A 60,948-nucleotide genomic window follows, 5' to 3' on the forward strand; every position below is an offset into this window, starting at 1 on the left:
CACTCTGTATAAATAAAATGTTGATTGTCCAGTAGCTAGGCAGGAAGTATAGGTGGGACAAACAGAGAAGAGAATTGTGGGAAGGAGAAGGCTGGAGGAGACGCTGCCAGCCACCGCCATGACAAGCAACATGTAAAGACACCGGTAAGCCACAAGCCATGTGGCAAAGTATAGATTAATAGAAATAGATTAATTTGAGATAGAAAAAGTAGATAATAAGAAGCCTGCCACGGCCATACAGTTTGTAAACAATGTAAGTTTCTGTGTGTTTACTTGGTTGGTTCTGAGCATCTATGGGCCTGGCGGGTGAGAGAGATTTGTCCTGACTGGGCCAGGCAGGAAAACTCTAACTACAATGACTATTAACAAACTAACAATAGTAGGTTTACCCATGGATTCTGTGAGCTCTACAATTGAGTTCTTGGCCAGATTTACAAGACAAGGGATGAGTTTCTTCCTGCAGATGAGGCCTTAAATCTAATCAGAAAGTGCGTTTCACCTCTATTGACACTCGTGCTACATATCTTGACAGGCTGGTCCTTATTGTAGCTGTATCACAGCTGGAAAAGACTGATGACCACTCTTCTCCCCATAGCGACCTGAAGAGCATCTTCTGGTACTGGGAAAGTTTGCCAGCAGAAAGGAAGCTTCCAGAACAGTATCCACTTCATTTTTCCAAGTCCTGTGACCAAAATGTGTGGTATCTTCAGCAAAGGGGGTCTTATCATCAAGTCCCGGTGGGCAACCAAGAGTGATGACAATAGCTTGCATTGTTGGGGAGAATCTTATCCCTTTTGCACCAACAACTGCAAGAGAAAATGGCATCCATGCACGAATAAAAGTTAAGTTTATAAAATTTCAACCATTGGAGGCTGAGGAGATGGCTCAGCAAATGGAAGAACTTGTACAAGGACGAGGACCTGAGTGCAAATCCTTAGAACTCACATTAAAAATCTGGGTGTGGCCATTGGAGTACCGTAATCCCAGCACGGGATTGCTGGGACTCTGGCCTCCAGCATAGCTCCAAATTCAGCAAAAGAGAGTAAGGCATCAAGCAAAAGAAGAGGACACCCACCATCCTCCTCTGGCCTCTGCATACTCACTTGCACGTACATCATGTGTGCATAGACTACACGTATATACATTACATACACACAAACACACAGAGATCCTGACCCTTGACATGCTGTGTGAGGAAATAGGAAGTACACACAGAACACTTGGGCCACCACAAGCCACAGAGGGTTGCCACTCACAAGGAAAAGCCCTTGGGAGGTTGTCACAGCTCTAATTAGAACCATGTACTTTTTTCCATGGGACACTACTTTTATTTGAAGAATAACTGAAAGACAGATGTCTACGTTCAGAACCATATGTTTGGCTCAGATTTTATCTAAAATGAAGAAGGTGAGTCTATCACTTCTGATAGGACTGAAAGCATTAATTATCAATGAGGAAATTCTAGTTTCCCAACAAAACTAGAAATATTAAAAAAAAAAATTTTAAAGAGCTCAACAGCATCACAATATTGAGAATTTCTCCTACATGGTGTGGATAGCTCTTAGTAGAATGGAGTCCTTTGCCATTTGGAAAGTGATAAGATGCCATGAACTAATAGTCCCAAATGACCTTTGGACAGTATTACAAAGTCATGATTAAGTAGATTATTCACTCAAAACAGGAGACTGGCTGAAGAATCTGTAAGTACCACAGGATCTAAGAAATATTGGTGTGACTTCAATTCCCATAACCCAATTTCCCATTAAAAAATGAAGACACAGTACTTACTGAGTTTAGAACCAAAGGAAAATTGCCACAATTACTTGTAAAAATTGCTAAAATTTTATCCTCTTTCCAATCACATATCTGAGTAAATTCAAGTGTTCTCGTTTTCTTTATATACTTCAACCATCCATGATGTACCTGACTGAGACAGAATCAGGTATGAGAATCTAACTACCTACTTCTAAACCATACAGTTAAAGGAATGGCCCAGGCATAGTACCATTCTTCCTACTGTTTTTTTCCTCTAGGAACCGTCCTTAAATAAAATTACTTATTTTTCTGTGTAGTGTTTGCATTGTTAATTTTACTAAACTGATCAAGAAATGTGGTTTTCTGAATTTCTCAGTTTCAATGTCTAATGTGATGAATTATGATAAACACAACCTACTGTAGTAAGTATTTTTCTCACTACTGCAACCAATTGTGTGGTGAGATGCAAATTTTACAAGGAAGGGTTTATTTTGGCTTACAGTGTGAGGGGACATAGTCCTACATGACAGGGAAAGGCATGGTAATTAGGAGTGAGGTGGTTGGTCATGTTGTAACTGCAATGAAAGAGCAGGGTGTAGACAAGAAGTAGGGTGGGGCTATAAATCCAGGGACCACCCCCCAAAGATCCACTTCTTTCAGCAATGCTCCACCTGCTCCAGGGTCTACATCAACAGCTGAAGACCAGGGGTCCTCACACGTGTGACAGTTTGGTGGTGTATTTTACATTCAAGCCATAGCACCTGCATAAACAGAAGTATTTTGAGTACTCAGTAGTTTGGGAGTGAGACTGATGAAGAGTAAGTACTGTTCAACAATAAAATGATAAGAGACTGTAAACCTCTATAGGCAGAATCTGAAAAATGAAACCCAAATTTTTTAAAAACTGAACTTCTCTACTTGAAGAAAGGTATGTAGTCCTATGAATTAATGACTTAAGCTAGTTATTCATAACAATTATTTGAAAGGCTGACAGTTACACTGTCATTAGAACATTCAGACCCTTAAAAAGATAAAAACTTTTAGGGATAAGGTTATGCCATTAAATATCCTGTAATATCTCCAAGAATTCTTCTTGACAATGAACTTGAAGACAAAGGCCGTGCTTTTTAAACACATGCAATCTTGGAAAACTGCTTGGAAGTTGATTCTCACTCTTTTATCTTACATAAGAGGAACCAATTAACAGCGAAGCATGTAAGTCTCAAGAAAACGGACAGAAGAGTCTGGGTTTGGGGCTACTTTTTAAATTTTAAAGTTCAGGGATTTTACCGGCTCTACTTCATATATTCTCTTAGGTTTATCACATAGAAATTGGCGAAGAGTTTTATTTTTTTAATTTAGCTCTTTATTTTTTAAACTCTAAACCAAGGAATGTTACTCCATTTTATTGAAGGGTCGTGCAGTATTCCAGTAGTCTAAAATAATATTGTTATCAGAACTCAACTACCTTCTTATTAGCTGTGCACATTTATTAGTACAATAAGCTACAAAATGCATAGCATGCTCTCCTGATGAAGTCCTATGTGGCCTTCCTTTTCTGAGCTTTTAACTACTCTAATTAGTCCATACATGGTATTTATGACTCTGGCTCTCATTAACAGCTGTTAATCATGTGTTCCATTAACAGCCACTCTCAAAAACAATCATGACTAAACTGCTAAAATGAGTGTGCATTGATGGCCATCATATGAATACCTAAAGCCAATAGACACTGAAATCCACGAAAGAGGAGCAACTTTTAGCTCATTTCAGGATCCATCCATATGGTGACTAAATGCATTTCTTTAAAGCAAACAAATTCATGAAAAGTGTTTCCTTACATGAATTTTATTGTATTAAATTAAATCTAGACCAATAGGTAATAAATTATTCTTGATTCAAATGGAAAACCAAGGTTCAACAAGAAACATCAGTGAAAAATCAGATATTCCCACAGACAACATACTATGGCTCTAAGAAATTAAAGGTCTCATAGGTAATCCAGGCTGTATAAAATATTTAGGATTTCAGTTTGCTGAGTCATTTTTGAATAATCTGCCTCTGTTTGTGGAAGATTTAAGCTTCCACGATGACCTTCAGATCATTCTGGAAAGAAATGAGCAACTATGGAGAAACCTAAAAAATAACAGAAGTTGAACTTTGGGTCTTTTCATAGTCTATTGAGTGACATGAAACCATTATTTCTATATAACTTTTCAATAGACGTTTCAGGGCTAATTTAACATTTGTATTTGGCAGATAAGTTTTATTTATCTGCATTTTCTCAAAGTATATATTAAATGAATAGGAATTACAGGAAATGGATAGGAAAATAGATGATAGAGAAAGAAGAGACAGACAGACAGACAGACTCATGAAGACATGAAATGGTGTTCAGGAAATGTTTCATTTGGAGTAATCGAAGGACGATAATTACTCTTTGTGAAGCATGAGAAACAGAAATAGAAGGGAGATATTGATCTCAGATGAGAACATATCATTGAATAAAGTTCAGGCTCTTACTCTGAAAAGAAAACTATGACTCAATAAGGTAAAGTAACCTATTCAGACTCACACTGCTAGAGATGACAGGGCTATACCACAAAACAATCTGACAGCAAAAGCAGCAGTAAGCACTGTGTACTGACTTGTCCTCACATGAAGGGAGTGAGGATGGTTATGTGCATCCTCAGAAGACCGATGAATGAGTGAGCATACAGATTTCAGCTCAATCATGTGAATTGACACATTTATTCCTAGAATAATGCATTTAAAGGTATTTTAGAAATCACTGGGAAATTTTATCTACATTAGTGCTGAAATTATACCCTTTAATGGAAAAAGGTAAAAATAATACTGAACATTGTCCCAAAGTCTATGATTAATAGTTTAGCTGTGAGTTATCTGTTTTCAAGATGAATGTCTAAAAGTAAAATTAGAATTATGTGTTCCTTCTAAGCCTGCTTTCCACAGTCTATGAGAATACAGTTAAACTTCCCACAAACAATCAAGCCCATTTAATTTCAATGTTTACAGTTAAAAACTATGGGTATGCACAAGCAGGTACATGCACAGGGATGAAAAGAAGAAGAAAACACACTATTGTTGAATTTAAACTTGTATTCCTTCAGAAGCACTTGTGAACTTAGACATGAGATCAAATTTTTTTAAATGCATCCTTGTTCTTCATGGGTCTTGTTTGGGCTGTTTCATACTCAAAGGAGCCATGTGGGTCTTAGGAACCTCTACCGTAGAAAGAATAAAGTGGTACAATTTCTCCTTAGTTCGGTCGCCTGCTCCCCAAAAGCTTGTGACCCCCGAAGGAAGGGTAAAAGCTCTCTAAGCAGGTCCATGAGAGTGGAGCTAGGAGAGACAGTGTGATGATTAGTGGATTTTACTGGGTTTTGCCCCTCCTCCCTCATGTCTGTGCTTCCTCTTCCCTGGGACAAATTCAGATGCAAAGAGACCACCCAATCCAAGATAAATTGAGGGAATGGGGGCACAAGAAATACGCTTCCCTCACAAAATTTTTCTTTTTCAGAGGAAACCCCTTGTTGCTTCAAAATAGATTTGTAGGGTTGAAAATTTGAGAAACTGGAGTTATATTTTTGCTTCAGACATGGGGATCTTAGGAAAGAAGAAAATAGTGGCTCTGCAGCCTCAAATCATTGCATTGGGCAGCTGGGTGGGAAGAGTGTGGGGGTTTAAGGGTCATTGAGAAAATAACAGATCAATGACTTCCCTGACTGATTAGAAAAGGAAAAACAGAACTGGGGGGAATAAAACAAGCATACCCCCCTTTACCTTATGCATCCTTGTTGCAAAGAAACTTAACTGCCTCTCTTCCCACCCTTCTCTGCAACGTTCAAGTTTCTGCCCCCCACCTCACCCCACTTTACTCTCGTTTTGCTGGGAAGTGCATGGAGACAGGGGAGACTGACTCTCAGAGTTGCTTTGCGCAAAATCCACGCCTTCTCTCTCCTCCCTCCTCTCCAGCCCCTGGATCCCTCACAGGCTCCCTCCCTTCCACCGAGTGAGCAGTGCTTTGGGATGCTAGGGATGCGGCTCCGTGTACTTCTAAGGTGGGAGGGGGCTCCAAGCAGAGGAGAATATCAGACGCTCAGGCGTTCCCTTCTGGCTGACGCTCTTCTCTGGTTCCGCCAGGGCTGGTCTGTGTAAGAAACTGACAGAGCTGAGGCAGCTGGGAGAGGAAGAGGCTGGGGATCGTGAAAACCCAAAAAGTCTTGGTGCTCTCAGTTATTGTCCATATCGAGTCCGCTGCAGGCCTTCAGCACCATGGACAGCCACACCGGCCCGGGGAACACCAGCGACTGTTCAGACCCCTTGGCTCCGAGTTGCTCCCCAGCATCTGCCTCCTGGCTCAACTTGTCCCATGTAGAGGGCAACCAGTCCGACCCATGCGGTCTGAACCGCACCGGGCTTGGCGGGAGCGACAGCCTGTGCCCTTCGGCGGGCAGTCCTTCCATGGTCACAGCCATAACCATCATGGCCCTCTACTCTATCGTGTGCGTAGTGGGCCTCTTCGGAAACTTCCTGGTCATGTATGTGATTGTCAGGTAAGGAATGCCCTGAGCGCGGAGCCCCACAGAGGGGAAGGAGACAAAGTCTGTGAAGGATAGAGGAGAAGGAAAGAGGTACAAAGATGGGGTGACTTGGATAGAGCACTTGCTGTTTGTGTGTGAAATTTTACTTTTCTGGGTTTTTCCTCCCTCCCTTGATAAAGCACTGTTCAACATTCCAAAACCAAGAAGTTTCTTTGGGCAAAGATTTTAAGATATGGGTTAGGGGGGAGGGGGAAGGGCTTCATCTTAGATCGCTTTCTTATGCTAAGAGAGTCTCAATCATCCTACTGCATGAGCTGCAAGAACAGTGAGTTGTGAAGAGTGAGAGAGATAAAAAATCTAGTTAGCTTTCCCTAATCGAAAGGCAGAGGCTTCTTAGTAGGTTAAAGAGATAAACTCTGCTAACTTTCTCAGACCTGCTGATTTAGGTTGGACCACAGCCCCACCCATTCTCCTGTGTTTGGGGAGTTTTTCTCTTCCTCTTCTTCCATCCTGAGACTGCCCCAGGTGGAGGGAGTTTTCCTGGCATCTCTCCAGGGCAGGGTGGCTTGGATGTAGCAAGCATGCTGCTGTGATGTTTAAGCTCAGTCTGCACTTTCTTCCTGCAGATCTGCTCAGGGAGTCCTGAGTGGCATCTGGAATTGCTGGGTAGCTCAGGGCATCTACAGGGCATAACAATTTTTCAATGCTTGCAAATGTGGAAGTCAATTAGGGATGATAAAAAACGACAATGTTATGTATTACAGGGAGCTGTTCAGGATGGTCTGGAGAGGAAAGTATCTCTGTCTGACTTCCAAAGAGTTTGAGGTCTACTTCCTGTTGTTTGGGGGTGTAATAGATGAATTTGGCAAAGACTGAGCAAGGTATTGGTCAGTGTGTTGTGTTGAGTTACTGTGTTGGTAATGAGTTACACGTTCAGATTCTGCCTGTTAGTGTGGAATACTTATCTACCCACTTTTGTTAAAGTAGATGGCTATCCCAGCACTTTAAAATGGCTCCTGATTTAAGTCCTCCTTCCCAGTGGTGTTATGTGGCATCATGAGCTTAGCACTTTCATGTTTAGTTACAATATTTGCTTTACCTATCCAGCACACATGTCACAGGCTTCAACAGAGTGCTCAGGTCATTGAAAGATCATTTCCCTCATTATGCCTTTGTTCCCAAGGTACTGCAAATTGCTTGTCTGATTTCTTTAATTAATGATTGTTTAAAGTAAGACTGATTCCTCTGATCTTTGGGTGAGGACTATGTCTCTGAGAAAAGAGCACCACCTATCGAGAGGAAGGCTAACAGCAGAAGGAAAAAAGACAGGAAGGAAATCAATATGAAAATGTATGCTTTCAAACACCTACTTTCTGCAATTCAGCACAGAGATTCAAATGAGAGACTAAAAACCACTCTCATCCCACAGTTAAGGCAGTAATTTAAAGACGGCTTGTAGTAAGGAGAATATGTTGTTCATTGTTCCTAGAGGAAAAAATGAATCACAGAATCACAAGATGAAAGAACTGGAATGGACTAGGGGTTATCTGTGCTAGATGAGTGAACCAATACAAAGAAAACCAATTGTTTACTCAAGGAAAGATAGTCACTAGTGCAACACCCCTGGATGTCACTTAGCTCACATACTTTTCTGTTAATTGGGATAGAAATTGATTATTTGAGTTAATTCTGTTGCTACATCAACAGTGAAATCTTGGTTTACAATAATAATACTGAAATAACAAAATAGCCCAAGTTTATGGGTGGGTTCTTGGGTTTAGAAGGCATGAAACAATCGCCAAAGCATCCAAGAGTCTTTTCTCCTTATTAGTCTGCAGCATCCTCCTTCCTCGTTTTTTTATCTTCTCTGGCTTCTATTTTCTATAAAGAGTAGCTCAGGCACCAGCTGAGGCAGACAGTTTGGTCTTTTCCTAGTGCTGAGCAGGTTGCTGGCTGGGTAGATTCATTTTAAAGGCATTGCCTCTCACTTGTTCACTTAGAGTCACATGGTGACACCATGTCACACTGGGAACATGGCATTGTGCTTTATTCTCTGTACTAAAAGTTCTGAAAGAAGCAGTTCTACTTGAAAGGTCAATCCAAACACCCACCTGTGGCAGAACGGGTGCTCAATTCCATGGGCAGATAATCTTCTGGGAATAAGAATGTGCAACAGAAAAATTGGTAGTTCGGTGACAGATAAAGTGCTGGTGAAGCATCTGTGGGTTGAAGAAACTGTGCCTAGGTAGCTGAGCATATTTAACTGAATGTCTGGAGGTTTTATGTCCCAGATAATCTCGGAGACTTTGTCACTCTGTTGCAAATGGAAAGTACAATAACGAATCCATGCAATAATGAGAAGAGCTCAATAACATCTGCCTGCTTGAAACAACAAATACGATTAAGTAGTCCAATAGCTACAGCTGTTAGAGAGACGGGGGCAGTATCTTCAAAAATAGCTTAGTATGTTGAGTGAATCATAGATAACTACAACAAAAACAGCAACAAACATAACTGAGGTCCCGATGATATGATTAATGTCTCTCTTCTCAGGACTGTCCTCATTATCCCTTCCACAACACCAGAAATGAGCAAACCTTATGTAGGATTCTTGTAAAGTTCAGTTCTAAGGAATGTAAAAGATAAAATAGGATTCTGTCCTAGATCAAAGATACAAACACAACTCCATAGAAATGTCATAAGTAGCCATCACCTAAGAAGACTTTTGGTTTTAAAATGGGGAAAACTGCTTTGTGTATACACACACACACACACACACACAGAGAGAGAGAGAGAAGGGGGGGAATTTTTCTCCAAAGAGGCATCAGTATTGCAGACTGATACCAGCAAGCCACAGCTCAAATACACACAGAGACATGCATATATGTGCATAAAAACACATACAACTCCATCAACTTTGAATTGATATCAGATTGCTACTGTCACCATGGGAATAAGAAAGTAAAAAAGAAATGAGTTCAATGGTTTTCATCATTCATCATGGTATACTCTCTGAAAAGTCTCCATGACTACCACAGTATTGTTGTGAGCCTCTGGTTGAAAAACATTCATCAGCTTATCAATACATCCTGTTTAATAAACATTACAGATCAATTTCCACTGAACTCGCAGCCTGCTGTGCATGTCTAAAGTCATATTTACACAAAGTCGAACATGCATACTTTCTCTATAAGGCACTTAACAATTTCCCTGTGTTTGGGATTCTATCACTATATATGTGGGAATTTCCAACAGCAAAGGTGCTGTGGTTGATGAAGACTAGGAAGGTCTCAGACACCAAACTGTCACTTCCATCTAGTGCTTCCTACTCTTTGTCATGATCAGAGAAATAATTAGCAAGGGGGGGGGCATGCAAGGAATTAGAATTAGGAAGTTCCCTTACAGAGCAAACTTTAGCCCCCAAGAGGAAGTGAGGGCTTCTCAGAAGAATGTAACAACACCAAGTATTTTGGACCACTCAGTTTTACAGAAAAACATTTATAGAGGGGAGGATTGTTCATGAAATAAGGTGAGGGATTCCAGGAAAGGGGTGGGGTTTGCTACACTTTTCTATCCTTATATGGAGTTGAGGGGGTGTCATAGCATGAGATGCATGATGGGAACATTCAATTCTGGAAGGCTAACAATAAGGTACCATACTGAAGCATAGCACAGTTAGTGGGGAACTTGGCCAGTTGTGCTGGTCCCAGCCAGTTTGGATAGTCTTGGTTTTTACTGTTTAAGCAATCCCATCACACTCAGCTGTATCACACAGCTCTGTGACTGCACTGCCTCCAGCCACCATGTAAGGTGCTTCTCTTTCCCTTATACCTAGCTAGCCTAGTTCAGACTCATAAACAAAAAACCTACGAAGAAGCAAATGGGGCAAAGCCTAGACTTCAAAAGGGATACTGGCTAACAGTAGGAGAGCCCAGAGGCAGAGCATCACCTTCTTTGGAGTCACCTGGTGTAGCAGGATCTTAAAAGTTCTTATTAATGAAATCAAGCCTGAGGCCAGTTATTGGGGTGAATACTGGAAGATCAGAGAGACAGAACAAGCCACAGCTTCCTCACCTCGTCAGTTCCTCAGCTGGTCTTGTTTCCTCAGACTGCATACTTCTGAGTCCTCATCCAAATGACTCTCAGCTGAACTGTGCTGCACAAAGCCTAAAAGCTTAACCAGCCAAATGCTTAACCAACCAAATGCCTCTAGTTTCTGGTCTTCATGCCTTATATATCTTTCTCTTTCTGCTGTCACTCCCTGGGATTAAAGACTCGCTTTCTGGGATTAAAGGCGTGTGTCTCCATGCTGGCTGTATCCTTGAACACAAAGAGATCCGCCTAGCTCTGCCTCCCAAGTGCTGGGATTAAAGGCATGCACCACAATTGCCCAACTTCTGCTATAGCTTTCTCTGACCCATTTTCTAGCCACCATTTTTGTCTCTGTATCTAGTGGCTATCTGTTCTCTGACTCCAGATAAATTTATTAGGGTGCACAATATTTTGGGGAACACAACATCACCACAACCTGGGAATTTACAAACAGGGCCCTTCAAGTAATGCAGGGTTCTCTACCAACCCATTCAAGCTCTAGAGTGAATTCGAAAGCCCATAAGCACATTTTTTTAAGGCTAAATAATTTCAATCACGTCTCCTCTACAGTTTCCTCCTGGAATAAGGATTGGCAGCAGATATAACAATCTTCAAGGAAATAGTGTGAACTCTTGGTACCCAAAGGGGATTTGGCCCTAGGACTCCTGTAAATACCAAGTCCAGAAGCTCCAAGCCTTTCTATTAAATGGTCCATTATTTGCCTTCAACTTTGATTCTTAAATTATATCTTGCATATAATCTTAATATAATGGAAATGCTGTGCAAATTGATGGCATGCTGCACTTTTTAGGGCATAACAACAAGAAAAGAAGTCTGTGAATGTTCAGTACAGTGCAAAATCTCCCAAATGCTTTTGAACTGCAGTTGCTTAAGTCTACAGATGCAGGATTTTCAGATACTCAGAACTGACTCAAATAAGACAACCAAGAAGTTCAGCTATACATGATTACATACAGCAGTGAGATCACCATGCAAAGATGAGTTCCATGCTTTGAGCATACACTACCATCAAACAGAATAGAATGAAAGCAAAGTGAATACCCATAATTTCCTCATCGCTTCAGCACTAGATACCTAGGTGTACCAGACACACTCAAAATCAGACATGGCATATTTTAGTTTGTATATTGGAGTAAAACTGTCAAAATTAAATTGTTTTCCATGTATTTCTAAAGACAGTCAGTTAAGTAAAATTAAAATTGTATAATGGAAACAGAATGTCTGGAGAGCATAATTTGGGATTCAGTTCCATTGTCTGAATTCTTATCCTTCCTTTCCAAAGCAGTTCTAAAATAAAGGGAGGCAATTACCTAATAAGTAGTAACTGGTCTATAGCTATAGCATCACAATGATTTGATACCTACATTTAGCAATTTTAAAAGCCATTTTAAGCAACAAATTCTTTATTCTAGTTTTTAATGGTTCATTAAATCAGGGTTCTGCCTACAACTTAATAACTCTAGGTCTGTAAATCTGTCTGCGTTCTCCAACACTGAAGATGGTAGGAATATACAATCAGCTGCAGATTCAGTTGGTAAAATTAAAATCTATTTAATCTATTTTATTACCCTAAATTCTTTCATTAGACAAAGTAAAATTTGAGCTTAAATTACTCCAAGCGTGGCTCACCTCACTTTGGAGCACTCAGATGCACACATGACTTCTGTCCACGGGATGATGAGTAGATAGCCACCTTGTCCAGCATTTCTTATCAAAGGCTAGAAAGTAAATGCTTTGTTTCTACAACCAGATGATCCCTGTTCTAATGGCTGAGCTCTGTGATCATAGCTTAGAAGCCGTAGACATCGTGTAAACAAATAGAAACAAATATGTCTCAATAAAACTTTATATGGACACTGAAGTTTGAACTTCCATATTAGATTCATCTGCCTAAAAATATTTTCTTTTAATTTTTTTTTCAACCACTTAAAAATCACAAAATCATTCTTTGCTAACAAATCATAGAAAGAAAGTTGATTGGCTAGATTTGGTCCACAAGATCTCATTAGCCAAAGGATGGTAAAGAGATAGAAAATTTTATATTCATGCAGTGGCTATATTCTTAACAGATACAAAGAATTTTGTTGAAATAACATATTTTTCAAGCTCCAAAAACAGCAGTAGAAATATGAAGTCAATACACACAGCACAGTAGCCACAGACGGTTTCGACAGCAACATTGCATTTCCTAAATTGATGCTAAGTTGGGTTTTAGTAGTAGACACACAGGATTGCCTCTAAATCTCCTCAGGCTTCCATCTCTCCGTTGGCCCAAATGATTACCAGCATTCCTGACCACCCTTAGCCAGTGATTAAGGGTGAGTGCTAAGAAAAGAGGATTTCTAAAGGTTTCCATCTCAAATATTCTTCGTGCTCATCTTGATTCCAGGCAATTTTGCAGACTTTTGCACAGCATTTTCACCTTTAATCACTTGAAGGCTTTTGAGAAAAACTGAAATTGTCATATGTGAATTCATATTAACTTCTTGGGACATATGAAATCTACCCTCAAGCCAAATATGCCTGCATACCAGACATGCTGAACTCACCATACACAGCCAGATGGTGATTGGCAGCTTCTAGGTGTCACTCAGGTGTTTTTAAATTTATTTATTTCATTATTGATGAATATTTAAGCCCTGCTCCTCCAAGATTTTACATATATTGTTCATACATAAAATGGGTTTCATTATGACATTTTTATAATGCATGCCAATCATATGTTCCTTACCCTCTTCTGTTCCTTTCTCCTACCTACTGGTCACCTTCTTCCTACCTAGTACCACTCTCATGATTGTTTTACAATGACTCATTTGATTTCATTTGTGTTGTTTACATGAGCATTGGCAATATTTAAGTGGCCACACCATTGAAGTCATTAGCCATCAACCAATAACTACTTTTAGATTCTCAGGGAATGGAAGGGCCCCATAAGCCTATCAATATCTTTATGGAATTTGAAACAAAAAAAAACTGATTTTTTTTTCATTTTTTTCTTTCTGACTTATGTAACACAGTTGTATTTTAAACATTTGATAACTATAGTTCCCAAAAGTTGTTTTGAACACTGTCACTCCCTTATTTCAGTCTGTCCAGCTGGTAAGAGGGACTATTAAAGGAGATCAAGATGTTCTGAGGCTATGGGTGATTCCTGACTTCTGTCCATGGTTTTTTCAAAGAGTTTGTGTACATTGTTTGAGATCCTCTTCATACCTGGTTCCATACCTTGATGGAATATTCTTAAGTGAGAACTGGATCCAAGTTCTAGCCAGGAACCCAGTCTACATAAAAAGAATAATAAAATGTGATTTTCCTTTTAACTAACCATGGAACATCATACCCACTGCACAAAGCCTTACAACACCCTTAAGGACACAGGAGCAGCTTTCCAGAACAATGTTTCTCTTCTGGTTACAAATTAACATTACCTAAGAAGTTCTTTTTGAAAAGAAGTTGGAAGAGAAGGAAACTGAGAAAGAGGAAGAGGGGGAGAATGAGGAGGAAGAGGAAGAGGGGAGAATGAAGAGAAAGAGGGGAGAATGAGGAGGAAGAGAAGGAGATGGAGGAAGAAGAGGAGGGAGCGAAAAGGAGGAGAAGGAGGACATGGAGACAGAGGATGAGGAGAGGCCACTGCCAATAGAGGGCTAATTTGTTTGCAGTCTCTGAGAAATGGCCTGGGAATTGACATGTAGAAAGCTCTTTCACACATACAATGTGCATCTAAGTTCCTACTGCTCCAGTCTGGTCCACCTTGCTGGTCTAGTGAATAAGAACCTGAGTCCTGTTTTAAGGAAGTATAAAAGATCTGAACTCTAGGAGACTGTGTATAGTGTAACTAGCAAATTAACTTCCAGGAGAGTTCAAGCCCAAGAACGTATAATTTTTTCCTTAAATAGGGTCTGGCAGTTCTCTTCAGAATAGACATAGTAGATGGAGTGCTAAACCTGTAGCAAAAAGACAGGTTTGAATATCTGCCCATTATTAAATGTTTGTGCCAGCTACCCAAGCGACTTGAATCTTATTAGTGAGTGTTTTGTGAAGAATACTACCCATGTTCAATCTCAGATGGATTTCAGATCTAAGTTTATATACTATACTAGAAATTTTTGCTTCCTCTGAAGTGTTCTCTCTGCAAGAGAGAAAAGATTGGTTGATTTCTTCCAAACTTCTTCACACTCCAACCCCACAGGACACAGGTCATCACTATCATCACAGTGGCATGCATCCACAGCCTTTACTTGTACTAGATCACAAGTTTTGTCCATTAAAATGTATTTAGTTATAGATTACATTTTCAGCCTATAGAAACAAAGCAAAGCACCACATGGGTATCACTGTGGTTAATTTTCTTGTCTTTCCTGTTAACTCTTTCTCAAGGCATTGGGTCACTCCAAACCCATCTTGCGGGAGAGAAGAAATTCTGCAGATAGATTATGCATCTGGTTCCCTGTTGATGAACCTTTTTGTATGGCTAATAAATTCAGAAGGGGGGAAATACAAACAAAATTTTTGAACAAAATATGTCATGAATTCAAAGCCAGCTTGGGCTGCAGGATGAGTTTTAGGCCAGATTGAAAAACTTGTCTCCAAAAATATCAAACTGAGATTAGACAAATTGATATTTAAATATTTCACTTTTAGATTTGTATGGTAAGGGAAGGTGAGTACTGACACTATAAGATAAAACTCTTATTAACCCAAGACTTGTTCGCATGAGTCAGAAGAAATTACTTATACCCACAGCTCTGTCTGCACGTGAGCTGTGGAAGTTTAGGTATTTAAAACTTCATTCCCAATGAAGAGTCATCCTGACTTTTGTTGAGGTTGAGTCTCTAATCAAAGTGAAATGGGTAAGAAGATGAAGTGTTTCTAGGAGGTAGTGGAGGTTTCGAGCTCTACTGGTTTATTTATTCCAAATGCCTGAATAATGGATTTTTCCAAGACTTGAAAAACAGTGCCTGTCAACTGCCAAAGTCAAGGCAGCAACCTGCACAAATAAAGCAAGCATTGAATGTGGGGGGATTAAAACCCTTGAGGCACACTGGGCCCTCTCAGAAGGAAGACTCTACAAGGAACAGCAAAGCGATGGAAATGGAGGTGGGGGGGCTTTCTTTGTTTCTCAACATTCTTCCATCGAAATGCTGGGTTCCATGCCAGGGTGAGGTTGAACTTTCTGTGGGGGAAGATTAAATGTTAATTGAAAAATGTTGCCATCAGTACAACCTGAACATCTGCACTTGGTTGTGCTTGCCAAGAAGAATAAAGGAAATTATTACTGACATTATTTCATTCTTATTCATGCCCCATCAGCTCTGGAAAGAAAAGCACATGGATTGAGTGAAATTAAATGGGAATTTGCTTTCTATGATGGGTTAAGGTTGCTAAAATACGTGACTATATTAAAAGCGGGCAGCACTAATAAAGAGCCTCCTAACATTTTTTCCTTCTGATGAAAAAAGGAAGTAAAAATTAATTCCTTTGTAAAAATAAAACATATATCTAAGGATTAAAATTGGTGCCTTAAAATTGTGTGGATTTCAAAGTCTTTGTTATGTACCACAGGCTGGCCTCAAATTCTCTTTGTAATTCAAAGATGACCTTGAACTCCTGATCCTCCTGCTACCCTTTCCCACATATTATTATTGGTTGTGTGTGTGTGTGTGTGTGTGTGTGTGTGTGTGTGTGTGTGTGTGTCCACACCAGGTAGAAATTGCTTACCAGACCATGGATGCTTTAAATAAGACTGTCCTTCACAGGCTCAGATGTTGGAATACTTTGTCCGTAGCTGATAGCACTCTTTAGGTAAATTTTGGAGGTCCTGCTGAAGGAACCATGTCACTGAGGGTTGTCTTAAACCATTCCATTCTTTCTCTCTCTGTCTCTCTTTGTCTGTCTCTGTCTGTCTCTTTCTGTCTCTCTCTCTCTCTCTGTTTCTATCTCTCTGTCTCAGTCTGTCTCTCTGTCTCTCTCTGTCTCTTTCTGTCTCTCTCTCTGTTTCTATCTCTCTGTCTCAGTCTGTCTCTCTGTCTCTGTCTCTTTGTCTCTATCTCTGTCTCTGTGTCTGTCTCTGTCTCTGTCTGTCTCTCTTTCTTTCTGTGTCTCTCCATGCTCCATGCTTGGGGTTTGAGATGTGACCTCTCAGATTCTGCTCCAGCTTCTATGACTGCTACTTCCCCACAATGATCCCTCTGGAGCCATAAGCCTGGACCCCCGATAGATTCTTCGTTCTAAAAGCTGTGCTTTATCACAGCCTCAAAAAAGCAACTAACACACAGAGTGATGTTAAGGAAGATTAAACATAGTTGTTATGTTTGTTGACCACTAACTATGAACAAAGCACTCTCTTTGATATAGCAGATTTAGCTAAGAGTGGCCAAATTTGATGGCATGCTCCTTTTCCTCCAAAGTGTAGTCTAAGGAAGAAGATTTCACCAGCACTGTTCTCCCAGCAATTTAGAAGTTCCAAATAACAGCAGGTGAAGCAAAGAATGAACGTACCCTCTACATGCCTTTGGTTTCAAACACCTTCAAAACATATTTGACATAAGGACATGTCTTCTAAGGTAATAAAATCGCTCTGATTCTGGTACAGTGACAAAACAAATGTGCTCCAGTACATCTGTTACATTTTTTCCTCACACAGTGTTTTGATGCTAAGTTGATATACAAAATGCAATGTATTGATTAGCATTCTAGTTGGAACAAAGTCATAGAATCGAAACCCTGAAACATTTTGGAATGATAGTTGTTCTAAGAAACCATTTGGAAACAGTTGTGCTTTTAGAACAATGGTGGGTCAGGACACCTGTTGTCTTTAGTACACACGCACAACATCTAGAACCCATGTTAGGACAAGGAAAGGTAATCATATACACAAGCCCAAAAAAACAAACAAGAACAAAACAGAAGATGTGGTCCCTAGATATCTGTCCATGGGTACCATCCTGGTCATCATTGTCTCCATTATTGGCATTTTCTGGATGTTACAATGATGTTACAATGTCCTAGATTCCCTACTAGCCATCCTAAATTACACTACTGTTGTAAACATTCCTGGGCTTATATCAACAGATTAAGAAAAGTAGTAACATTTTCTAACCTTCACCGGTGACAAATTTATTAAGTCCAAATCCAGCTAACTAAAAAATTGACAGAACTAATATTTGAGCAAAATTCTATATGACACTTAACTTTTCAGTCTCTAAAACTGCCACGTCTGACTGCATGGGGGACAGATGTGCGAGTTTACTGTTGAGGGCTGTCAGCTGGATGTCTGGCTGGTATATTCTCTCCATTTCTGTCTTCTCAGAATAGTCCCTATGTTTTTGTTTTGTTTTGTTTTGTTTTGTTTTGTTTTGTTTTGTTTTGTTTTGTTTTGAGACAGGATTTCTCTGTGTAGCTTTGCGCCTTTCCTGGAACTTGCTTTGGAGACCAGGCTGGCCTCGAACTCACAAAGATCCGCCTGCCTCTGCCTCTGCTTCTGCCTCCCAAATGCTGGGATTAAAGGCATGCGCCACCAACGTCCGGCCCCAGTCCCTAAGTAACAACCTGTTGGTGACTATTCTATTACTGATAGACCCTACTTCACAGAAGTAAGAAATGGAGGAAGTAGGCGACTCGCCCCTTACAAGCCTGTATCTTCAGGGTATTCTTTATATCACCCTGTGACATTTTCACTTAACCTTTCTTCTCAGGCCAACTGGGTCTAGTCTAATTTTCTGAGTCTGAGTTTCCTTTCAGCTTGGGAAAATAGAATCCATTAATTATTTGTGGGCTTTTACTTGTGAAAGTTCATTTACAATCTGAAGATACTGCCATACACACTATCACTGCCAGCATTCCACATCTGTGACCAGCAAAACTGATACTCATGTCAGTAAATGATCAGGAGACAGTCACTGTGCCAGGCTTAGCTTTGGAGATCTATCATTCATCCAAGAACCACGACTTTTTCCATAATTCACCTACACACACAACACACACACACACACAACACACACACACACACACACACACACACACACACACACATCAGAAATTTCCTACTTGGTGAAAACAAGTTTCTGAAGGACAGATACTGCCTTCCTTTATCTTTCCAGTCTTATATTTTAAAGCTCAGAAGGCTATGGGATGTAAGACAGCTGAACTGTTTCAGTACACTAACTTATTATAATATTTTAGTTAACTTTATAAAGTTTATTATTTTAAAATAAAAACTTGTAAACAAATAAAAACACCACATACCAATACCAGCCAGACCTAAAGTCTATATAATTAAATAACTTCTATACAGTTGGCATTTGCAATGGAAGCTGTATAGCTTCGTGATAAATTTTACGTTTCACTATCAAATGTATTTTATGCACTTATCTATCACCTCCCCTCCCCGCAAAAGAACTAGAACTAGAGTACCAACTAGCTTAATCTCCACTTTCATAACTCAGGTCCATTACCTGTATTAAGTTCTTTCTCATCCCATTATATTTAGTATTTAGCCTTTCTTCTTCTTTTTTATTCATGTTTTAATGTACCCACATGTATATTCATTTACATACATATTACATACATTATTGGCCAGATGATATTATGCTAATGCTGCAACAATTGTTAACCCTTTGCTATTCAGTGCCCTGTTTCTAGTGAAAATAGCAGTGCTGGGCTGAGGATATAGTTCAGTGGTAGGAAGCGTGGCAGGCAACTGTGAGGCCCTTGGTTCAATTCCCAGCACTACCAAGAAAAACAGAAAGAAATGGGAAAAAAAAAACCCAGAAAAGTATTTAGAGGGATGCCCCTAAGCAGCTAGTGGCTAAAAGAAACTTGGAATTCTCAAAAGGAAAATCCTTGGGACTGGAGAGAGGGCTCAGTGGTTAAGAGCACATGCATCACACAAGAGTTTCTGGGAGGTGATGTCAGATGTCCCGACTTCTACTGTACACCCAGCACTTCACAAATACCTGACATAAGACACTCAGGGTAGTAAAGAAAGTGTTACTTCACAGAGCAGAAAATGCAATGGCCACAAAATTACTAAAATCTCCCTAGCTGTAAAATTGAGTAATAAAGTTCGTGAATTCCAATACATTTAACAGATGTTTATATTTGATTTCAAAAAATGTAATAGCAGACTACTATAGAAATTAGACTAACATTTGTTTTTGAAAAACAGCTCAATTTAGGGCTAACCCTAAACTAGCAGTTTCCTGTCACTATCAGAGATAAAACGCTTGGCAAGCTAAGGCCAAGAAGATAACCCCAGAGACATATCTATCATTTCCTTGGGTGTTCTCAACTAATCAAACACGTTTTTAATAACCGCCATATCCTAGCCACTTAAATACCAAACTGTTATCTTCTCAACATTGGCTCAGCTCCCCACCACCACACACACACACAATTTGCCATCATATCTACCCTTCCACTTTAAAACTTGGTTCTTGAAGGTTCCTCCAAGGTAGGTCAGATGTGTCTCAGTAGGAATCCAAACTTATAGAAAAGGAATATGAGAATGTGTCACGTGATTGTATGTTATAGTGTCAATCACTAAAGAGATATTTGATGAGGGAACAAAGTAGTCATGAAAATGTGTATTTTATGAAAATTTAAAATACTGATCTGGATGCCAAGATTCTATAAAGCATGAAGTCCCATAAAATTTATACATAAAGTCTAATAATATTTTTATTTTTAGCTAGAAGAAGCTGTGAAATATATCATTTTGATCACAAAGTAAGGATATTAAATACATCAAACTGTTCTCTGAGTTTACTATATACAATGATAGTGATTTATATTATAGCACATACGTATACATATATACATATACATACATACATATTTCCAAACTCCTCACATTGTTTAAATAAACCCTATGGTAGGGACAGAAACAATTACTAATACAAAACTAAAAGAAGTTTCAAAAATAGTAGATGATCCCCAGAAGCAATACAATACTGCATAGAGAGCTTTCACAGGAAAATATAAATCATCTTTGTGCTTAGAGTTTTTCTATTAAAACCACACTTGCATTTCTTATTTGTGACTCAAACACTGTTAGTGCCAAAGCAGTCCATTCCAAGTTGGAAGACAACCCCTGCATTGGTTTAATAACCCCGTCACACTGTAAGACTGAACTTCCAGCCTTTAAAAACTAATGGGACTTCCTTGCTTTGCCAAATTACTGGTTTATTCATGAATCATATTTTCCCCTAGCAAATGCTATTGAATTCTCCACAGGGGAAGGGAAATACCTTCCAAAAAATCTCTCCCTAAAAATACTTAGAAGAAGGGAAAAAAGCTCAATAAGCTGCTTTCTGTTTCCTAGAAAAAGTCCAGGTTGGCATGATATTTAAGTTAAAAAAAAAATTATGTAATTATTGGATGGAAAACAGTCATCATAAATATGTAATTTTATGTAAATCAGGATCCCAGGGAGCTAAATTGCATTACTTTTATTTTTCTTTCAATTGGCCCTGAAAGCTGCTATTGCAGATATAATGAAATGCTAAACTGCTTAGGTAGCAGCAGGTATCCGGGCACACTGAAAGGGTGAGAAGGGAATGCCCAGCTGCAGTTTTGACAAAGGGGTTTTCGAGTTAAATTGCCATGAGCATTAATCAGATTACTTTTTAAAACGTAGCAACCATCAGAACAGCTTTTTTCCCCCACATTTAATTCCTCCCATTCTGAAACTGGGCCTATAGTTCTAATGTTTTATGCTACCATTTAACACTGTATGTCGTTATAATTCCAAAGAATTCTGAACTCCATGGTGATAAACTCTAGACAACAACAACAAGAAAAAAATCCTAACTGTCTTCTATTAGCATAGCAAGGAGCATCAATATACTTCTAACTACAGTGTTAAGTAATTTCCTAGCTGAAATTTGGTAGGAATCCCAGTGGTATTTAAAATATGGGGTCTTAGCTGCCGCCAGGGATTTTGTGAGCATTTGCACAAACATGGGTTGAGATGTTTATGAGCCTTTCTAACCTTGGTAAAACTGATTATCATGCAGATAGTTCGTGGTTTGGATGTATATATTGCATCAGTGAACTGTAGGGCTGAGGAGGCCACACTTCACAACAAACAGATAACAGTTATAAATTCTGCCTCCATTACTTCTTTGACTCTGATTCATTTTCTTTGGAGTAATACTGACACAATATAGAAACGTATCGCTTTAATTATTTTTTAAAGTGTATGTGTGTGTGTGTGTGTGTGTGTGTGTGTGTGTGTGTGTATGACAGCACTTGTGTTGAGGTCAGAGTACAATTTTCTGGAGTTAACTCTCTCCCTTCCTCTGCCCTAGCTCATGGATCAAACTCAGCTCCTCAGGCTTGAACAGCAAGTGCCTTTACCTACTGTGCCATTTTGCCAACCCTATTTTAATTATTTTTATAGATTTATTTTATTATTTGTTTTTGTGGGCATGTATGTACAGGGATGTGCAGGTGGCCACAGATGCCAGAAGAGGGCATCAGATCTTCTGGACTTACAGGGCTTGCAATATGCTGCAAACCCTGTTGACAATGTTCAGTTTAGAACGTTTTGCATCAGTTTTTCCTAAGTTTATTTATACAACGAGTGTAGATTTCTTTGCTGGTCATGATTTTTGAACCTTGATGTCAAATCAGTGCTAGCCTCCTGAAAAGAACAAGGAAGTGATTGTTTTATCTTCTTCAATACTTTAAGCACATTTGATGATTGGTAGCAGGTCTGTCTAGATGTCTGATGTCCAGAGGTTTTATTTATTTATTGGAAGAGTTGGATGGTTTATTGACTTGATCTCTTACTGTTTATCAATCTAGTCATAATTCCTGCTTCCTGATGGTGCTTTTTAAGGCATTAGTATCTTGTGTAGAAAACAAAATGTGGACTTCCAAAGCAAGGTTGGAGAAATCCTAGCTTTTAGACTGACATTTTTACTGTCTCGGGTATGTGATTCATGAAGAAAACAGAGTGTGTAGCTACAAACCACTAGTATAATAATGCTAGCTTTTATAATTGCCTGTTAACTTTCTGTTAGTGAGATCTTATCTTCATATGGCCTCAAGTTATTGTCAAATATGTCTTCAGTTTAGCCTGCAAGACCCCCTTTAAGATGTCTTAAAATGCAAGGGTTTTCGAATTTCATCAATTTTTGTTTATCTGGAAATATCTTAATTTCTCCCTCATGTGTGAAAAAATTTGGTCTGTGTGTTCTTACACAATAATGTTTTTCTTTTGACACTTTGAGTATACTAACCCTCTGACTGCCTTCCAGCTTCCATGTTTCTGGTAAGAAATCTGTAAGGTAAATCCTTACAGGTGACAAAAGCTTGATACTTTTAAGCTTCTCTTTGTCTTTGGGCAGGTTCACTGTGCATCTCAAAATAAGTCTCCTACTCCATCCTACCTAGGGGGTTGCCATCTTCTTGGATGCTTGTATGTTCACACCATCCAGCCAATGTCAGGAGTGTCTGGCAGTATTTCAAACACTCACTTCTTTCTCTCTTTCTGTTTCACGTCTTAGTCCTCTTTGTATCTCCCTACTCATCCCTGTGGTTCTGTTCTTCCATTCTTTCTGCCCTTCAGATTCAATCCCTCCAATTTGGATGACCCTCACTCAATGATTCTTCTGCTCATTTAAATCTTCCCTGACTTCCCTCCTGTTCATCTCCATTTTAGTTACCATAATCTCCAGCTCTAGGATTTCCCTCTGGTTCATTTCAGCTTCTCAACCTCTGCCCAGTATGTCCATCTTGCTCTCTCATTCTTTTCCACATTGGTCCATCACTTTTGGGATCTTTGTTAAGATTTATTTTCAAGGTTGTTGTTCTCCCTACTTGGCCTGACACCCTACCTCTTTCAGCCTCTGCTTTATTTCTCTGCCTGCCTTTGTTCTTTTCCTTCTAAATAGCCAATGCTTTCCTATGTCTGTGCCTATGCTATTTTTGGCAAAAATCTAGCTTAAATACAATAACATATTAAATCTGGGAACCAGACTCTCCTTTCTCTGAAGTCTATGGGTATTTGTTTTGGTTTTGGTTTTAAATCGCATAGATCATCATCTGTTCCAAGCATCAGCCAGAGATGAAAATTTATGGTCTTTCCTACCTTTTCAGAGCCTGTACTATTCACTGGCCATAAATAGTCACTTTCTCATTTTCTTTATATATGCACTTTCTGTTGGCTGTCTTAATTTTTCATGTCTGACTTCCAAAAGAAAGGTGGTTTAAAAAAAAAATGAAGGAAGTGAGAGGAAAAATCCCAGGAGCTTTGTATCCCCCCACCCCGAAGTTGCTTTGGCTGCAAGAGAAGGGATTTGCACCATTGAAAGGATTTCACGAATGCTCCATGACTCTGTATCTGCATTTGTGTGACCAGAACACACACATTGATATTTGCAGGGTGGGGCTCTTGCTGCCTACCTTTCTTGGTGCACTTACACACTATATCCAAGTTGCTCTTGCAGCTTGTATATATCTTGCCACTGGGCTGAGGGTTAGCTGGTTAACAAGTGAAATTTGACCAAAATTAACTGCAGTTAACTGCCCAAATGTTCCTATAGAAGTTGTAAGTAGTCAATGTACTCCAAAGTTCCAAAATATTTACATCGGACAGATGCTGCCAATGCAATCATAGCCCAGTGAGGGAGACAGCTTCTTAGAGCTTCCTACTCAGCCATCTGCTCAGATCCCTTGCCTCAGTGATTCCTGAGTGAGTTATTTAGCCTCCATGAATCCTAGTTTATTCATCTACCAAAAAATAATGATACCCATCTTATAAGTTTGTTATGAAGATTGAGAAAAGTCCAAGGGAACTTCTTAGAATGATGCCTAGCACACGGTAAGCAGGCCATACCTGCTGGCTGTCACTGCAATGCACAGAGGTAGGATGCGTCTCCACTATCTTTTTATTTGGTTCAGCAGTCATCTTTACTGATAATGAAATCAACTCTTTATGATGTGAAAATCAAGGTTTAGTCACATGACTAAAGGTCACAGACAAAGTGCTCAGACCTATAGGTCCTAATTTTAAATTAATAGGACACAATGTGCCTATCAGGCTATACCTGAATGTTTACTTCTAACTTAATAAAGAATGCAAATTAAAGGAAATCAACAGAATTGAGGAAGTTTCTCTTACTCACTAGTCTATAGGTTCATAGCCCTTGAATACAGTTAGGCTTGCTCTTAGGATAGTTGTTCAGGCATCCAGGACATTACTACACCTAACTCAGAGAACACAACTCACTCATTGTAACATGTAAGCTAACACTAGAAGGCATGAAAGTGCCCACTATAAATATAAATCAGTTGATATTTTAAAAAGCTCTTTGCTTTGAGGGCATCAAGAGTTAAAGTCTGATCTGGAGTATTTTGGTGGTGGTGGTGGTGGTGGTGGTGGTGGTGGTGGTGGTGGTTCTTTTTTTGGCTAGAATTTGAAGAAGTGAGATATATCTTATAGGTAGAGATAGCCTAGAGTGTGATAACAGTGCATGGCCAGAGGCTCTGATAAAGGGAGACAGTGCTGACAACATGGTGAGATGGTACAAAACACTTGCCTCCATAATTGCCTAGCTCTAGCTGGAATGGATATTTCCTATTCTACAGACATTGCTGAGTACACATGCCAAAACATTAGTGGTACAGCAGCTGCCATAGCTATAGTAGCCCCCCAAATGGCCTGTTCTCATCTGTTCACATCACTGGAGAATTTCTAATGCCTCTCTCCATGGCTGATTTTCTTTGGCCTCCTGGTGATGGCACAACCTCCCAATTTACATTACAATGTCTAAGTGCACTCCACAATCAATGTGCATGAACCCCAAAACAGCAGGAATATGTCTGTGGTTCAAAAAATCATAGATTTAATAAGCTTGCTATACCAAGAAAGAGGGAACATCAGAACAATTTGAGATTGGTTATCGCAAGAGAATTCAAAGAAACAGGAGTTTATGTGAATGAGCATGCAAAGATAACTCAATAAAAAAAAAAGCATCAATAACTTTATATGTAGAGAACTATAGTTAAGAGATAAGATTGGGGTCATCTGCCTGAGAAGCAGGGCTCATGTTGATCAGGAGATGTTTTACATTATTCTGGTTGTGGGCAGACTCTATTTTATTTCTCTTAGAAACATGCTTATAAAGTCAACTTATTTTTGGTTGTTGGGTTTTTTTTTGTTGGTGGTGGGTGGTTTGTTTGTTTTTGTTTGTTTGTTTGTTTGTTTGTTTATTGCATCATGGAAGATCTTTCTATGATGTTGATACCCAGTGCAACTCTGTTCCACACAGGAGAACCCCATTGATTACAATTAAACTAATTCTCTGAACAGTGTGTGGGGCTCTTTGTCTTTCCTGCTGTTGCTCAACTTCACTACTTTCATATCTCACTGTTACTTCTCCAGCAGCAGTGAGGGAACTTAAACATGAAGATTGACATGGGAATGCTAAGGAGACAGAGCTAGTAGATTTTATTCCCATAGGAGTGGAGCCTTTTAAAACTTTTAAGACTCCAGACCAAAGCTGCCATAATTGATGATAGCTGTACACGTGAACATCAGAGCCAGGAAAATTTACAGGCTGCTGAGATTAAGCAAAGCAGAATAGTCCAGACATTGTAGATGGCAGACAGTTCTGGAGCAGAGCAAACACCAATAGACAGAGCAGCCAATACTCTGATAAACATTACTCATTTTCAGTGGACTATGATTTCATGTATAAGCATAATAAATTTGAAATGGATTATCAAGTCCATGGATAACACAAGATTCACCTTTATTCGATTTTCTGTACTGTTTGAGGTAAAACCAATCTTTATTTTCAATATGGTCCACTATGAACAACCAAAAAATTCTGTTGTCTACCCCCATAGCCAGACTACCACAGAAATTATTTTTGGAAGAATATAAGTAAATAACATATCAATGGCTATTCACACAAAAATTTATGAAAACAATGGAATTCTTATTGGCTAACGCATCAGTTTAAGGAGTTCTGTTAAGTGTTACTGTTTTCCCTGGTAATGTTCTAACCCATTGTAGGAATATAAAATGAATTAGCAGTTGGAAGAAGAAAAATTATTGTCCTTCCTACTGATCACTACAATTGCAGTGGATGTGACTGAGTTGTATCCTGCTATGTTCCTGTTCCAGATTGCAACACCAGCCCATCTTGTCACAAACCTGAACTGGTGACCTCTCTATGAGGAAAACAGTTATTTAAACGTTATGAGAAACAGAGCTGTGGGACATAAAGTGAATTTCTATTCAGAAGATAAATTGCACAGAGAGGGAGATACAGGAAAGCGGAACATATACTTTTTTATCTTATACTATAAGATGGGTGTTTTAATCTCCTTTTTAAAGGGGAGAATGAAAGAACTGAGGAAAACTGAGACAGTTGGAGTCATGGAGTTAGAAGGAAGAATGTTCTCCTAGCCAGACAAACAGCCCAGATGAATAGTGAGGGTGCGGAAGTCACCATGTAAGACCCAGGCTGTAGAGGGAACACCAATGTCATTACATTATGAAAAGGAGTTCCACATAGTGGCAGTCACTGTGTCAGTTGACGCTTTATGTCTTCCAGTCCCCAAACTGGACAAAGACGATAGTGCAGTGGTTAGGGCAGATATGCTAGGCTATATCTGGGAGATGAGCAATTCTCTGGAGGATTAGAAGGCATTCAACATCAGATTAGTAGCCACGGGCACATCATGTGTTAACAAAGTCCACCCCATCCACTATACCTACTAAGGACTGGATCATCCCAGCCATGACTCCAGACAGGCTGCAGTGATATTGACTTCAGAGATCACTCTCAACTCTGAAATCATCGCACTGCTCATGCATGGCAGTGTTAGATCATGAAGGAGACAAGTGGAAACACAACAGCCCCCCCAAAAGCCACAAAAAGAAATCAATGACTTTAAACTATTACACAGAGGTTTTTACATAAAGAAAAGAAAACTTAAAATACTATAAGAAAGGAAACTGTGAAAACTATATTTCTTAAGCTAATAAGATGACTTCTTTTCAATATAATTGGAGAAAAAGAAAACAATGAGTAGACTACTATAGTCAAAGTGAATGCAAAGCCAGCTGGACAGCTTCTAGACTGCATGCATCCTCAACAAATGTCCGGTGTTTTTATTAGCCATATTAAGTAAACAACACCATCAGTACAAAATGGTCTTTAGGATATAAAAATGAGGTGGAGAAAATGGGGCTGATGTTTCACCAAAAGGATAATCTCATTTTGGTTTTATTTATTTATTTTCTGCTCATAAATGTTCTGCTTGGTGGCCATGGAGGTCAGAAGAGGGTGGTGGATCCCTTAGAACTGGCATTATGGATGGCTGCCAAGCACCAGGTTAACTGGGATCTGAATTCGGGCCCTCTGCATCTTATTTTTGTATCACTAATATAAGCATTTTGAGTGCCTACTATGTACTTAAGAACTCTCAGAGTCAGCCCTGCCTTGATTCCCTCTCTGTTAGAGGTGGACAGAGGGGAACTGTGAACAGACTCAGTGAAATCCCATTCTCTAATTCATTGGTATTACTATGTAGATAATTTTAATGACCTCAGGGTAAGGAAAGCCTTTATGAATAACATACATTCACACACATAGACACACAGATGCACATGCACACATGGACATGCGCACTTGCACACATGCACACACACAGATACACATGCACACACAGACATGCACACATACATCATGTAAAACTGATTTCAGCACTACTCTAAGCAGATATACCTTTGCCAAGAAAATAAATGTTTCCTGCAGTTACTCTGGTTTAACTGGACCACGAGCAGAGATTTTCAGCAGCCAAGTGTTTTATAACTGCATTGGCAAAGCACTCATCAATATGCAAGGCTCACAAGGCAGTATAGTGAGTACATTTCAGTTCCCAATGCAGTCTGGAGAAATGGAGCAGAGAGGACACCCTCACAATCACAGTTCTCTGTGCCTTGGTCCTTTCCCATAATGCGGGGTATTCGACAATGTAGCTTTGAGATTTTCTATCTCAGACTTACTCCATGAGCTTCTGTGACAAAGTCAATCTATGTCTTTAAACTTCGATGAGACAAAAATAAATACTGTCTGTTCATTATATTTCAAATTTTCTGCATTGCTAAGAAAACTTGGCTCATATCACAATGAATTAAACTGCTATAGTCCCTTTCCTTTATTCAGCCCCTTTCAGGAAGCATCTGGTGGTACCCATCTTGTGCTGGGTGTTTTAAAGGGTGGATCATTTTTATCTGTTTCTATTGTTTTTTATTCCTTCTCTGTATCACTGCTCATCTCCTACCTATATTGGCTGACTACAACATCACCAAATTACCACCAAAAACAAGGTCACCAAAAGTGCCTATGAGCCATTAAACCTACTGAGCTAATTTCAAAAGAGAACTATTTATATAGCCTATGTTCTCTGGAGAATTTTAACTTGCACATATCGAGCATCACAAGCTTCTACAATTTAGTTATCTAATACTGAAATTGGCATTTGTTTCCAAAAACATAGTAATAATGTTGACACTGTTTTATCATATTTCAGAGTTCTCTTTGTGGTTCCTTCAATACTAAAGAAATGTCTACAGACACAGCATTATTTGAGGTTGCTAGATTTTTTACATTGTGAGTGCATAGAACACATTTCCTTTCCTCCCAGAAGCTCTGAATGTGAATGCTATACAATGTTACTATGGCTGAACCAAAAAACTGTAGCTCTGAAATGGGTGCTCTGATGATGTTTTCAAACTGTGTGTGTGTGTGTGTGTATGTGTGTGTGTGTGTTCTGTTTATTAGCAAAAAAAAAAAGTTCTAGGTTACAAATAAGAAAAATTTATTCAATTCTAACTGCTTATTTACATCATACAATGCAGCAAAATAATGTTTCTCTAAAATTTATTTACCATAGAATCAAGAACTTTTTAAGGCAAACCATGTTTTTTCTTGTAAACTTAGTATAAAACAGTCACACTGATGGCCCTGGTAAACCTTGGCATGTCACAAAATAAAACAAAGAAATGTGAACATGAGAGAAAGAGAGACAGACATAGAGACAGAGACAAAGGGAGATTGTGGGGAAGAAGAGATGTCCACAGGCATGGTAGAGAGATGGAGCATTGAAAGTAGTCACTATACATTGTATACATGTAATTTAAAAATTAGTAAAATGTATTCAGTAAAGTAATAGAAAATTGCAAACAACCAGAGAGAAAGTCAAATTAAATGAAATGAAGGCTAGTATTAGTAAGAAACTTAAAACTATAGAAATGTATCCCCAGTAGACATCAAGCAAGGGGAGATATGCACTTTACTCTGACTTTTATTAGCCCCAGATGTAAAAGTAAAAGTAATATCAGTTAATCATTTTAAATTTTCTATGCATAAAGCTCACCAATGTGCCAAGAAAGTAAAACTTCAGGTAACTTTGTCTGGAAGATTCTTTTCTCATGACATTACCAGGGAAATCAGGGTTTGGAAAAAGCAGAGTAGACAAAGAGAAACAGGTAGAGAGCACACGGGTAAAGAGAAGGTGAGCACAGCCAAGGGTCCCTTATTCTAGGGCACATGGAGAATTGCTAGTTCACCATGGGAAGATTATGCTTCTTTGTTTAATTTTCTGGAAACGTCTATCTGTCTTCTCTTGGGGTCAAAGTGACAAATTACCTTTCACCCACAGAGGAAGATTCATATCTGAGGTCACTCAACTGTACTCTTCTAGCACTGGCTCATGGGAAATGGGGTCCAATGGCCACATAGCATGGCTTTAAAAGAAACACAAATTAAGTGTTTTAAGCATTTTACAGAGAGATCCCATTTCCTCCTTAACCAAGGTGGTAGAAAATATAACAGAAAATAGCAAACTAACATATGATGCTTCCTTTTGGACTTGTTATTAGAGAATTCTTCTCTCCCCCTCATTCCCTGCCTCTCCTCAGCCTCATCCACTCATATACACCCCAGCCTGGATAATAATGGAGAAATTCAGACAGGTGTTCACTTGACAGTGTTTCCACTTGCATAATTACCTGCAATGTAGGACAAGCACTTTTATTTCATTTGATTTACCTCATTCATCATGAGATTGAAAAGATAATGCTCAAAGGAGTGTTTCCTCCTCCATTAAAAATACGGATTTCTGTGTGGGGATGTGGACACAAAGGTCACAGCAAAACAAGGAGACATTTCCAGTACCATGCCAAATTCATAAAAGAAACTCACCAAGCCTTGTTGAATTAAACCTCTTCCTTCCTCGCTCAAATTGGTAAAATCCTGAAAAGTTAGAAAGGTCCCAAAGCTAGGAGACTTTTCTTCTACAAATCTCATAGGCTTTACTGTAAATACCTAAAGTATGATGGAAGAAAGGGTGAGCCGTGTGAAGGATATACGATACATAGGATATAAAGCCCTCAAACCACACTGGAAAATTACACACTTACTGGTTTCAGACCCCCTCTGTCAGTTCTATTTCTGAACTAAAAGTCTTCACAATTCAAAGAACTAACGCAAAAGCAAAACAGAAGAAAGATGGCCCAAGGCCACTGGTAGATGGCCACACAAGGAGTTGGATTGCTGCGGTTTCTTTTACCATTAGTGAACTCAAATCTATGAGGTCTTAGAAAGTAGCAGTCATTGGGGAAATGAATGATGAGTGTACCAACAGAGAGTAGTTGCTTCACGTAGACATTTACAAGCAAAAGCTATAGACATGTGCCATGTGAGACCAGAGAGGCGCCAATGACGTGGCCTTGTAATTCCTCACCACAGCCTCGGACCTGGGTTGTTCAGACAGACACTCTAGTGAGCAAATGTGGATGGTCCTAAGATGAACCCAAAATGTGAAGCAATTTTGCATAGCAATACCTTTAAGTTTAGAGAACATAGCTAATCAATCATCTGTAATACATTATTTTAAGTATTTATTGCAAAATTTGTAACGGGATAATTAGGAAGGCCGTGTTTAGGTCACTGCTTAGTAGAGAAAGGTGCAGCCAACATCTGGAAGGGCCTGGGAGTCCGTGAAGACAGTCATCCAGGCCACATGCCTCACTCAATCACTCTGAGTACCTTCTCATTTCCTTCACATTACTCCCATTCACTTTGCACAGTAAGAAGCAGAAAAATTAAAGGAGGGAGAAGGGATTATATTTTTTATTATTATAGTTATTATTATATTATATTATATTATATTATATTATATTATATTATATTATATTATATTATATTATATTATAACCATGAGTTCTGCCAAGACCTGTTCAAGCAAAGGGAACAGTAAAGATAATCCTTCCTTTGGCTTGCTTCTTTGCCCACTTGCTAATCCTGGTGTGTTTTCTCCATATGGTTTCTAGCATGTCTCTGATAATTCACTTAAGTTTCTCAGGACAGCATTCATACCACCACATCAGAGCAGAACGTAACGAAAGGCTCCTTTGCCGAGTAGCAGTCCCCCTTTCCCCAGCAAGTTGTTTCTCCAGATGAAAGACTATGGCAGTATGCTGAGCGCATCAGCTGACCTCCAGTATCCATAATTCTCTTTCACATACGGAGAACGCTACTGGTATGATTCAAAGCATGAGTAACTGGTATTAAAACTCCAGTCCACTTCCCAGGAAGGATCTACAGACATAATAGGAAAAACTAAATATCCTTGCTCCCACAAAATGCCAATGGAAAGATCTTTACAATATTTCCTTCGCTTGATTTATTTGACAGGTAATATTGTATGTGTTAACCACATGTAATATGATGTTGTGATATGCACATACCTTGTAGAATGGAAAAATTAATATACCCTCCACTCACTTCTCCTTTCATGATAAATACTAATCAAATTTTGTTTCACAAACACCTCATTCCAAGGGAGAAGGAAATGATTTTTTTTTTAACTGAAATAAACTATGCATTCTAAGTACCTGGTGAGCAAATAAGTTTAAAGAAAATGCCTAGAGTGTAATGAGTCAGAAAACTGCCTTGAGGTCCTCTCTCTAGAGTGTGACTAATGTCATAAAGTATGCCTTTGGATCACAGGCCTATTACCAATAGGTTATCTTTTTTAAAAATTCATTTTCTGCTTTAGGGAAAATCTTTCCACTTATCAAAACATTGAAACTGTTTAAATTTGTTGAACATCAAAGTGAGTGATTTTAAAAGCTTAAAAATTACAATTATAATTTGATTTCCATAAGTTTGCTTCTGTTGAAATGATCTACTTTGTGTTTGTCAGGCATATGGTCCTTTACTGAATCATATTGACTTATCTCAAGTTAATTGGCTGTCTCTACCCTCCTATATTAAAATCTTCTAAGGAAGGAATAGTTCTAAAACAATTCAGGGTAGTCTTGCATCCAAACCCCCACCAGCTGTCCTGCAAGTTCTGCAGAGGGAACCAGGTGTCCAAAGTAGAACTCAGGAAATAGTCTCAGCTGCTTGATATCCTGGTGATATCCATGAAATAGTCTAAAGGTTCAGCTCCCTGCTGTTCACGGAGACCAAAACAGTTGTAGAACATTGAATTAAGGCCCTATACCAGAGGCGCTATGATACCGAATCCCACAGAAATCAGCTGCTTGGGGCTGAGTGAGTTAGATTTTCAATCTTGCCAGACTGGAACAATCCCTAAGCACAAACTGAAATTTAAAAGGAACTCACTATCTTCTGTAAATAAAAGTTCAAGGAAGCCCACACTTCAAGTATTGCACTCTCTTGTGTTCTTGAAAATCCTCAGACGGGGGCTTTGAAAACCCATTTTCAAATGAGTTTTCCCAACAGCTATAGATTAGAATACCTCTCAGGTTCAATCCCCCCTTTTTGTTTTGTTTTTGTTTTTTGAAAACCTCCCCTGGTGGTGGTGGGGGCGGGGGAACTCTAGGTTTTTGAATTAGCTCATTTCCCAAGTTTATGGAAAAATAACTCAGGCAGAATAAAGGAAAGAGGTTTATCTAGGTCACAATTTTAGAGTCCAAAATTCCAAATAGCATGTCACTAGCTCTGGTGAGAGGCCTTCTTGGTATCATGACAGGCATTCATGCTAGAGGAAGGTACCACATCGCCAGAGGAAGCCCAGAAAGATGTTGGGCAGTGGTCCTTCTTACCCTTTTCTACCATTCCTCTCTCAAGTCCCAACCAGGGTTAGAATGGCCAGGTCAATTCATTTTGAGGACAAAACCCAAACCAACAGCCTGAAGATCTTCTGCTACTCTTGTCTCTTAAAAGCCCCCTCATTGTTAAGTATCATCACACTGGGGGTCAAACTGTGAATATGTGAACCATGTTAAAAAAAAAAATCAAACCACAGTGGTTCCACTGAAACCTGAGGCCATCTCTATTTCCTATAAGCCCCATCTCTTAAATTCTTCATGCTCTGAACTAATAGCAGAGCCTACTGAACAACACACAGAAAGAGAATAGGAAGAAAGTCATTCCCCAGAGTAAAGCTGGGATACTATTAAAGAACTTGAATATATATAAACACTTAATGGGAAAAACAATAGGAGGTAACTATGTGCAGAATGTGTTCTACCAACAATCTAATTTATTGTTATAAATGCTCATCATACAACTTTCTGTAGTCTTTCAAGACAAACAACACTCCCAGCTAAGTAGCTAGAGGGGAAAACGCATTCTATTTTTACCGGATGCTCACAATAGATTAATACACCACAGACAAAAGCTGTATGCCAGTCACTTCCTCTTCAGGAATGACTGGGTTAAGGAGCTGAGGTATACTCATGCAATGATAAACTTCTTAGCAATATAAAGGGAAGGATTTTTGATGCATGCAACCAAACACTGATTTTGATGACAGTGATTTCACAGATATACATATGTCAAAACTTACCAAATTGTACTATGTATAATTTCTTACATGTCAATAACAATTCAATAAAGACCTTCAAAATAAAGCAAAAAAAAAAATCTTTAATTTCTATCACCACTGGGTGAGGGCTTATTCATCATAACACACAGTTTCTCCTACTACCTTGCCTCTGTATTACTTTCTTGGTAAAAATTTTACCCTTCAGTATGCCAAATATGTTCATTGTACCATTTCAGCTCTATGCCTTGACTGGAGTTCTTTTTCTCCATCTAGAACAGTCTATGCCCACCATCATGTTCTTACTTGAGCTTTAAGACAAAATATGGTCTTCTGGAATGCTTTCCACCTTACTTGTCCCTCATCTGTTCTGTTCAATACCATGATCATTTCCATGCTCCCCAGCAGCCAGTATATGGATATGCCTATGATGTGTACCAATGCACATTTAGAGAAACGCATGTCCTTGCACTCTAATAGTGTTCAATAATTTCAAATCTATCCATATATCTAAAAATGTTCTCTTATATGTTTAGAATCATTATCCACTCTCTCATAGTTCCCCATGCCAATTGCACCAATCACAGTGATTGCCACATTAAAAACAAAGAAAAAAGCTAAGCATGGCAGTGCACATATATGATCCCAGAATCTGGGAGATAGAGGTAGGAGGATCATGAGTTCAAGACCAGCCACGCTGTATAGCAGGTACAAGGTCAGTCTGGGATACATGAAACTATCTCAAGAAAATAAACAACACCAAAAAATGCCATGTTTTATATTGTAATAATTATTTTATAGAAAAGAAAAGTTGTAATTAGGGAAATTTACCTCATGGGCACTCAGTTGTAAACTGTCTATTACTTTGAAAGAGTCCTGGGTCTACTCTCAGGGTCTTCCATTAACCGTCAATATTTTCTTAAGGGAATGACCCCTGTCTTTCAAGTGGTGTATCTAATAATTCCTCTACTCTTCTTCTGTTTCCTAGATACACTAAGATGAAGACTGCCACTAACATCTACATTTTCAACCTTGCTTTGGCAGATGCCTTAGCAACTAGTACACTGCCCTTTCAGAGTGTCAACTACCTGATGGGAACGTGGCCCTTCGGCACTATCCTCTGCAAGATCGTGATCTCAATTGATTACTACAACATGTTCACCAGCATATTCACCCTCTGTACCATGAGTGTGGACCGCTACATTGCTGTTTGCCATCCAGTCAAGGCCCTGGATTTCCGTACCCCACGAAATGCCAAAATTGTCAATGTCTGCAACTGGATCCTCTCTTCTGCCATTGGTCTGCCTGTAATGTTCATGGCAACCACAAAGTACAGGCATGGTAAGGGTAAACATGGGTCAAAGTCAGGGATGAGGGTACTTATAGTCTGATGTGTTGGTGATGTCCTGAGCCAAGCAGAATTCATGGTACAGTATCTTTGTTAAACTGTACTTTGAATTAAGAAATTAGTTAATTAATTAAGAAATAAGAAGATGCCTTTAAATATACTGAAACAGGAAGATTTCTCCACAATTACAAGTCTTCTAGGTATTTTAATAAGTACACAGCCTACGTATTCCTGATTTCTCTGAACTTACTTCGTCAAAGTGCTGAATAGGAACATAGCTTTTCCAAAAATAATTAAAGATTAAACCCAGAGAATGTTTTACTTAGGCTTGTTCTAAATTTTCAAGCAGTTGTCTACCTGACAAATTTACCTGTCCTGACTTAACAGCAGCTGCCATCCTGAAGTGGAGGAGAGACATCCATTAGTGAGAAACTCCTGGGAACCTTGGACAATGATTTTATCTTTTATAACAGCATAAATCCCGCGAGTGTCTGATTCATTGTGAGATGTACATAACTTCTCACTTCATAAAAGCTTAATGTGATCCAAGTGGGCAGAAAAATGGGAAATGTAGGAAGGGAGAGAAAAAGGAAGTAGCTTCCCTGTGTCTTCATTCCTTCCTTACATGTCTATGTAAAGCAACAACCTTCATTTAGCTCAGGTCAAAGCTATTAGTAGGCAAAGGAGCAACTTCAGTACCGAATGGTATAACTAAATGTCACCGCTAATTTTTCTTGAAAATTCTTTTCTTCCAGGGTCCATAGATTGCACCCTCACATTCTCCCACCCTACCTGGTACTGGGAGAACCTGCTCAAAATCTGTGTCTTCATCTTCGCCTTTATCATGCCGGTCCTCATCATCACCGTGTGTTACGGACTGATGATTTTACGACTCAAGAGCGTCCGCATGCTGTCAGGCTCCAAAGAAAAGGACAGGAACCTGCGCAGGATCACCAGAATGGTGTTGGTGGTTGTGGCTGTGTTTATCGTCTGCTGGACTCCTATCCACATCTACGTCATCATCAAAGCCCTGATCACGATTCCAGAGACCACCTTTCAGACGGTTTCCTGGCACTTCTGCATCGCCTTGGGTTACACAAACAGCTGCCTGAACCCGGTTCTTTACGCGTTCCTGGATGAAAACTTCAAACGATGCTTCCGAGAATTCTGCATCCCAACCTCCTCCACCATCGAACAACAGAACTCCACTCGAATCCGTCAGAACACTAGAGACCACCCCTCCACGGCTAATACAGTGGATCGAACTAACCATCAGGTACGTGCTTTCCAGAATTATGTATAGCTTATTAAAAAAAAAATACAGTCCAAGATTTAAAGTCTTTAGGAGGTGAGTTACTGGGGAATTGAGGCCAGCCCCAAGAATAGAGAGAGGATAGGATCAAGTTCTGATCATAATGTCAGAAAGGTGCGTCACATAAATGTGGTCAATATATTTGTATAAATGGTCATTTAGGTAGGAAGATATGATGACTGACAATCTACCAAGCTGCTAAAAGTTACTCTCCTCAGAGGCTTGCTTTCTTTGAAAAATTAATGGATTTAGTACATCATAGATGGAATCCTACTTTGGAGTCATTGTTTCACACAGAAACTTTCTATATCCCAACAATATCACCCTAATATCTCTGCCACTTAAGAGCCAACCCATTCCAATTTGGTAGTTAAATAAAGAACCTTGTCCACTGTGGTCATAGGTACAACATAATCCCAAAAACCAGTGTCACGGCAAAGGAGAAAAGAGAAAAATAAAACCAAGTATAGCCATCCCTATGTTTGTTAAGGCTTTGGTTTGTACAGTCTGGTGTCTGAACGCTAGAGCAAATGCCAGCATACTACCTAACTAGTATGTTAAAAATCAATTTTAGAGCCGGGCGGCGGTGGTGCATGCCTTTAATCCCAGCACTCGGGAAGCAGAGGCAGGAGTTCGAGGCCAGCCTGGGCTACAGAGCGAGTTCCAGGAAAGGCACAGAGCTACACAGAGGAACCCTGTCTCGAAAAAAAAAAAAATCAATTTTAAACACTTTCCATGCTATTTGGAAATGACTTAAGAGTGGTTAGATGGTTTGGCCATCTAATCTTCCAACAGAGTCCTACATCCAACAGAGTCCCAGGAAGATCCAAGATTTACTCACAATATTGTAGCCATACAAGAAATGAACAAGGGGAGAGGGAATCACTTTGCAATAATCTGACATCTAACCTAAAACCTCAGTACCCATATGACTTAATTATTAATAAAAAATTTAAATAAATAAGTGTTCCAAAATGCTTCCCAGACCTAAAAATCACAGTGTATATAATTTATAACATGGAGTTGGAATTCAAGCCTCTTGTAAAGTAAGTGCTTGGGTAAAAATCTTGGGTCAAGTTCCTATTTCAAGGGGCAGGACTGTCAAGACAGCAGCTTCATACCAAAGACTATAATAAAGTCCAGCAGAGGAGTGACCAGAGGAAGGCCTTGTCCACCAAAGTGGTAGCTGCTCCCCCCTACTCTTGCTTCATCGTATCCATCCCTCACTGTCTCTTTTTACCCCAGCTATGGCTACCCAGCCTAGCCGAGGCTCAGTCTTTCTAACTGACCTCATAGTTATGTATACTGCCTCGATGAATCTGCCTCAGGAGACATGAATCCTCATACCTGAATGAGAAATAGAGCTAGCACAAAACATGTGAGCCAGTACCCCTAGAGAGCATGTGGTGCAGGTGGCAGGTTCATTCCCATCTCAAAGGCAAATATTAACAGATTTATCTCCCTGCTGCCAGCTCAGAAATCAAAACCCAGAAAGAAATCAGTTTCTCCTTCGCTTCCCCACCCCTGTTTCTCTCTCTTTGTTATCCACATTGACATATAACCTGTTCCCTTTTTCTAAGCAGTCCTTCATGTTTAGTGGCTTTCAAACTCTTGCAGGTCACTCTAAAAGGGTAAGGATTTAAATTGATTCCTTTTTTTTTTTCTCCAACCCAGGAGTAATACATTAGAGAACACAATTTGAAGCTACCTGTCCCCAGGCTTCAAATCCTTTGCATTGAATGAAATATTTTACTTTCCTTACAGAAAAGGACGAGACTAAGGAAGCTTGGGCTCTTCCTCCCCTCCCTAAGTGCCGTGCTGTGTCTTTCCTCCTGACAAGCTGATAGGGGTGTGGCTGCTTGGTGGCTTTATTCTAGGACACTGTTGGGCCTTGTTATCCTGCCTGACCCTCCCCTAACAGAAGCACAGCCCCCAGCCTCTCTAGTTCCTCACATCCCAGAGTTGAACAAGATTACTCTCTTCCCCTTCTCCAGTGCTGCCTTTGATTCCCTTCCAAACCCAGTGTTTGCACATCAGTGTGGTTCTTGCACAGCCAGAGAGTGGAAGGGAAGCTAATTGGAGAAGTTCTGTCCTAAGTAACTAAAAGGTTTGCTTTAAAAATACATCCAATTAGCACTTATCGTTATGACTGCCTCCGTGGGGTAGCGTCAGCGTCAGATAACAGAGAAGTACATTAGCCTGGAACTGGCTGCTTCCCAAAGGCCCAGCTGGAAGGGCTGGACCAAGAAGAGAAGCCACAAGGAGCGGAAAAGATGCCCTGATATATTTGAAATTAACAGAAATCAAAGTTCGTTTTCACCAATCTCTACAGGTGTGTCTTTCTTTAGGGCTAAGGCAGTCAGGCAAAGATGTCTGGAGCAACAGAAATCCAATGATGGTTATTTTCAAGCAGACATTCCAATCAGATCTGAAGGAGGCCTGACTATGTGGCTCTGCCATTGGGAATCATTAGATTAGCTCAAAGAGCGTCAGAATCTGACAAGCTGGTGTTGTGTTACTGTGGGTTTCGTGTTTGTTCGTTCATTTGTTTTTAATAGGAGCCATCCTATTAGGAAACAAGACTAATCGGATGGGCGTGAACCTTTTAGTTAGAAGTATTAGAAGTTTGTCATGGTGATCAACGCTTATGTTCTATCTATTTGTGTTTTCTCCAAAAATATATATTATATTCGGCATGTCACACGTCAAGCACATTAGTCAACTTCCTATTCTGCAGACCCGAGACCCAAGTTCAAACCTCCCCAGGGTGTCTATATTATGACAGCTGTGCACTGAGGCCACGTCCACACAGCGCAAAGTGAAGTAGCGATGTGGCAGTTACCAAGGTAATTTGATAAGCCATATAAGAAGGTTTTATGACCAGCACTAAAAACATCTAATTACATTTTTCTTGTACAACAAAATATTCCAAAACCTAGAATCTAGAATTATCTATCTATGCAGACTACAATTGCATGATATATCAGTAATCTGGGACAGGCTTGCCTGTGCTCTGAATTTTAGTTATTTCTATTCAAGCCAGTCACTGTTGGGGTCACCTAATCTAAGACACCCTAAGTCACCTAATCTAAGACAGCCATGGCAGGAATGGCTGGATCCATAGGCTCTCCTCCTCTAGAATGTTATCTCAAGCTTGTCTTTATCCTGGCCATGGGTTCTGAGGAAGAGAAAAGAGAACAGGCCTCCTCAGGCCTGGTGACAGAAATAGACAGTGTCCTGGGGAGATAACTCAGTGGCAAAAGCATATCTTGTGTCCTAGAATAAAGCCTCCACACACACGTGTCCACATAGCATGCATATGCACTCATAGAACATAGACACACACATATGCACAGTAAATAAATTGCACCTTTTCCTTCAATTACTGCTATATTTGATGAGCAATTGTTATTTTTCTCACCAAAGGAAAACCTGAGATTTCTAAAATAATATAGTTATCTTTGAAAACAAGCAGTCACTTCCAGGAAGGAGTCTTACAGGGTTAAGTCATGCTACAGCAGTAAAGCTAACATCATGTTAATTTCTTTTCACTAGCATGGCAAGGCCATTCCTAAACCCTCCGATTACCATTTTGAAAGCATTTTCTTAGCATCTCAATCCAAGGAGCAGGCCAAATGTCAGGAGACAGTTGCATTTGAATAAGCTATAAAACCGCACTCTCCCCAGAGAAGGAAATGCAAAACCCGATCTTTAAAACGAACTACATCAGTCTCAAAAACTGGATTCATGGGGGTTTATTTTTTTGTAAGACATCTGTGGACAGCTAATTTGGGAAGGAAATGATTTCAATGCCATGACAAAAGCCTCAAATGAGAATAGCTCAGAAAATGACAGTACTGGACCATATTAAGGCATTTTTTATGAATGAAACCCAAATGGCTTTGCTTTCAGTTCTTTGGTTCAAATGGAAAATGCTTCAATCATCGTGTGTGTGTGTGTGTGTGTGTGTGTGTGTGTGTGTGTGTGTGTGTGTGTGTGTTACGAATGAGCATCTTTATGTATGTCTGAAATTAGAGTCATCTAGGCTTCCATGAAGGTATAGCACAGACAACAGAAGCAGCTAGTATGTTTTAACAATCATTTAACTATAATAACGGTAAAATATTGTTTAATTAGAAATATGTCTATTTACACACTTGGCTTTAATAACATTCATGGATATGTGTGTAGATGGGAAAGTATATATTATTTAATCATTTGCAGTATGGATTATAACCTCTATAATTGTGGGAAACAATGTTTATGGAGGAATTTAGCCATTGCAGTGACTGAGGATTAACTCAAATTACAATTAATTTTGTGACCCAGGCTATCAATGTGACTTAGTTCTTAGCTCTCTGGGTTTTGATTTATGGTGATTTTGATGTGTATTTTTCTTTTGGCAGGGAGACCTTTAAAGATTAGATGAACTGATATTACTAATATCTAATTTCCTAGTGCTTACTTTTCCAATATTATACATAACTCCTCAAATATAGCAACTGTTTCTATTTTTTAAACTATTTTTAAATTAGATGTTATCTTACTTGGCTAAACTTAAGTGGTAAATTCTTAATTTGTAACCATTTTTGATAAAAATATTCTTATTCATGAAATTTATTACTTTGAAAATTTTTTAAAATTGTGTGTGTGTGTGTGTGTGTGTGTGTGTGTGTTACTGTATGTGAGTGTTATGCCCACTGAGGTCAGAAGATGGCATCAGACCTTCTGGAATGGAATAACAGAAGGTTACCAGCACAAGGTGGATGCCTGATAAAACTTTATGTAATTTTCAGCTCTCTATGATGATATCACAGTTTGAAATAGTTAAGTCCAAGAATGAATGCATAGAAAATAATAATTTGAGTCATTTGTCTATAGGAAGGCAGGAGGGGATGGAGGGGAAGGAAGGGAGCAGATAGGAAGAGAAAAATGAAGTAGAAAGACTAACCTACACAGCACCATTATGCTCCAAATCCACTACTACTTCAGAATGTTCTGTTTTACATGCACAAACCAGGATTCTCATGATGAAATATATCAAATCTTGCCCTGACTACCTAGGTGATGCCTACTTTTCCCACATCATCAAGTCTTCATAGTAATCAAGAAGATGATTTATAAATAAAGGAAAAATCATCTGCTTATTTTGATTCAAAGAAACTTAAATATCCCTGGGTTTTAGGGAGTTTGGAGTATTTAAATGTCTTTAAAACAAAAGAAACAAATGACTTCTCATTGTGCCCTCAAGATAGGTGACAGGCAAGCAGAGTTTATGGAAGATGATTTTAAGAAATAATATCGCCGGGCAGTGGTGGCACATGCCTTTAATCCCAGAACTCAGGAGGCAGAAGCAGGCAGATCTCTGTGAATTCAAGGCTAGCCTGGGCTACAGAGTGAGTTCCAGGAAAGGCTCAAAAAAAAGTATATCTTAAATGAGAAAGGGTCTTTTTTTAAATTTTGTGTCAAGGCTAGCCTGGGCTACAGAGTGAGTTCCAGAAAAGGCTCAAAAAAAAGAATATCTTAAATGAGAAAGGGTCTTTTTTTAAATTTTGTGACAACAATCAAACCCAATTAATAAATTATAGAATTCATAAATATGGAATGGGATAAGACTCTTATGCATTTGACAGAAATCAACTGTTTAATGCCTATTACAACTTAACAGCTAAGAATATCTTTCTTGCAGAACTTCCTTCTGATTTCAGGGGAAATGCCATCATATTCAAAATCCCCTAAATATTATTAAATACAGTCTCATTCAGATCCTTCAGATCCTGTAAACTTAGTGTTCCTTTGAGTTTCCCTTTCAGAGAAAATGACCTACAACCTTAGCCATTATCCAGAAAGAATTAAGAGCCAAGCAAGGTGTGTTGTTAGTGCTGAGAAGGTCTGAATCAGGCCAAACCTTCTGGTGACAGCAAAGTCTTAAGATGTCCTGAAACATAAATCATAACCCAAGAATAATAAGAGTCTCTGGCATATTGGGGGAAATAGAGTTCCAAGATTAATGGGAAAGAACCAAACATTCACAAGGTTCTCAGAATACGAGAATACAAAACAAGAAATATAGAGGTTACTAGAGGAAATTTGTAATTCAAAAATTCAATTACAGAAACAAAATGAATGTGAGAGTAGATATTTTAAGACTTCATAGAGGTTTTATTTCATGACTAACAACATGAACCAAGGCACCTAAACCATGGGGATTAGATTAGAAAGACAATTCTAGTACCTGAGACTAAAGAAATGTTGGCCTCTCACAGACAGATCTCACACTTCAGTAACAGAATAAACAAATTAGATAAGCAAGCAAAATGGTGGAGAGAGTCAACATATCTTCATTTTGTTACCTGAAATATCTTCATGTATGACCTGAAATGCGTAAACAAGGAAAGGACATGACTCCAGAGGACCTGATTGTTACCGTATACTAGAGCAATATGAAACTGGCCTTATCCAGTATCACTCCACTAATAAAGCCAAGAACATAGCAGGAGAGGTATTTCAATATCACCAAAGAAAGAATTTTAAAAAAAGCAAACTTTTATGCAGTGTTATTGAAATACAAAAAGTTGCAACTAATGCATATGTACAATTCATTGAATTTAGAAAAAAAAAGTTTCCAAGCTTTGAGACTCTGTTACATCCTTGTTCCTAGAAGTTTCAAATGGAAAGGAGTACACATTGTGCCTACATTCAAGAGACACTGATAGACTTTTCATGTTAAGACTTGATAATTCAGCAGCAAAGGGAATGAGGCCCTAATTAAGATGGTGTGTTTTTCTGATCTGTCAGGTTCTTGTGAAACACTACTATGGTGAACTGTTAGTCCCGTCCATTAAAAAAAAAAAAGGAAAATAAAATCCCAGGCTGTGTAACTTATTTTTGATCTAGAAGTAATACAGTGTGCACACCCCATCATCAGAGAAGCCCCTTGCTCTATCAGGCTTAACAAGCCCACCACAGACCATTAGGCCTGAAGCTGTGAATGGATCTGCAGTTCAATGTTTCATGAAAATAAATAGCAATGTCTTGGAATTCGAGACATTCACCACATTCTAGAATTAATTGCTAAAACTCTTATTCCCATGCATTTGAATAAGTGTCCTGAATACATCCATATACAAACAACATCCTAAAACTTTATGGCTCTGAAAGTGGAGCAGGTTGTGCTTTGGTTTGGGTTTTCATTTTTGTTTTGCTTTGTTTTGAAGCTTAGCACTTCCTGGCTATAATTATGAGGGAAGCAGTCTGTGTAGCTTTAGGATATGTTTTTATCTAATTAAATTGCATGTTGCTAAGAGTAAGCCTTATAAGTGACACATTCTTTTGTTTTGGATACAATATCTTTGCAGAAAATAAATTTATTTTGAAAAGGCACATACACAGAGCTAGGAGAAACATTCCAAAGATATTATAACTCCTTATGGCAAATGCAAGCATGGAAACGAGATGCCATGCTTCTGGTGCCAATCTCACAACCACTGGACTTAGTACATTCCATGCTGGTGGCTGATGAAGGGAATCTCTTCATGACCAGAAGTTCATTGACCTCATTTGCTCTAGAATTAGAACTTACTTAATGGCATCATTCAGAGTCTGGGACCAGCTTCTTTCACTGAGAAAAAAAAAAAAAAAACATAGTCACCTAAGCTTTCTTCCACTGTATAAAAGGTGTAGTGTACAAAAACAAAATTTGCTTCACATTAAAAGCAGGAAGAAGCAGCTAGAATATCATGTGTGGATTCCTTGAACTACTCCTTGATCACATTTGGTAAAAATGTGGCTGCATTTTTACCCATCTATATGACTGACTGTTAGAAATATACCAAGGGCTGGGAAAACTACTTAGTTTGGTCATGTGTTTACCCTGCTAGCACGAAGACCTAAGTTCAGACCCCAGAACCCATGCAAAAAGGCTAGACATGATGCTGTGCATTCTGGAAAGGTGGCCAGATGGGTCCCTGTGGATTTCTCGCCATCCATTCTGACCTAACAGGTTGACTTGGAGTTCGCTGAGAGATTCTGCCTCAAAGAACAGTGGACAGCACCTGAGAGATGACATCCAAAGCTGTCCTCTGAGCTCCACGGGTATGTGCACATGTTCTTACACACACACACACACACACACACACACACACACACACACACAGAGAGAGAGAGAGAGAGAGAGAGAGAGAGAGAGAGAGAGAGAGAGAGAGAGAGAGAGAGAGAGAGAGAGGCAGCGGGGGAAACAGACAAGCCAACAGACAGACAAAGGTGCTTAAACAATTTTCTTGTCTCATGCAGCGTTAGACCCAGTGGAGAAGGAGAGGTCGAGAAAGTGAATCTAGTGACTGGAGAGGAAAGGTCCATCATGCATAAACTTCTTTCCTGGAAGAGAATGTCTGCACATAACCCATCTGCACCAGTGTGCTTTAGAAATACTATAGGGAGCTTCTTGTCCCCATATCAGATATAGGCCAATACTGTATAATCAGGAATAAGTTGAAATCCCACCATGCCTGACTCAGGCAATAAGCCTTAAAGAAAGGATGAGCTCCTGTTACTTAGGAACACTGAGATCTTTGCCTATGAGTCATCAGCTCCAAATGGTTTTTGTGTGACTCGCTTTTTATGATTTCTCTAATGAATGGGGTTTTTGCAGTCTATTACGGGCAAACACTGATCAGCTTCCAAAGTAACTGATTCAGTTACTGGCTTCAGTTGCAACTTCAGATGGCTTTGCAAATGGAGAAGAGAAAGTGGAAGGGCAGAAAAGGGTTGCAAAATAAAATACTCAATCAACGTTTTCATCCAATGCATGTGGGCATGTCCCTTTACTCCTCAAGGGTGTATTTCCTTGTGTAGATTGACAAAGTTGAAACCATACTCTCTTAAATTTTCTCCAGCCCTAAAACTACGGGAAATACTTCAATCTTTAGATTGAGAGGAACTAAAATTCCTTAAACAAGTTTCACCTTGAAGCCTAAAAGCTTTTCAAATGTTTGGTTTGTTTGTTTGTTTGTTTGTTTGTTTGTTTTTAATGGAGTAAAACAGAGCTTAAGGGGATTTTCTAGTTGACTTCCCAGAAAAGTTACAGTTTAAAATATTGTTGATATGAAAGGAAAAATTAACAGAATTATATCTATGCATCTAATGTATGGATCTAAGAATACTATCTAACATTGACTGCCAACTCCATGGACATATGTGACTGCCATGTCCTTCTTGTCAGAAGGGAGCTCACTAGAGAGTTCTGATGGTTATATCTCAGCAAGAACCTACCACAGATCCAAGGTTGGCAATAATAGACACAGGGGAGCCAAGAAGACAGCAGAGCCAGCAGCAAGGTAGTGCAGTTCCCTTGCCCTGTGCCTCACTGTACAACACAGTGAGACCAGGACACTGGCACCCATGGTGAGCTGCAACACAACTTGGGAGCCCAGAGCAAAGGGCTCCATATATTTTGTAGAAATTTAAAATAATCTGATCTTCCTTCCCCAAGAACAAGTATCACAAAGTAATCCTGTTGTAATCTTCATGTTGTTGGGCAGTGATGGTTCTAAGCTATGTGACTAGCTGTCACTACTCAGGTTCACTAGGATTCATAGCCTCACTTAGTAAGCAAAGATAGGTAGAGCTGCTTAGAGCACCTCATCTCCCCCAAATTCACCTGTCAATTTGCAGACATGTCCACATGGGCATGTCATCCTATCAACAATTGAGATTGGATATTTGCAAATGCTCAGATCAGATCTGTCCCCATTTATTTTCATCAACACTTGATTAGAATTACTGTCAACATAATGCCCTCAACAGGATGAAATTGATTTTGATATGCAGTATTGAGATTAAGCATGTACTACACTACATCGGCCCACCAGGCAGATTCAACTATATCCCAGAGAAGACTAATAAGTCTAACTTCAGATAACCACTTAGCTTCCTTATTCACAGTTTGCATACATTGTGCCAGCATGCTATGGGTACTAATCCAAAAACAACAAAAGCATTTGGAATCCATATCAACCCTCCACTCTGTTCAGCCAGACTAAAGTTTAAGGCCAATCAGAGAGCCATCTACCATCAGAGAATGTTGACTGTGAGGCAACTGCTCATTTTTGGTGGTTCTTTCCAACTCACTGGCTATAGTCTGTAGAGTGAAAGATATATTCCTGATCTGCCTCTAGAATCTGAACTCTGTACCAGTGCTCTGATCACAATGCTGTATGGAAGAAGGAAACCATATATTCCCTGGTACATATTCTCTACCTGGGGTCTAGTAAAGAAAATATTCACAGAGTGGACCATTACCACCAATGGTGGGTCATTAAAATGAGCTTGAGTCTGGAGAGATGGTTCAATGCGTAAAGTGTTTGCTACACAAACATAAGAACATGAGTTTGGATCCCAGTACCTGTATAAAAGCCAGGCGCAGCAAGGAACATCTGCAATCCTAGCACTGGGGTTGGGAAACAGACACTGGGAAATCTCTTGAGTTTACAGCCAGCCAGCTTAATCAGATCATTGAACTTAGGATTCAATGAGAGACCATGTCTCAGAAATGAGGTGGAGAACAATAGAGCCAGTTGACACATGTTGATCTGCCTTCTACATTCATGGACATACATACAAAAATTGATGAGCCCAAGACAATCTTACCCTTGGAAAGAAACCATATGGGCTTCTCTGCCTTTCATATAAACATACAACAGAATGGGGTGGGTTACCCATGTCAGGATTATCATTGCATTGGTTGGATTAAGCCAGATGGCCACAGTCACCAGGCTGTAGTCTAGGCACTATACATTGCATAACCGCGGGGCACTTAGATGTCAAGAGAAGAATAGGCATGGCCATGAACATAACTAACATAACTCTCTGTGAGTTCACGCAGAAGAGGGATTCATTGTGTAGAGCTGCCTCTAATAACACCAGGCGCAGCAGGATAATTTAGGGCCAAGCTTGCCAACAGCAGTTCTTCTGCTCCCACAGCAGGTGGACAGAGGTGGTAAATGCAGCAATAGCAATAGCACAGTTGGCAGGTCACTGCTTATTTCTGGTGAGTCATGAGTTTGTTTGGCCAGACGGAAGCTGTGAGATAGCAGGAATGTTATTATGTCCTCCCTCTACCTCCAGGGTCTAAGGTGTCCTTCCACCAATGAAGTGGTTAGTGTCAGGAGTTGGGCATATGGGTTCACAACCCAAAGGGTATTGCTGGTTAGGGACTGACTCCATTCCCAGAGACCTGCAATTCAAAAGGGGCTCCTGGATAATCTATTGGGCTAGCTTAAATTTCCAGCCAAATTTGATGAAATTCTCATTTAATCCAACAGAATAGATGCACGGATAACACCTGAAACACACCCTCTCAATGCCAGGCTTCCTTTCTGGTAGTGGCAAGCCAAGGTCTCTAGGACTGGACCATATTTTTTCTAAGGTCTTTGACATAAATATTTGATCTTTGTGTCTTATCAGAGTTAATGAGCTTCCCAAGACCATTTATTGGGAACCTATGAATACAAAATCAACAGTGTAATGGTGATTTGTGTTTTGATTCTCCCATATGGTGACAAATAACAGGAGAATTCAAACAGTACTTCAGGGGCTGGTGAGATGGCTGAATGGCTAGGACCATGTACTTATTGCTCTTGCAGAGGACCTATGTCAGTTCCTATCACACACATGGAGTGACTCACAAGTGTCTATAACTCTAGTGCTTTGGCTGTACAACAACATAATTTGGAGTCTTGGGTCAGGGAAAGAATCATCTTTGGTGGTCAATAGGATTAAGAAAAATACAAGATGGAAGTTGTGGTGGTTTGGATAAGAATAGACCTCATAGGCTCATGCGTTGGAGTGCTTGGTCCCTGGTTGATAGAATGGTTTGGGGAAGGATTATAAGGTGTGTTACCTTGGAGGAGGTGTCTCCCTGGCATGGCTTTCAGATTATAAGATTTCAAAAGCTGTCTCTCTCTCTCTCTCTCTCTCTCTCTCTCTCTCTCTCTCTCTCTCTCTCTCCCTCCCTCTCTCCCTCCCTCCCTCCCTCCCTCCCTCCTGCTTGTAGATTAGATATAAGCTCTCAGCTACTATTTCAGTGCCATGTCTGCCTGCCTGTTGCCATGCTATCTGTCATGATGGTCATGGACTCACCCTCTAAACTATAACCAAACCCCCAATAAATGCTTTCTTTTATAAGTTGCTGTGGTCTCTTCATGGTAATAGAAAAACAATAACTAAAACCGAAGCCCAACATGGCATAGCATATGCTACCACAGTTAATTGATTCATTTACAATTACAGTGCCCAGGACTGCAGGCTACAGACTGGAGCAGCCAGTGCTACCACATTAACTGAATTCAGTTTGGCGACCATCCACTGTCAGCCTCCAGATCCCATTAGCTTTTGTCACTGGCCACACAGCATGATTATTTTGAGATGTTGCATTTTTCATTAGTCTTGTTGGGTTAGCATCCTTTCATCAAGGCTATGGTTTCCTATTCTTTTCCTGGAATTATAAATTGTTTCCTTTTGAAATGTAGAAGAGAACCAAAAGAAAAGCTATGACCTCCTTGCACATCTCCCACAGTGATCTCTCCACAAATGGTTCTTACAGAAGAGGAAAATCTCCCTGCTTGAACATCACAAGCATTCACAAGACAAACATGTCAATTATCAGTAGAAAAAGGGACAGTGGTGCCTAGCCAAAGGTCCAATCAACCTCACTCATGTTCACAAAAACTCCATGTCCTATCAAACTATTTAAAGTCTGTCTGATGAAGTGCATGACCCTAGCCACACAAGACAACCCAGTGCTTAGTGGCCAGGCATATTTCCAAAAGAGATTGAAGTTCATATTCACTCCAGCCCCTCTTACCTGTATCTATTGTACATTTCATGGGATGAGTTCCCTGGTCTCCCAAGAACAGGCCAAAAAAAGGCTATAAAGAAGCAATTGCTCTAAGACAGCCACTCAAGCTCTCCTAGCTCTTCTGGTAATCTCCACAAGAGAACTGTGTTCCATAGAAGCAAGACTTTAACCTGTGATGACCATCTTCTTTTTTTCAAAGAATAGGCGTCATGGCTTGATGTTTGGACCAAGCTTCTCTGGTGATTGTCCAAATTGACTCTTCTTTGAGTATCCTAGTCTTCACGAACATACCCATCTTGCCTTGGGTATTTTTGGAATGGGTTGGTGTTCCCCATTCTGGGCTCTGTTTTGGGATTTCGGAGGTATCCCATGACTTAGAGAGTGGTACCTCTTCTCCTAGGCAGCTTATGGCCCTAAGTAAGCACACTGTCAGTGTAAGATCTAGCAAGAATGGTTGTGTGAAGGATTTGACTTTTCAGAGAGAAGGACAATTTTATAAACTCAATAGTTACACTCCTAGGGAGGGAAGGCCTTTCCATTCAGCACAGAGTGAGCTGAAAGAATTATCAGTCTTCACATTTTGAATAGCTTCCCCCATGGATTCACACAGAGAAGTCTTCTTATGTTGATCATGGGCAATGATTAAAACAGAAATTCAGAATAGTCATCAATAGTCATCCTCATTATGAGAAGTGAATCTGTCTTGATGATAATAGTCATTCTCCTTAAATACAAGGTCTTGGATGAGATGGTCTGTGCGTTTCTGGTGGCCATGTAAAACTGTAACCTTTGCCCAACCATCCTTACAATGATGAAAAGCCAACATGTCACAGTGCATCTATTAATCAAAGCATTCCTATTCTCTGTTTCTTTCCTTATCAATACTGGTTTACATAGTGACACTCTCTCTGGGGATATGCTGCCCTTCAGATCTTTCTACTTGCAACTTAGGTCTAGGTTTTCCTGATAAAATTCATAGTTATGTCCCCCCAGGTGGCAAATATAAACACTTGTTAAATTTTACCCCTCTTTCGTCAGCCTCCATACATTATCCCAATTCATTTTTGTCTAGAGGTAGGACAGAGGTGGACCATCCATTGCCCTCTCCTACACCACATTTCTACCAGCCACAGAACATTTCCAAATGTGCCTCAACACAGACCATGAATGTTTGCCTTTCCTCTATTTTAAAAGTTCCTCACCTACCTTGACATCCTGGATTTTTGTACCACTTTGGCGCTGAATTCCAACTTCTTCGAAGATGGCAAAAAGTAACAAGACTCCAAAGGAGATGACTGAGCGAGCAGGTGGCTTCACTGCAGTCACTCTACAGATTGGAGCAAGAAGATAATAAGACTCAGCTATCCCAGTACAGCCAACAACAGAGCGTGAGCATGCTGGTGCCACTGCCTCTATCCACAAATCCCACAGGGTAATGCAAAGAGCCCAGATGGCAGCTACATACACAGTGGGTTCTGTCACAGTTGGCAGACCCAAAGCTGAAGTCTCAGCACCTGAGGGAGCAATCACCAAGCCTCCTCAAGACCAAGCACCAACACAGCGGTCAGGGCTGTATTTTCCTATGCCATCTCAGCTGCCTATGTGACAAGTCACAGAAAAGATCAGCTCAGGGAAGGCTGTGTTCTGGCACAACCATCAGCAATGTTCAGTGACTTCCGGCCCATGATGGGCTGCCACACCTGATGATGACATCAATCTGATCTGGTCTTTGTTCTTAGGAAATACATACTGGCATGACATTAAGTGTGTTAAAAATATGGTGTGTGTGAATGTGTGTAGACACACAGACATGCATGTGGATGAGAAGAGATGAAAGGAGAGAGAGCCTGTGAGACGATTGTTAACAGATGGATCTGTGTGCCCAGTGAACAAACATTTTTTGTTCCATTCAACTCTTGCGCCTTTCCTGAAGTTTGAAACTTACTCAAACACATTAACTTTTGTAAAAAACAAAACAAACAAAAAAAAAAACCTTGCAACCCTTTATACATACCGTACAAACACCCTCATACCTCACCAGTTACAACAACAGGGAAAACAATGACTTGCTTCATTACAAGACATTCTGTTCTCGTAATCTTGTTAGCTTATTTTATAAGGCCACATAACATTTTCACATACTCTGGCAGAATTCATATTACTGCTCAATGGACATGCTTCACAGTGGGAGCTGAATGCCAATGTACTCCACACCCAACACTTGAGAGGAAAAAAAAAAGAAGACATTTTAATAATTGGGTGCAAATTTTTTTTAAAAAAAATGTTTTCATCTAGAAATAAATGGTAAAAGAAAGTCACTCAATTTCTTTTTGAGATTTTGGTCCAGTCATTAATGATATAACAGGAAAGGAAAATGTAAATAGAGCAAGAGAAAGAATTTTATTTAAAATGTATTTTCTAAGGCCTACCATAGTGGCACATTTCTTCAATCCTAGCACTCAAGAAGCTGAGGCAGGAGGATCTCAATTTTAAGCTCAGCCTGGGCTACTGAATAAAATTCTAGCTAAAGAAACATAAATAAAACTTTTCAAGAAAACCATCAGTTAAAGCTTTATAATGAGTAGTATGTATAAAAACATATTTACAGTGACCTAAGAGACATGTATAATAATTAAATATTAATGCCTGAGCACTTAACAAAAATGGGTTGCAGACGAAGTTATGCACAACAGTGTTCAGTACAGTTCTTATATACTGACGATAATCATAAATTTGATCGCTGACCAGTCCCCAATTCTCACTGTCTTTGCTCTTTCTCTTCTTTCAGCTAGAAAATCTGGAAGCAGAAACTGCTCCATTGCCCTAAATGGGTCTCATGCCATCCAGAACCTCGCTGGGCTTAGAGGCTGCCATCTACTTGGAATCAGGTTGCTGTTGGGGTGTGTAGGAGGCTCTGGTTTCCTAGGAAACCACCTGATCCTGCATCATTCAAAGTCTATCCTCTCTGGCTACTTCACTCTGCACATGAGAGACATTCATACTGCATCAAGCACTCGGAAGGAAGAGATGTGTTACACCACTGAATCCGGCTCGTGTACAGAAACACATCCAGTGGGCCACAATACTCTGTGGTATGTGAATCAGGGTCATCATAGAAGATGACCCTTCTGTATGTAGAATTTCTATTTTCAGGCAAATACTTATGACCTTATCAAAGAAAATCCATCAATTGTTAAATTCCTTGTAGTAACCCATAAAGTAAATGCTACCTCTGACCTCTGACCCAGTCACCTTCTATGGAAAGTTACAGTCTTTCTAGTCTTTTGTGAGGGAATACATTATGTTTGACCTATAATGTTCACCTTGAAATTATTGTCTAGTTAAGACATCAGTGGCACCTCCATTTCTTGGTTTTGTGTTGTTTGAAAAAACACAACTTCTTTCTCCCCTGGCTCCACTATGAAAATGAAAAGAATTTAAAACACAAATGTCAACTACAGAATGGTTGATTCTCACACTGAAAGGACTTCCTGGGAGTTATGGAGATGGTCCTTCTCGATTCCCTTGCTGTCCTCCAAGTGTTCACAAAGTCAAGTTCATGAAGTTACCCAGTGAGCTCATCACGCCATCCAAGCAGGAAGCCAAGACTTTTGCGTCTTCATTTCTCAGTAATTTCTCCACACTGCATGCTCTCTTTTATATTATTTCCTCTGATGCCTTCTGAATCAGCACGATAAAACAACAGATGTTTTTGTTGGGTGCCAGGAAAGTTTAAGCGGTTTTTTTTTTTGTTTGTTTTAAATATGGACCCAATAAACATAATTAAAAGACAGACTCAAACAACCACATGAAAAAAATGTGATCTGTTTTTCAATCCTATGTAGTTACTTGAGCGTGAAATATTAACAATACCCCAGACCTCTTTCCCTAAAGATTTGCATGTATGCAATGTCATAATCATTATCCTGGTCTTTGTGTTCTTGGCTAAATATCAAGAGTTCCTGGATCAGATGCCAATCTTTGCTATAGCGTCTCTAAGAAAAGTCCTGTCTGACTGGTTTTCATGGACATGACCTGCAGCTGAGATTTGGCAGTCTCCTGTCTTCAGATCTGGAAGAACAGCCGAGTCAGATGGCCCATGCAAGGGAGTTCTCCACTTTGAACTTTCGTCAGCACTGGTTAAATGAATTGAGTCTTTTGTCATCTCCTATGGAGATGGGAATAGAAAACAACGGCCCTGGTTCTACACACACACACACACACACACACACACACACACACACACACACACACGGATTCCAGAGACTGCATGTAGCCAGGAGATGCTACTGTGAATGTGCATCTGTTCATCTGTCCAACAAGACACAAATGCACTCCATAGTTTCTGGAAGACAGCTGCCATAGATCAGAATAACTGAATTTACTGTCTCAGATCTGATTGGCTATAATTACATGGATCCAGCCATGTATCCATTAGAAGAGGGGGAAAAAATGCAAGATAAGTGTTTTTTAATGTTTCCTTTCAATGATGCCTCTAATAACCTCCATTTCTCAGATGTTACATCCTAGGATAGATGGGTATTGTGTTGCAGCTTTTACATTTTCTGATAGAAGTAATTAAAACCAAAATCTTAGAAAGATTCAGAATTTTAAAATGGATAGTGTAAATGAGACTCATTTGGGAGAACGAAATATCTGTATCTAAGCACTGAGGAAGAACGTTCTTGCTTCCAGTATGCAATTTGATTCAAGTTCTCTCAAGGGATAGCATGGTGTTGTTTCTGCTCACAGGGCGTCTTTTCAATTGACCCATTCTTGGTGTTACTTATCTGGCATGTGGCTGAGAGCAACTCAGATTTGATGCAGGACTTGATTCATGATTGTTTTCATATATGTGTGCATGAGGCTCTTCCATATCATCTCTTAGACTCTAAAAAGAAAATACACAATGAAAGGGTTCATTTTAAAAATACATTCTAAAGCCAGAAAGTCATCGCCAGTAGTTTTCATGGAAAGCTACTCTCAAGGCCCCTATGCTAGAACTAACTTGCAACTCAGTGGCAGAGAGAACTAATTTGCTCCTCAGTCTAGTGGAGCAAATTTTCTATTGTGATCTAAAGGTAAAGAAAATGAACAAAAAAATGATCAGGATTAAACTATACAATGTTTTTTAAAAATAATTTTGGCCTGTCATGTATTAAGTGTTTTCTATTATAAATGAAATCCATCAATGTTGAAACAAATAAAACAATGACCATAGGAAGCTTAGAGACCTCACTGTCCATATCCACCTTTAGGATAACACTAATGCATCTTTGTCCCTGGCTTGGAGCACATAAAAGGTCCAAGTTTACGACATCTAAACTGGAGATGATTGAATTTCACTAGAAATGGTTTCACCCTACAGTCTTCACTCCCCACTGTCATAAAAAGTTCCCGGAATTATGGGATGTCCCACTGTTCAGGGAGTGAGCAAGGGCAGGTGCCAACAACTTCTTGTGTACAGTACGTGAAGATGTTCATTGTGGACAGTCATAGCATTTCCAAATGTGAGCAGATGGGTGGTCCTGATTAATATAACTATCATGGCTGTGTTTTAGGAACCATACATTGCAAACAGCAGATGGCTGAAGCTTAGAACTGGGACTATAAAAAGTGGATGGGGCCATTGGGCCATTGGTGGGACACAGCAGGAGAAAGCAATACCTCTCCTGCTTTCCTCTGTGTGATCTTTCAGTGCAGTCACAAGTACAGATTTATTGAAGTTCTCAGTTCAAGCTCATAGGAAGTGCAAAGTGATTTGGAAAAGTCTGTTATTGAACCTATATTAAGTGTTTTGATGAGAAGAATCCTGAAAAGTGGCTCTTTCTCAGAACATGTGCCCAGCATCTAGAAGCATCTTCATATAACTGCTTTCATAGATAGGTATATTTCCCTTCAGTGTTTTCCAACTTATACAGTATTTATTGGATATCATCTGACAGGATACAGCTTCATTCCAACCCCCCACCCTCTTTCTTTCCTTTCTTATTTCTCATTTCCTCCCAAGACAGGTTCCTCCTTCACAGTCTAGGTTAGTCTCTAGCTCATAATGTAAGCCCAGCTGGCCTTGAACTTGTGATCCTCCTGCATCAGCTAAAGGCACATTTACAGGTGTTACCAACACACACACACACACACACACACACACACACCTGGAAGAAGAAAAATGATCTTTGATGGTACAATACAAACACAATGCCACTCCTTCATTTGTCTAAACCACCCAGTGTTAACCAGGACGATCCTGTATGTCTCAGCATCAACATAGACATACTTACACTGATCAACTGCCACTTTATCACTTCTAGTTCTAAAATAATATTAGCATTAATTCTATCTCACAAGGAAGTTGTCTGCTCCTCTCCGTGAGCGGCTGCTGCCATCCAGAGCTGTAAGGAACAGAGAACAGAGTTTGTTTCTCACAACCATGCTCATGAAATGTAAGATTTGCTTAAAACCACTCGAATTACATTAGGCTTTCAGCAATATATGCAATTCCTCTGTCTCTTTTGTGACTTCAGAGAAGTAGAACAGAAGCCCTTTTGGAGAGATGGGGCACATTTTTATCTCCACATTGTCACATGCACCATAATAGGAATATTTAGCAGCCAAAAATATCTTTCAGGAAAAGAGTGTTTAAGTGCTGTCTATGAGTTCCTTCTTCCCACCTTGCGATCTGATTTTTAAAAGGAACTGAGTCTCAAACGCAGGCTGTGACATTCCATTTCCTTTCAAACGTCTTGAAAGAAACTTCTGCTGTTTTGCTTCAAACATGGAAAAGTCTTTATTTAATTGGCATTTTCGACTAATGTTGGGAAATTTTCCATGAACACAAAGTTACTAAATGCCAAATGGAAATGCAAAGAGATGTGGTAGTATAGGCTGAGGAAGATGTGGGAAGAGAAAGGGAAGAAATAGAGGCAGCAGTAGTTTCCCATGAATTTGTTTTGAACTGGACAGTCACATACATGGAACAGCAGCCGTGAGCTGGGTAACATAAGCATATTAAAACTGTTTTAACTAACTTATATCAGAGAGAAGGCAGAGGCTACAATTTGCTTGACTTTGGAAATATGATTTCTCAAACAGGTCAGAGCAGAGGACTCTGGGATTTTCTCTTTTCCAAAGAGAGCAGAAGCAGCATAATACTTCACAATGCTTGACTCCAGTGTCTCCTGCTCTCCATGTCCTGGCTCCCTCAGGAGATGGTCACCTAGTCTGCAGAGATACTTTGTGGATCTGGTACAATGGCAATACCACCATTTGATGTGGCAGCCGAATAACCAAATCTCAAATTCAGCGCCTATCTCCTCTAGGCTGCAGGTGACTAGATAGGCTCAGTCCGTCTGCCAGAGTCCTTGGGAAAGTTCAGTGCTGGTGGCCAGTCCTCAGTATACCTTCCAAAGATCTCCAGGCAGAGATGAGCCCCTGGATTGGGCTGGATCTTGAATGACACTAGAATTCTCATGGTCCTCACACAAGAATATGCCATTTGCACTGGTCTCCTTCCTCAGCCCAGGGCTGAGATGTAGTGTTGGGTTGTGTTCTTTCTGTAAGAACAGCATGTGGTTTTTCCTTTGCTGTGGGTAAAACTTCATTCATACTTAATAAAGGAGTGGACTTTATCATCTCAGGATTCTACCGGACACTTTCAAAAGGCAGAAGGTCCTGTTGAGAGCAGATGTGGCCCAAAGGGCCCACAAGTGTTTGTGAAGCCTGGGGTCCTCCTCTGCCTATTTTCTAAGAAGTATGGGTTGTTTTTTGCTTGCTTACTTTCTGATTGGGGAATACGTTGCTGGTCATTACGGCTCATCTTTTGTTGTGTGCAGGGTCTTTCGTTTCTGCCTGAAACATGTGTCATTACACAGATGCATTCACCTTAGGATAACGACCACCATCTCCCCCTCTCCCTTCTGCCCTAGATGGGTTTCCTTGTGGAATGCCCTGTCAGCACTTCCTACTGGGACGGGCCTGAGCCCCCAGCCTCACTTCTTGGTTGGCCATTACCCTTTGCCGTCTCTATCAAAGACTTGCTGTGCTCTGTCATTTTAAATATAGGTCCAGTTGGCATTTAATGTCCAATGTCCATCCTACCAACCCAAGAAACCCAGTCAGCTGGGTTCTCATTCTCCCGAACCCCTGCAGGTGGCAAAGCTGATTTACATTCCTGCTTCTGCCTCAGCAGGGATCCATACAGAAAACCAGAAAATAACAAGGCCTCTTGGTACTCTCGTTAGCTATGATACAATTTGTTCCCTTCTGCCCCCAGGCTCACCCCTGCTCTTACACAGTGGGGAGCTGCTACTGATCGGGCTGTATTAACTCACAACTCATTTGCTCTATGGAAATACTGAGCCTTTATTTCTCAAGGGAATAGAGAAATTCAACAGGCCTCCCACCCAGCTGGTTCTTTCCATGCAAGCTACTGAATCTATACAAATTAGATTCAAGGGACGTGTTATTTTGGGGATTTATAATCTCAGAGCTGCAGACAGTAACCTGACAAGTGTTCTCAGAGTCCCCTTTGCCTGTGACTCAGTCACTCAACTTAGACATGAATTGGGGCAAAATACGAAAATCCTGAGGTAACCTGAAGAACTGTCGGTGGCTTTAGATTTTGGGTTTTGTTCATTGTTGGGAGAGGTTTTGTTTGGTTTTTGTTCTTTAAGTTTTTTGAGATAGGATCTCAGACTACATTCCAGGTTATCCTGACACTCAGTAAGTATTCTGGGTTAACCTTAAGCTCTTGGCAATCCTTCTGCCTCAGCTTCCTGAGTGCCAGGGTTATGGGCAAGAGCTACCCTACCAGGTTGTTTTCAACTGTTTTTTTGTTTTGTTTTGTTTTGTTTTAATAAACTCTATCCATTTATTGAAAGAAGCAAAGGGAAATGACACTAATCCCAATGATGTATGCCTACACACCTTTATAATGAATGCCTTCTTTCCAAAAAGTTTTTAAATAATCTATAAACCAAATTATACAAAACAGTTCCCAGTGGTGGATGCTTTTTCTCCTATAATGCATAATAAAAGGATTCCTGTAAAATCTAGGCACTGGGACCACCCATTATGATGATCTGTACAAAAAGACAGCAGGGGTGTGCTTATAAAATCTAGGGTATCTTTTAGAGTGCTGATTTCCTAATGGTAAGACTGATGCTTTCAGTACACGATTGAGAGATCAATTAGGTTACTGTTTTCTTATTGATTCCAAAGCTAGAGGAAACAGCCTGCTGGCCATTCTCTAACTAGCCTGGCTTCTCAGAGACAGCTGGAAGCCAGCAACCACAGACACCATGAAGAAAAGAGCTACCTACAAAACTGAAGGAGAGCAAAGAGGAATCTAGTGAGTGGCAACTGCCAGAGAATGGCAAGGCTATTTCTGACATAAATTTTAAACCAGAAGCAGTCTTTCTGACTTGTATTTGCTTGATATTCAGACATCTCTATAGAGAAAGTTAGGAAAGCAATATTGGATTGGCTGTATATACAACTCAATTTGACTCTGTAGAAGAGCCTAGGAGCTTAGAGCTAGCTCTATCTTTTATAATACTTTAAAGTGTAACAACTTTATGTCAACATCATATTATGTTAGAGATTCCTGCACACAGAAATACAACTTAAATTTTAGTACACAGTTTGAGAAGATCATTCAGAAAAACTAATCAGAACTGAATTAGAAGTATTAATATGTATATATGTATACACACATATCCCTATTATGTGGCAATTATATAGGGATCATAATGTTATCATTGCCATTATATGGAATTCTCTATGCCTTTAGGAAACCATATCTACCAATACAAAAGAAATATATAAACAGGTAGATAATGATATTTTAATTTAATTAGAATCAAAGATAAAATGGCAATTTCTACTTGGTGATACATTCTCTGAGCTTTTCGCCTAATTAATAGTTACAATTTGAAATGTGAAGTAGTCTTGTTTTCATCTCATTGTGTTACATGAAATATAAGTAAATAAGTTTGCAAATAGAGCTTTCTAAAAACATATTGAACAATATCTATCAAATGTAACAAATAAACAAGTTTCTTTTTATTTTTAAGGAAAAATGTAAGTCTAAACATCAGGTGTGTTGCTTGTCGTTAAATTTTTTAGAACACAAGTGATGCATTCTTGATATCCAAAGACAATTTCTGCTAGAAAAAAAAAACAGATGTACTTCATAGTTTTAATTACATCTGACATTCTGGTAACCAATGACAGTGTTTAAAAATAACTCATAATGCTTCGGCGGAGGAAAAAAATCAAAATACAGTAATGAATCTGGCTAGAAGCTCACATCATTAAGTTCAAATATTTTAAGTAAAGCATTGCCTGGGAGCTGCATTTCTCTCCAGCTGCAGAAGTGGAGGCAGAAAAGTGTCCTTTGCATGATAGTCCTGAGTCTGCTCTAAGAGCCTCCCACCTGTTCTGAGGTACAAGAAGACTGGAACTCACCCCTCCCCTCAAAGTTCAAGGGTGAAGTGAATCCAGAATCCTGCTCCTCAGCTTAGAATACCAGCCTCTGTGACCATGGAACATTTTAAGTTATGGAGAAATGCCAGCAGGTAGCATACAAAAATAATTAAAAAAAAAAAAAGAAGAAGAAGTGTGGCATAGTTCATGCTTTGTAGATTTTTGTATCCATGTAAATGAAACCACAATCATATCTTCCAAAACTGTGTGTGAAATCCATGGGTAGAGCAATGAACACAGAATGCTGTCTAGCTGGATTCTTTTTAACAACCTCCCTAACACACACACACACACACACACACACACACACACACACACACTCCACACACAATTGCCTTTCAAAAGTATTTCCTGGAAATCTGTGTTTTACCTCTTTGCCCCTGCCAGAGATGTACACACACAGTTGGTTGTAATGATTCACAGAGGAATGGTCAAAAGCATACAGCATTCTTTTATTTTTCTTTATTATTATGTGTTTTAAATTTTATACATCAGCCATGGGTTCCCCTGTCCTCCCCCCTCCCACCCCAACCCCCACCTTCCTCCCAGCCCCTCCCCTCCATTCCCATGTCCTCCAGGATCAAGGCAACCCTGGGGATTCATTTAAACCTGGTGGATTCAGTACAAGTAGGTCCTGTCACCTCCTTCCAGACTGAGCAAAGTGTCCCTGTGTAAGCACAATGTTTCAAAC

At 39.6% G+C, this 60,948-nt stretch overlaps 1 protein-coding gene across 1 annotated transcript; it reads left to right on the forward strand.

The window, feature by feature from the left end:
• The first annotated feature begins 5,751 nt into the window (after positions 1–5,751).
• On the forward strand, positions 5,752–60,381 carry Oprm1 (opioid receptor mu 1). Its single transcript, XM_036169129.1, has 4 exons — positions 5,752–6,332; positions 35,245–35,597; positions 36,360–36,880; positions 52,561–60,381. The coding sequence occupies exons 1-4, from the start codon at positions 6,052–6,054 to the stop codon at positions 52,597–52,599; spliced, it is 1,194 nt and encodes a 397-aa protein (XP_036025022.1). The 5' UTR covers positions 5,752–6,051; the 3' UTR covers positions 52,600–60,381.
• Positions 60,382–60,948: the final 567 nt, after the last annotated feature.

Source organism: Onychomys torridus, chromosome 19 (assembly GCF_903995425.1).
Source record: "Onychomys torridus chromosome 19, mOncTor1.1, whole genome shotgun sequence".
In the NCBI taxonomy this organism is placed as follows: domain Eukaryota; kingdom Metazoa; phylum Chordata; class Mammalia; order Rodentia; family Cricetidae; genus Onychomys; species Onychomys torridus.

Coding starts and splice junctions, on each gene's coding strand:
- Oprm1 (XM_036169129.1), top strand. CDS start 6,052: ATGGACAGCCACACCGGCCCGGGGAACACCAGCGACTGTTCAGACCCC. Junction 6,333..35,244: donor GTCATGTATGTGATTGTCAG/GTAAGGAATGCC, acceptor TCTGTTTCCTAG/ATACACTAAGATGAAGACTG. Junction 35,598..36,359: donor AACCACAAAGTACAGGCATG/GTAAGGGTAAAC, acceptor CTTTTCTTCCAG/GGTCCATAGATTGCACCCTC.